At 39.4% G+C, this 72,089-nt stretch overlaps 5 protein-coding genes across 8 annotated transcripts in view; 2 read left to right on the top strand and 3 right to left on the bottom strand.

The window, feature by feature from the left end:
- The window catches only part of LOC139953038 (bifunctional 3'-phosphoadenosine 5'-phosphosulfate synthase-like), a 36,444-nt gene extending 4,626 nt beyond the window's left edge, over positions 1-31,818 (bottom strand). For 2 of the 3 annotated variants that reach the window (XR_011787931.1, XM_071952432.1), the window contains exons 1-8: positions 23,387-23,643; positions 13,578-13,698; positions 8,185-8,420; positions 7,044-7,182; positions 6,665-6,783; positions 6,242-6,355; positions 1,720-1,831; positions 577-782 (exon numbers count right to left, since the gene is read on the bottom strand). Coding sequence is in view for 2 of the 3 variants with exons in the window: in XM_071952432.1 (XP_071808533.1) it covers positions 577-782; positions 1,720-1,831; positions 6,242-6,355; positions 6,665-6,783; positions 7,044-7,182; positions 8,185-8,420; positions 13,578-13,698; positions 23,387-23,461 (1,122 nt within the window). In the remaining variant the exon portion in view is untranslated. Of the gene's footprint in view, positions 1-576; positions 783-1,719; positions 1,832-6,241; positions 6,356-6,664; positions 6,784-7,043; positions 7,183-8,184; positions 8,421-13,577; positions 13,699-23,386; positions 23,644-31,669 lie in introns of those variants that run through there. The other variant, XM_071952434.1, reaches the window with a different exon arrangement.
- A 2,036-nt stretch (positions 31,819-33,854) lies between these two features.
- Positions 33,855-38,703, bottom strand: LOC139953008 (multiple inositol polyphosphate phosphatase 1-like). Its single transcript, XM_071952393.1, has 3 exons — positions 37,760-38,703; positions 36,658-36,895; positions 33,855-36,278 (listed from the first exon to the last, which is right to left on the bottom strand). Exons 1-3 carry the CDS (start codon positions 38,604-38,606, stop codon positions 35,774-35,776), a joined length of 1,590 nt encoding a protein of 529 aa, XP_071808494.1. The 5' UTR covers positions 38,607-38,703; the 3' UTR covers positions 33,855-35,773.
- A 1,383-nt stretch (positions 38,704-40,086) lies between these two features.
- LOC139953072 (E3 ubiquitin-protein ligase RNF181-like) lies at positions 40,087-56,886 on the bottom strand. 2 transcript variants are annotated; one of them, XM_071952472.1, is made up of 6 exons: positions 56,774-56,886; positions 56,470-56,610; positions 53,405-53,449; positions 52,805-52,896; positions 51,715-51,899; positions 40,087-45,977 (listed from the first exon to the last, which is right to left on the bottom strand). In XM_071952472.1, exons 2-6 carry the CDS (start codon positions 56,550-56,552, stop codon positions 45,918-45,920), a joined length of 465 nt encoding a protein of 154 aa, XP_071808573.1. In that variant the 5' UTR covers positions 56,553-56,610; positions 56,774-56,886; the 3' UTR covers positions 40,087-45,917. The 2 variants fall into 2 exon arrangements, with proteins under 2 accessions (XP_071808573.1, XP_071808574.1); XM_071952473.1 differs by having other exon boundaries at positions 56,470-56,862.
- A 3,170-nt stretch (positions 56,887-60,056) lies between these two features.
- On the top strand, positions 60,057-64,160 carry LOC139953319 (uncharacterized). Its single transcript, XM_071952816.1, has one exon. The coding sequence runs from the start codon at positions 61,555-61,557 to the stop codon at positions 62,278-62,280; it is 726 nt and encodes a 241-aa protein (XP_071808917.1). The 5' UTR covers positions 60,057-61,554; the 3' UTR covers positions 62,281-64,160.
- Positions 64,161-70,560: 6,400 nt separating this feature from the next.
- Positions 70,561-72,089, top strand: part of LOC139953358 (uncharacterized) — a 14,427-nt gene continuing 12,898 nt past the window's right edge. Inside the window, exon 1 of the mRNA XM_071952866.1 lies at positions 70,561-71,645. Coding sequence (XP_071808967.1) covers positions 70,967-71,645 — 679 coding nt within the window. The 5' untranslated portion in view covers positions 70,561-70,966. The remainder of the gene's footprint in view (positions 71,646-72,089) is intronic.

Raw genomic sequence — 72,089 nt, 5'->3', positions numbered from 1 at the left:
TCATACATGTACATGTTTGATACGATTAACAGCTTTTTGCGAGTACATAAAACAAAAGTTGTACAATAGAGGCGCTTTCAGAATACATAAAATAGATTGAACATATGCAAACGTGGCACTCAAAGAGTTTAGAATGAACTATCAGGCCGGCAACCTTATTCCAAGATGTCAAGACATACCTTAAGAGATGTTGAATTTACATGTTGAATTTACAGAATATTGGTTTTTACCCATACACCGATGTGTGTTAGCACTGAATACTCGGTACTTTCCTAAATCCTGTGAAAAAATATCAAAGGCATTTTACTCCGGTGGGATTCAAACCCACAACCCTTGCAGTTCTAGAGCAGTGTCTTACTAACTAGACTACCGTGGTTGCCAGGTAGCTAGAGGCAGTTCGAATCCTATGTTTTGGCAGCGGGTACCGCAACGACATAAGAACCCACGACCCTTGCAATGTTCTAATCCCACCCGAGTAAATCGCTGTGATTTTTTCACAGGACTCGGGAAAGTACTGAGTATACAGTGCTAACACACATCGGTGTATGGGTAAAAACCAAAATTAATAAGACATACCTTGATGTACGGATGGCCAGGATTACTAGTCCCCCACTGACGGCAGCATCTCTCCTCCTTATGATGAGCGTAGAACTCCGGAGAACGTAATATAGCCACGCGCTGACCCTCGTAAGACAGCGAGAAGGCATTCTTGTCAGCGAGTCGGTCCTTGTCTTCCGTAGAGATGGACAGAACGATCGGCACTGATTGGTTGATCGCACCGCCTATGAGAAGAAGTTCAGACATTTACAAAAAACTGAATTTTGGCATTTAAATCGTCTATTTTTTGTTTCGCCTTGGTTCTCCACAATGGTATTTCAGACAAACAACTTATTTAGCTCGATCACATCACAAAATACACTTCCACCAACCTTAAGTGTAAATGCCTGAAGTGGAATCACCGTAACCATCCTCAATTCAATTCAGGACCCAGTTTCATAGAGCCGCTTTTGCAAAAATATTACTTAACAATTGTCTGCTTAGCAGATATGAGCATAAAACCAGTCACAAATTGTACATATGACATGGGGTAATTTGGCTGGAAGTAAATTCTGTTGTGCTCAGCTACTTTTTGTGCTTAAAGGCAGTGGACACTATTGGTAATGTAACTGTCAAAGACTAGCCTTCACAGTTGGTGTATCTCAACATATGCATAAAATAACTGACCTGTGAAAATTTGAGCTCAATCGGTCATCGAACTTGCGAGATGATAATGAAAGAAAAAACACCCTTGTCACACAAAGTTGTGTGCGTTTAGACGGTTGATTTCAAGACCTCAAGTTCTAAATCTGAGGTCTCAAAATCAAATTCGTGGAAAATTACTTCTTTCTCAAGAACTATGGCACTTCAGAGGGAGTCGTTTCTCACAATGTTTTATACCATCAACCTCTCCCCATTACTCGTCACCAAGAAAGGTTTTATGCTAATAATTTTTTTGAGTAATTACCAATAGTGTCCACTGCCTTTAAGCAACTCTACGAAATTGGGACCTTGGGCCGATTTCACAAAGATTGTGGACTAGTCCTCTAGTCCTAGGAGATATTAAAAACTTAAAGCTACTCCCTTAAGATGAGTTACTAACTTAATAAATTTGTCAAATCGACCACTGGCCCTTTTCTTATTTTCATTCCCAGAAATCTTTAAGACAAGGGATCTTCTTACCGTCAAGGATGCAGTTGAAATGCTGACACTGTAGAAACTCTCTCTCTCGCATGAATCCAGTCATAGGCGAGGCCCAGCCCTCAGCTAGAACTTGGACCCACTGCATGTCCACCTAGAAACATAATCAACATAGACTCGGAATCATTAACCTTCTTTAAATACTACACTTCAGAGTTAATACAGTGGTCCGGGGTAGTCTTATTGAATTTTTTTATTATTTATTCTGAATCTTTACACATTGACACAAGAAATACAAGTTGAACAGGGGCTGTCAAGGTTAGTGATGTAGCTACGGTGGGCAGTGCTGGGCGGGCCTATCCAGAACTAACAAATTTTGCTCTGCACTTTGAGCAAAAAACACTGTGCTGTCCAGCACAGAATTCCTCCAGATTGCACTTCAGCATTGATGGCCCCAAATCTAAACATGAATATTAATGTTGAACTGCTCGCCCTTGGCTTTACCGCTCTTCCAATGTTGATCGGGGTTCACTTTTCCTAAAGAATTCCACTTTAAACAAAAAACACTGCGGGGTAGTAATATAACATTGGTAACTGGTGACTGGGTATTAAATTAGAGCCAGAAATACCGAACAGCAGTTCAGGGATGTTGAAAAAAAAACTAAACTGTGAGTGCAAAGCATGAAAGCTTGCGAGAGCAAAGCCTACTAACATTTTTTTATCTTTGGTTTTAAAAAGCCCTACTCTGCGATCTGGGGTGTTCTGAGACGAAAACTATTTTCATGACACTGTTTTACTCATTTCTGAAAAACTACAGCACCTCAGCAAGAAATATTTCCAGGGAAGCTTTTTACTATCATTATCTTCAAACTGTGTAAGTTTAGTGTAATTCTGTGGACATTGTGTTTTTTTGTCCTACAAAAAAATACATAGACCCTTTAAAGAGTCTATGTAATTTTTCCTAACAAAAAACACAATGATCACAGATTTACATTAAACTTACACAGTTTGAAGATTATGATAGTAGAAAGCTTCCCTTGAAACTGAGGTGCTGTAATTTTTACGAAATTAGTAAAACAAATAATTTTTGTCTCAGTTTTAGCATGTAAAAACGTATAAACCAGTTATGCTATAGTTTTGGTATAATATCATAACTGGTTAATGGCATTTAACATGCTAAAATAATTTTTGTCTCATGAGACGACAAATTTTTTGTGACTTGTTTTACCCATTTCTCAAAAACTACACAACCTCAGCTAGTAATATTTGGAGGGAAGCTTTGCACTATCATTATCTTCAAACCCTAAAGTTTAATGTAAATCTGTGGATATTTTGAAAAAGTAGCCGAATCCTGTAACTGTGCATCTAACCATGTCTAATGAGGCCGGATGCATTCAGTAAATAGGAACTTGGGTTTTTTTGCAGGTCATCTTGAAATATTAAGTACCAAAATATGCTGGTATGTTTTATGCCTCATACTTTGTTCTGACACATCTTTATTGTTTATCCTTACCTCATCTGTTATTTTTACTTATTTATTTATTTTTAATTTAATTCAATTTATTTTTATTCTTAATATATGTTTATCATTTTCTTTTGGTTTTTAATTTTCTGCTTTTATTCTTGCTTTGTGTACTATATTATGTTAAATCTATATTAATTTTATTGTGTACCTCAGATGTGGGGCAACAGATCTACGGATCATAGTATGTATTTGCTTTTGTTGTCCCTTGCCCATCTTGGGGTATAATGTTGTCAATGTAATTTGTTTTGTTCTGTTTTGGCGAATAAAATAATAATACTAATAATAAGAATAATAATGTAAGGAATGGCATTTGTAAATGGCATCTCTATCAGCCTTTTTGAGGTATGGTGGACGTGATATGAGTGTTCTGTTTGGTTTAGGTGTGCGCAGTTTATCCAAACCTTGTAGTGTTGTAGCATTGTGTCCGCCATATCTCAAAAAGGCTCACACAGCTGTATTCAATATGTTTTCGCGAGTTTATTTTATAGCAGCTAAGATTTTACGGATTTTAAAGACTGTACAAGTGTTACACCTATTCAGACTTCTGGCACATTGTGGCCCCAACCACTTTGGAGATTAACGTGGGAGAGATTTCGTTTCGTTAAGGTTGTTTATGATCGTACAAATATGAAAGTAAATCAATTCAACAATAAAAAGAAGAAAACCCGAGAATTTAACTTTAGCTTCCAGTTACTTGTAAAAAAAATAATCATTTGTGCCCACCTATGATCATGAAACTAATGTAAACACTTGTTTTAGTCACACGATGATGATCCCCAAATGCTGCATTTGATAGACGTGAAGCAAATGTTGACATCACTTTGCCATTATCGCAGCGAATGTTTCGCAGGAGTTGAGCACATTTCAACTGTTGCAAATTATTCATTGCGGATTTGTGACGTCAAAATTTGTACCACATACAGGAAGTATGAACCAGGCTTCAGTCTTTTCACAGCAGTGTATGATCTTTCATTAGTCAGCGCCCACCATAAACTGCGTCAAGTTGTAGTCAAACCTGTCATGTTTACGAGACTCTGTCAGTCCAGATTTTATCGACCAGTAGGGCCACAAGTAAAATAAATATCCTGGTACGTTCAGGTGTGGTACATCCTCTGTTCACAGAAAAGGCTTTTTCAGTGTTTGAGTGCGGACCTTGTCCAGTAATCAGTAATCATCAAACAAACATGCCAATGGATTGAGTGGTTGTGGTGAGTGAATAGAGACAATGGTGATAGGATAGGAAAAAAACAGAGAAGATACCGGAACAATGATAAAAATTTGATCCAAATACTTCGTCATTCTTTAAAGCAGCAGGGCCCGATTTCAAAAACCCTGTAACCACGAAAATGTGCTAAGCATGAAATTTCTTCCTTGATAAAAACAGAATTACCATACAAATTTCCACGTGATTTTTAGGATAAGCGAACACCAGCTGAATACCAGTAACAAGCAATATGCAACAAATGGAAATTTGGTTGGTAATCCTGTTTATATCAAGGAAGAAATTTCATGCTAAGCAAATGTTCGTGCTTACAGGCTTTATGAAATTGTGCCCAGTTGATAGGTCTTGAGACGGATTATCTCCCAACAATTCCCCCCAAAAACAGTTTTATTATTACTCCTTGGTTCTTATAATACAGCACTTCATTTCACCCCATGGGGCACATCAAGCGATAATTTTTGTTTTTAAACAGGGTAAATAATAATAATAATAATAAACTACAGCATTTATAAGGCACACTTTACTGAAAAAGGAAAACATTCAAAGGCCCCGGTCAAGTTTTGCCAAGATGTTGGAAAGCAAGCAAGAACAAGTGTGTTTTGAGTTTCTGCTGAAAGAGAGGGATATTGTGGATTTGTCCGAGGTATTCCGAAAGTGAGTTCCAGAGTCTGGGTGCTATGTTGGAGCATGAAGGAAGGAATAGAAGGAGCTCGAACGACCCGCAAAACCGCAGAGTAACAAAAGAATACCCTGACAATGCCCCCGTCTAACCAGTGGAAAAAGATAGGAGACCTCCAGCTGGACGGCCGATTAACGAGCAGGATTAGATTTCTTTGTACAGAACATGCGGTACCGCCGCTCTGCACCGTTGCCTTTGTGTAAAGTTGAATCATTGGAGACAAGAATTGTGAATACACACGTTTCCATTTAGCATTTGTGGTGTTTCACTGAAACATCATGGCATATTTTTTTATTTTTTTTTACTTTCCGGTCACTAGCGGTGGTTCAAAATTTGGGTATTAGCACACGAGGGTGGTTGGTATTCAATTGTGTTGGATTTGGTGAGCACAAGAGTACACAATTTTTATCAGGTCTCAAAAAAGTTGTTTTTTTCTGTATTATATCCATACGACATACGACACCATGGTTGAGTGAAGAACCAAGTGCGCACGCGCAAACTCACATACTCCAGGTCGCCCATTGTCTGTATAAGGTATGTTGGTGATTACGAGGTGTTGTTAAACGACCCCGGTACCGCAGGTTCGACTTTTGATGTCCCTTCGTTCGAGCTCCTTCTATTCCTTCCTCCATGGTTGGAGTAAGCCCTGTCCCCGTAACTGGCGAGGCGAGTTCGAGGAACATGGAGCGTATTGCTGATAGATCTTAGACCTGGTCTAGTTGTACGGGGTGTCAAGAGATCGTGTATGTAGGGTTGAATGTGAGTAGGATTATTTTGAATTGAATTGATTGACAGGTAGCCAGTGTAGTTTATAGAGTATGGGGGGGGGATGTGATTGAACTTTCTAGTACCAGTTAGGAGACATGCTGCAGCATTCTGTACTGACTGGAGACAAGGGTAAGCAGAGCTATGTTTTCAATTATAAGACTCATTGATGTAGCACCTTGTAATAGCTTACAAGGTGCTGTAGCACACTCAGCAACACACCATGTCGCGACTGGGACTAAAAACCCACACACTGCTGATCACAAACACAAGAGCATGAGTCCAATGCGCTTGACTGCTCGCCAATGACACGCCAGGCCTAGAATAACACACTGGCCACGATGGCCGTCGAACCAGCTTAACCATCTCTCACCTTGTTGATCTCCACGTTGTCCAAGGTTTCGGCTTCCTTCTTGGCAGCTTCTTGGGCTTCCTCTGGGACGAACAGCTCCTTGACGCTGTCGACAGCAGACTCTGGAATGATTCCCTGTTTCACAAAAAAAAAATAATTAACAACAAAATACTTTGTTAACAGGAGGGTACAAATTTGTCAACATAATGAAAATCACCATTAAAAAAAATAACATTCTTGGTAAAGAGCACTGGAGAGCCGTTTATATAAAAAACAGTGTTAGAAATGACACCCTTTGAAGAAATGTAGTTTTAGAGAAAAGAGGCAATTTGTCACAAAAAGTGTGAATCTAAGAAAGGCTTCAGGCATGAAATCTTTTGGGGGGGGGGGGGTGAAACGAATAAGCACTGCCTTGAACTCAGTCTGGTGCCCAGAGTCCCTCACCTCTTCACGTAGAAACTTGATGAGCTTCTCTACACACTGGTCCACGCTGTCCCTGCCTGCGTTGAGATTGACGTCTGGACTCTGGGGAATCTGGTATTCCTGGTCAATACCGGTGAAACCTGTTCAAGGGGTCAAAGGTCAAATTGTTACAAATGTAGTCGCACATACCTTGCAGGAATAAACTGTATGTTAAAGCGCCTTCCTCATAGAATGCCCTTCAGCAAGGAGAAAATGCATTGGTGCCCTTGCCCTTTCAAAAACGAAGCATGCAGGCCTGTTAGATAGTGCTTTTACTCCTTTTAAACCTGTATTGTAACAAATTTTTGAGTCCAGTAAAAGTTTTGGTTCCCCCCCCCTCCAACTTCCAGCCCTGACTTACCCTTGATGATGCCAGCCCTCGCCTTCTTGTAGAGTCCCTTGACATCTCGTGCCTCGCACACCTCCAGAGTCGTACTGACGTACACCTCATAGAAGGGAAGACCACCCTTTTGATGAAGCTCCTTAGCGGCCTCACGGTCCTGAAAACGAATATTCAGAATTAAAGAAACTTATTATGGGAGTGAACAAAGACAAATTTTACTAGAGCGGAAATTGAACCTTGACCACTGAGTTTACAAACATTACCACTGGTCTACCAACTAAATAAATTGAGCCATATGTTGCCAGTTTCCCTTTTCTGTAAGTATCTTCTTGTTTTTAGGGCAGATGCCAGTTAGAAGTCGTACAACTCATTACTGCCATATTAGCCAGGGATCACACACTGTTTTCGATATGGCATGGCAGTAATGGGATAACTTTATTTAAACTTCACTAAAAACCTTTCACAAAAATGAAGTATACGTATGTAGTTTTCTAAGAGTCGTAAATGATAAAATATATAGGCCTAGCAATTTAACAATAATTTGTTAAAACTATTTAACTCATTTGGGGTTGAACAAAGACAAAGTGACTATGGAGCAGGATTAGAACCAACAACCTCCAGATTAAAGTGCCTGCACTCTGCCAACTGAGCTATCTAGCCCTATGTTGGCAGTCTCCCTATTTTGTCAATATCTTTGTTCAGGGTTGCCATACAACCATTAACTACCATGTAGCCAGGGCTCACACCCAAAGTTTAAGGTATAACCTTGGAAGCGGCAGAAGTGGAATAATTTTTTCTTCTTCAGATGTCAATGATAAACCACTAGGCCTACTTGCTTCGTTTTTGAAAGGCCAAGGACACCAATGCATTTTCTCCTTGGTCAAGAACACCATATTAGGAAATTGCAAATTTCTACTGTGGCATTTCAAGGGCTACTGTAGCATTTCAAGGGCTACTGTAGCATTTCAAGGCAATGACTAGGGGGCATGGAGGCAATCGCCTTCGTTGCTTCAATTCAATTCAATTCAATTCAATGAAGTGTCAGGCCTGAAACCACAATGAAAACTGACAAGGATATTTTTAAAATGATTTTGGGTTTGAACCAATAACTTAAGACTGAAAAGCATCGGAAATAATTCAAAAGATTGAAAAAACCCACCTTTGCGTTAGGGCTGATAAAGGAGTTCAAACACACCACTCCGCCATCGGCAAAGAGCTTGGCGACCTCCGACACACGTCGGATATTCTCCTCGCGATCCTCGCTGGAGAAACCCAAGTTCTTGTTCAAGCCCTGCCTCATGTTGTCACCATCCAGGGAGTAGGCTGGGATGCCGTGGTGGCATAAGTATTCCTCCAGGGCGAAGCTGATCGTCGTCTTACCGGCGCCGGAAAGACCTGCAAAAGGGGGAGGGAGGGTGGGGGGGGGGAGGTAGAGAAGAACAAACATCTATTAAATCATTTGCGGTACCCGCTGCTAAAACTGCCTTCAGCTCCTGGGCAATCGTAGTGGTCTAGTTGGTAAGACGTCTGGCAAAAGATCGTCGGTTCAAATGCCACCCGAAGTTTGACCGTAATCATAGAGTTATTATGAGAGGTAGAGGGCACACTGGACTATATACGTGACCCGGACTGCGCGCTGGCGGCCATTTTCTAAGTTGTCAAAACAGGCATAGCACAGCGTGTGTTTGTGAAGTTGACAAAACAGCATCATGTCAGCATTCAATATACACAAATTCCAACGTGTACTTCATATACATTTTGTACAACGCGCGTACAGAATGGTGCACGCGTGTCTCCTTGCTGTCCCGTTGCGTTTGCGCAAGAAGCATCACCATGAGACTTGTAATGAGCGACTTTTGGACAGCATGAGGGACGCTATACAAAAAATTGGTATCACTTCTGTCTTGCTTGCCTTTACAGTTTTATCTGTCGCTTCTGCTGTGAGCAATAAGTTTTAAAAAGTTGGTTTTAAGGTCTTTTTGTCCGTGCTGAAAATGTTGTCTTTGGCTGTGTAGGGGTATGATATGAATATTTGAAGCAGTGTTTGTTGCAGAGAATTTTGTAGATGTAGGCCTGGCATAGACCTTATCGCAAACATTCAGTACACGTGCTGTTGTCGTTGAATGAGGTGCATGCAGTGAAAATATTTTCAGAGTGCCTTTACACTAGTCAAAAATACAGCCTATTTTTTTCCCATCCGGATGAGGACTTTTTTTTTATAGAGTATTGAACATATGGGTGGTCGGGTTGGCGAAGTGAAATTATCTTTTTGGATTTGAGTACATCATAAATCTAAGATGGTCATTTCCCTTTCTCTTTAAAAAAATCTATTTTGCTTTCTATGTATTAGTTAGGCTAACCCTTTAAATGTAAGTAAAAACCTCAAGAAACTATTTTCTGAAATTTGATTTTTCTTCTTAACTACAGGACACCAGTCACAGATGGTAATGTACATGCCACATGGTATTTCAGCTGGTAACCTTATTCTCGTTAGCATTTTGTTAGAGTACAGTAATGCGTTTCTATTCTATTCAAGATGATGGCCTCCTACAAAACTAATTAAGACTGGAAATCCTAGTATTAGTCGCCAGAGGCAGCGGAACGATACAAACTCTTTGACCAGATTCTTTATTCCTTGACACTTGTTGATAAGAATTAGTCTGAAACTTGCAGCACCCGAGACCCCGAAGGGGGACATTGATTTTCTGGTCAAAAGGAGCCTCCTTTTACCCAATGGCGTATAGGGTACATAAGTGTAGAGAATGATCAATATTCTAAATCTTAAAGACCATGGGGTTGTAACACAGGTAGTGTTGTAACAGTGGCTAGATTAATATCCACTTGGCATCTTTGTTCAGACTGTTTTGATGCAAATCTCAGAAGCAAAGAGCTTGTCCAGAGACAATAAACACATCAAGAAGCTGTTATTATTATAAATTTCTGCTCAATTTGAAGACACTTCCAAGACTAAAAGAGCACAATTCTGCGCTTACTAAATTCTGTGGGTCTTAAAGGAACACGTTGCCTTGGATCGGATGAGTTGTCCTTGAAAAGCGTCTGTAACAGGTTTTAATAAAATGCATATGGGTTGAAAGATGTTGTAAAAGTTGAATACAATGATCCACACAAACACGCCTCGAAATTGCCTTTTACCTAGTTCGCAAAGTAAAAGGAAGACCACGCAATTTCGAGGCAAATTTGTGTGGATCATTGTATTCTACTTTTAAAACATCTTTACAACCATATGCATTTTATAACAAAAGGTTATAAACGCTTTTTATAGACCAACTCGACCGATCCAAGGCAACGTGTTCCTTTAAGCGCGAAATGTTCAGGAGGACTTCCATGATATTTAGTCCTGATGGCGTCATTGCTGAGCAGTCTTTTTTTTTTTTTTTTTTTTTTTTAAACTGTGGGTATTCAGGACCCCAATTTTTAGATGTTTGCACGAAGGGTTGAAGTGCTGGTCACTTGTGTCCTTGATAAAGACACTTAAAGGCACTGGACACTATTGGTAATTGTCAAAGACCTGTCTTCTCACTTGGTGTATCTCAACATATCCATAAAATAACAAACCTGTGAAAATTTGAGCTCGATTGGTCGTCGGAGTTGCGAGATAACTATGAAAGAAAAAAATACCCTTGTCACACGAAGTTGTGTTCTTTCAGATGTTTGATTTCGAGACCTCAAATTCTAAACTTGAGGTTTGAAGGAGCCGTTTCTCACAATGTTTTATATTATTAACCTCACCCCATTACTCGTTACCATGTAAGGTTTTATGCTAATAATTATTTTGAGTTTATACCAATAGTGTCCACTGCCTTTAACTTTAACTCTACACTCATCACCCAGATGTACCAAGTAATCATACATGTATAAATCAAGGGTAGAGGTTGTTCGCGTGAATGATAAAAATTGTATGCACTCATTTAGCTGCTGGTATACTCCAAAGGAGTTCAACGATGTTTCAGGAATGCTTAAGGCTCAATAAAAAAAGTACAGTGCTTGGTTTTTTATGTCTTAAAAATGGCTACATGTAGTTAATGCAAATTTTAAAGTTTAGATGGTACCAGTAAATAATGTCTTATACACTTTCGGTACAGAAAAAAACAAAAAAGTTCACAGATTTACAAATAACTTACAGGGTTAACAGAAGGTAATGGTGAAAGACTTCTCTTGAAATATTATTCCATGAAATGCTTTTATTTTTTGAGAAAACATTAAAACAATATCAATCCTCGATAGCGAGAATTATAAATTTATTTGAACAGATGTCATGACACGAGGAAACGTGCGGAAACAAGGGTGTGTTTTCACGTTATTTTCTCCCGACTCCGATGACCGATTGAGCCTAAACTTTCACAGGTTTGTTATTTTATATAGAAGTTGTGATACACGAAGTGTGGGCCTTGAACAATACTGTTTACCAAAAGTGTCCAATGGCTTTAATATACAAAGGGAATATTTATTATACAAAAACCATCAGAGTCTGTGACATTGTTCTCATTTTGCAAAGGTCACTTCCATTGGAAAATCTTGGTTAGGCCAGGTTAAAAAAAGAAACATTTTTTAAATTTTTTTTTTTATGATTTGTTTTTTGTAAATGGAAAAAGGGATGTATTTTAACGGTCTCATCAAGAAAATACTTAACTTATAAAAAAATTCGAGCAGTCATTAAATAAAAAGGGTCCTTTTCCTTTTTTTTTTAATCTTGAAAATAAAAAATAAAAATCCCCTCCTCCTTTTCCAGATTTCTGTTCCTATTTCACATTTAAGACCGAGCTGTGTTTTCGGACTCGGGAAATAGGTCGCTCTTCTGGTCACTCAAAGTTCCTCGGGGAATAGACGTACACTAGTTACCTCATTGCCAGTCAATATGTGTATATTAAATACACATACTTTCTGGGGTCATATCACAAAACTCTCAAGATAGCAAGATGTCACGCCACAATCTATTTTCAGAAACCCCCAACGCATTTTTCTGTCGTTCTACAAACAAAAACATACTATTTTGAAACCTCTGTGTCCTTCCAGAACTTCCAGAACGGCATATCATTCAACCTTTGACCCAACCTTGTTATCAAAACTCACATAAAACAAACAAACATCTAAAAATACTAGTTTTGCGATTCCAACCATGTACTAAGCATTTAAAAATAATAATATTTTAAGGGCAAAGTTTCTGTTTGGAACCAGAAATTAATCAGCATGCTTCTTTTGTCACTCATGGCTCGGCTCGTATATTAGTACCCTTATCTGATGGACCTAGTTTCCAGTGCACTGGGATATATTTTTTTCAAACCTACCAGCATTCTCTCTTAAAGACATTTGACACAATTGGTAATTTTCAAAGACCTGTCTTCTTACTTCGTGTATCTCAACTTAATGCATAAAATAACAAACCTGTGGAAATTTGAGCTCAATCGGTCGTCAAAGTTGCGAGATAATAATGAAAAAAAAAAACACCCTTGTCTCACGAAGTTGTGCGCTTTCAGATGTTTGATTTCGAGACTTCAAGTTCTAAATCTGAGGTCTCAAAATCAAATTTGTGGAAAATTACTCCTTTCTCGAAAACTACATTACTTCAGAGGGAGCCGTTTCTCACAAGTTTTTATACTATCAAGCTCTCCCCATTACTCGTTACCAAGTAAGGTTTTATGCTAATAATTATTTTGAGGAATTACCAATAGTGTCCACTGCCTTAAACAGTGGTCCGCTGCAAGAGTCACGGTGGGGGACAGGGGAGACTTGTCCCCTCACTTTTTACACATCAGATGTCCCCCTCACTTTCTGATTGACTGTTCATTAGCAACAGAGTATAAAACTACGCACCATCTTTTTAATTCAATACTTTTATTACATAATTTGTTAAAAAAACACGTTAATCTATTTAGCTACTTGTCAAAGCCTATTCAGCATAGATGAGGGACAGTTTTGTGGGCTCTGTGGGTGCCAAAATAAATACAGAAACAGAAACAGAATTTAAAACAAAGTAAATACATGAATCTGGATGCCTTGTCAAATCTAATGACCTCTTTGAAGCATCCAAGAGCACTTCGCCCGAACTCGATCAGTGTGAAAGTGCGCCAGGGTAACTCACTCTGGGTAGAAACCTCCAGGGGCCTCCCCACGGATAAATGTCTTCAAGGGGATATGAGATCTGCAGTTTGAACAGGGCCCAATTTTATGGCTCTGCTTATCGTAAGCAAACAATTAGCGCTTACAGAAGTGGAATTCTGTGCTTAGGGCAAGCGTGTTTCACAAGTTAACCTGGAATTTTGGCCTTTGCGCTTGCGTACTCCACGCTACTAGGCATTCTACGCCTACACAGCTGGGAAGTCTGTGCTTACAGCAAGCATATTTCATGGGTTGGAATGGATTTTTTGCTTCTGCGCTTGCGTTCCAACCTTACTAGGCATTCTACACTTAAACAGCTAGCGCAGCAATTGGGCGCTTGCACATAAGCGGAGAATGATGAATGTGAGTATAGAATTCGGCAGTAAGCAGAGCCGTGAAATCGGGCCCAGGTATTGATAGCAATAGATTACTCACCGGTGAACCAGACGGTGCAGCCACGGAAGCCCCCGCGCATGCCCATAACTTGCCCTCGCTTGTCCCGAGACACATGATGGATCTGCTCTGTCACGTTGGTGGCGATCGCCTTGTTATGTTGCTGGAAAATAAGCAAACCAATGGAATAATCATTTAAAGTTGGTTAAGAAAGATAGAGAGAGTGAATTAAAGTCACCTGGAAATAGAATTTTTTTTCTTTCAAACATAAGAGTATATGCTTACGAACAATAAAACAATTTTTTTAGTAATTGTTTGTCACGATTTTTATGTTTAAAAAATATATAAAGTTGTTTGGGGGGCTGACTCCGCCTACCCCTATTGTGACGTCAATCGAGGCAGACTTTGCCTGCAATGCGTATAGTAAACACACGTGCAAAGTACATGTACGTCCAAGTCGTGAGTTGGTACATTTCAAAAAGTGTTTTTCTGCATTCAGCAGCAATACACCTGGTCGGCATTCCCGGAAAAAAACAAAACATTTTTTTTTTTAAACGTACAAACTCACAACTTGGTCCGTACATGTACTTTGCAATTGTGTTTACTCTACGCATTACTGGCAAAGTCTGCTTCGATTGACGTCACGAACAGCGCCCTCTCAGGTCAGGGTCTACTCTTAAACTTGTAAATATCATAAGAACTGATTTTTTAAAACCTTAGTTAACTGTTTATTCACATTCCACTCATCAAAACACATATATTAGTGACAAAAGCTTTATTTTGAAAAAATACCACTTCCAGGTGACTTTAAATAATTGATCATGGTTATGAACACATGAACGATGTTCGATGGTTCTGCCTTCCACAAACACAAAATAATGAGACTTACAAAATAAAAATTACAATTGGTTCATAATATACACAGTTTGCATCAAGGAAAGAATAAAACCATTATATTTCAGTTTTTAACACACACCAGTTGTCACCGTTTCTTACCATACATGTAAACCAAGGTGTCATTACATGTACACCAAGGTGTCATAAACACTAAACACTTCAAATTTTTTGAAAACATTGTACCTTGTTTCATTTCAACATCCTTTGCCCAAAACCTTCCAAAAAATTGGGTGCACAATGACCCCATCCCCCTCCCACCCTTTTAGTTTGAAAAATCGTAGGGAGAACCCTGTTTACTCTAGGAAATTGTCCCTCACTTAACAATCATGTAAAAATGTATGCACCGTTACAATAACAATCATGTAAAAATGTGAGCTCAATTGCAAGCAAACAATGAAGGTAAAAACACCCTACTTTTGCATAGAATTGTGTGCTTTCAGATGCCTGAAGAAATGGGAATATCAACTGCACCATGAAATTTGTTTGCATAGAAAAAGCCCCACCTTGTTAGAAGTACTTAGTACACATTATAAGAGTCAGAACTCATTATGATGTCATAGTCATATGTTACATATTTACATGCCACTATTTTTGCATAGAATTGTGTGCTTTCAGATGGCTGAAGAAATGGGAATATCAACTGCACCATGACATTTGTTTGCATAGAAAAAGCCCCACCTTGTTAGAAGTACGTAGTACACATTATAAGAGTCAGAACTCATTATGATGTCATAGTCATATGTTACATATTTACATGCCACGTACACCCTTTTTTCTTTCAATACTACACCATGTGTTACATCCATGCCGGGTCTGCTCAAGTTATACAAACATGGTCATTATTGTACTGCAGGGGTTCCACTCCTCTTGCAAATATTGACAATTGACTTACGTTTGAATTTCTACCTACATGCCTCGAACTGTGTAATTAAGAATTTAATGGTCAAACAAGCACACAATGTAAGACCTAACACATGCTGTTTGTAAAAGATGTTTTTTTGTAGTTCAGCCGTCGATTTCACAAAACTCTTCCTAACTTAAGACTAATCTTAGGACATGGGACGAGTCCCAACACTGCACTGTAGCATGCAGACCTTAAGATCAATCATAAGTTAGGACAAGATACTCACTCGTCCTAACTCGAGATAAGACGAGTCCTTACTCTTTGTGAAATTGACCCCAGAGATCACATTTACAGGCAGAAATACTTTTTGTAAATTTTGAAGACTCAGGGTGGATTTCACAAAGAGTTTAGACTAGTCTTATCTCGAGTTAGGATGAGTTACTCGTCCTAACTTATTACTAGCCTTAGTATCTCCTAGGACTATTCCTAAGTTGGGACTAGTCCTAACTCTTTGTGAAATCGACCCCAGTATCCTCACTTGGTGTATCTGATCAAATGCAGAAAATAGTAAACCGGTGAAATTGTGGGCTTGATTGGTCATTGAAGTTGCAAGGAAATAATGAAAGAATAACCATGCACCCTCCTCCTTGTTGCATAGAATTGTTTGAAGTTTTTCTCTGTTTAAATCTTTTTTTATATTACATGTAGCTCCTTCTCTACAACTACATTTATCAATTCATTAACTCGCTGAGACCTCTTGAAACTTTTGTTTTTCCCTCAGTCTTTTTGCAGACTCAGTAACATGCATACGTTACTCCAAGATTAAATGAACATTATTGGCCCAATGAACAGGGCATTAATGAAAAGCATATTGAGACGCTAATTCAAAATGCGCTTTAAATCTGAGGTCTCTAAATCTAAATTCGAGGAAAATTACTTCTTTCTCAAATACTACTTCACTTCAGAGGGAGCCGTTTCTCACAATGTTTTATACTACCAACCTCTCCCCATTACTCATTACCTACTAGCCTACATGTTAGTAAGGTTTTATGCTAATAATTATTTTGAGTAATTACCAATTAATAGTGTTCACTGCCTTTAAACAGGTTGTTTTACATTGTAACTTGTTGTCAGTATTCTGTATGGAATTATCTAGTTTCTCTATGAACATGATAGATTCCAAGGAGCTTTTGGAAACAGTGTCCAAAGTACTAGAGAAGTAGACCAATGATCAGGATTTCTTTATTTGTGGAAACAAATATTGTCTGATTTTCTTCACCAGGCCGACATAAAAAGTCTGAATTCAGCCAAAAGTCTGAACAATCTCATCCCTGATGTTGTTCATTTTGTTAACATACTTTTAACAACATAATAGATGTTAAATTTGCATCGGGGATAAAGAATATTAATTTTGGTTTTTTACCCATACACCGCTGTGTGTTAGCACTGTATACTCAGTACTTTCCCCAAGTCCTGTGAAAAAATTATCACAGGCATGTAACATTTAACAAGTACCCACCCTGTATTAGAGAAGACTTAAAGGAACACGTTGCCTTGGATCGGTCGAGTTGATCTTTGAAAAGCGTTTGTTATAATATGCATATGGGTAGAAAGATGCTGTAAAAGTAGAATACAATGATCCACACAAACATGCCTCGAAATTGCACGGTTTTCCTTTTGCCTCATCAACTAACACGGTCGGCCATTTATGGGAGTCAAATTTTTGACTCCCATAAATGGCCGACCGTGTTAGTTCGCACAGTAAAAGGAAAACCACGCAATTTCGAGGTAAACTTGTGTGGATCATTGTATTCTACTTTTAAATGATCTCTCCAACCATATGCATTTTATAACAAACGGTTACAAACGCTTTTTTTATAGACCAACTCGTCCGATCCAAGGCAACGTGTTCCTTTAACTCAAAACCTAATGAATAAAAAACAAAACTTTTTAAATTTCCTCTGTGTATCCGGTATAATTTACACGTGTACTTCCAAAACTAGACAGTTTGTGTAATCTCTGTACTAAAATAATGTCCAACAAGGTTTCACACAAAAAACCAGACCAGCATACCAGGAGTTCCAATCAATATAATCTAGAGCTTTAGGGATGCAGCAAAACTAGTTTAGAAAATTTTTGGCAAAAACTTTTTTTTTAAGACATCTGGCTGGGCTATTTTTTAATTTGCTGTTCTTTTTTTTCCATCTGAGATCGTTAAAATTGATTTTTTTTTTTTATCGCAATTCAGATTTCCCTTGACTGAATTCAATGATCAGAAACTCTCTTAACATTTCGTATAATAAATATCCAAAATTGTTGGCACGGGACACCTTTGGTAATTGTCAACGACCAGTATTCTCACTTAGTGTATTTCAATATTTATGCATAAAATAAGAAACCAGTGAAAATTTTAATTCAACTGGTCGGCAAAGTTGTGAGAGAATAATGGAAGAAACCCAACATCGTCGCACAAGTTGTGTGCTTTCAGATGCCTTGAATTCCAGACCTCAGCTGAGGTCTCGAAACCAATTCAAATATTTCAGTGAGTAATTACTTCTTTCTCAAAAACTAAGTCACTTCAGAGGGAGCGGTTTCTCACAATGTTTTTATACTATCAACAGCTCTCCATTGCTCGTAACCAGGTAGGTTTTTATGCTAATTATTTTGAGTAGTTAACAACCAGTAGTGTCTAGTGCCTTCAGTACCAAACGTTGATGCATCCATTCTTCCTGCATAATTACGTTTTATTCAATTATTTGGCCATTCAATTTTATTTTTATGAGAGTGGACTGAAGGGCTTTGGACCTGACGATAATGTACTAAAATGAAAATGTAGGCCTATGGTTGAACTCATCCATCAGTCCTGTACAATTGGATTTTATCTGAGGTACAAAAATATGAAACCAGTCAGCGAACTTCAGAATCTGACCCAGTTGTACGCTGTACACATTGTGCAACAGGTGGTTGTGTGGAGAGTCAAAATAATAATAATAATAATAACAATAATAATAATAATAATAATAATATAATAATATCAAAGTCTTATATAGCGCACGTATCTACCAAGTACTCAAGGCGCTGAGTATACAAACTTTCAGAAAGATAGGTTATTGCAGTGATGAATTTTGAGACCACTTTATAAGGGTTTACAAGATGCTATGGCGCATTAAGCAGCCACAGCCAGGAACGTCGGGGCGAACCCCCTTCTCTTTTCAATAAGTGCACTGGGTTCTTTTACATGCGTTACACAACACATGGGACAAACGGCTTTACGTCCCATCCCGAAGGATGAAGCAATGGTCAGGTGTCTTGCTTAAAGGCAGTGGAATTACTCAAAATAATTATTAGCATAAAACCTTTCTTGGTGACGAGTAATGGGGAGAGGTTGATGGTATAATGCATTGTGAGAAACGGCTCCCTTTGAAGTGACATAGTTTTCGAGAAAGAAGTAATTTTCCACGAATTTGATTTCGAAACCTTAAGTTTAGAATTTGAGGTCTCGAAATCAACCATCGAAACGCAGGCCTGTATGCTTCGTTTTTGAAAGGGCAAGGGCACCAAGGCATTTTCTCCTTGGCAAAGGGCACCCTATGAGGAAATTGTAAATTTCTACTGGAGCATTTCAAGGGCACCAAGGCAATGGCAAGAAGTATCAGGCCTGCAAACGCACACAACTTCGTGTGACAAGGGTGTTTTTTCTTTCATTATTATCTCGTAACTTTGACGACCAATTGAGCTCAAATTTTCACAGGTTTGTTATTTTATGCAAATACACCAAGTGAGAAGACTGGTCTTTGACAATAACCAGTAGTGTCCACGGCCTTTAAGGACACAAGTGTCACTGCTGGGGATTCGAACCCACACTCTGCTGATCGGAAACACCAGAATTTGAATTCGGTGATAATAAGAGCTACATGTTTTTATAAGTAAGACCTAAAGTCTAACTGCCCTATATACCTCAAGGTATTAGGCCTGGGCGAATTATTCGAATATCCGGTTAATGGCGAATAGGTTTTCCTATCCGTAACCGCGAATGCCTTTTTTTTCTTAACCGGATATCCGCATAGGGCCCGAATAGCTATTTATAAACCGGATAGTTCTGTAATTACAACCAAGTAACCGGATATTCTTTTAATATCCGAATATCCGCGGACGTCGGGCGACAACTGATATGAATGTTTTGTCTGAATCCTTATGAAACTTCTATTAAGACAGCATAAAACGGCATAAATTAAGTATTTAACTATGCTCACCTCCGTGAAGAGTTAAAACAATGATATTTCTGACGTATTTTGTTCAAAGATTACGAAAGTTTCCCTTCACGTAGAGTCAATCATGATCAAAAGAAAAAGCAAATCGCCAATCGCATAGGAATCAAACACCTGTCACAGACTACCCATAAAATACATCAGAAATATACATTAAGAGTTACATGTAAAATGTATACGACAATGCATGCTGATGACAATACATGCTAATATAATACATGCTTAAAATCTGGGCGACTTAAACTTACTCGCGACAAAGTAAAACACACAGATAAACTCTACACTTCACAAAAAGCTCAACGCCATTGGACACTTTTGGTAAACAGTATTATCCAAGGCCAACACTTCGTGTATCACAACATCTATATTAAAATAACAAACTTGTGAAAATTTAGGCACAATCGGTCATCGAGTCGAGAGGAAAAAAAAACGGGAAAACCCACCCTTGTTTCCGCATCTTCGCCACGTCATGACATGCGTTTAAAATAAATCCGCAATTCTCGATATCGAGAAGTGATAATTGTTTTAATGTTTTCTCAAAAAGTAAAGCATTTCATGGAATAATATTTCAAGAGAAGTCTTTCACCGTTACCTTCTGTAAACCCTGTAAGTTATTTGTAAATCTGTGAACTTTTATTTTTGTTTCTGTTCCGAAAGTGTATAATGGCTTTAAAGCAAAAAAAAACTAATCATGTTAACTACCACTCATTAACTCAATAAAATAGCACAGTCCAATTACTTGAAATATAATGTACACTGGACTACCTTAGTACAGGCCCAAAGCAAGGGGCAGTGTATTTGTGCCTGTATAAATCATAGTTACATGTAAGTCTAGTGGACACACCCACCAGACAAGGGGTTTAAACACCCCTGATTGCCTTAGGGTCTTGACCAGCAAACCGTATCAATTCTCAACAATTGAACACAAAAGCAACTGACCAACTGTAAAGTGAAATGTTTGTATGCGCTTATTGAACCTACACTGCATGTATTTGTAAATATATACTTTGTTAAGAATGAACTGTACACATGCACTACATGATATTTTCATTTATAAATGGATTGTGTCATGTGCACTCAGTGTTAAGTTTATTGTGTCGAACATGAACTTGAAAAATCTATGTTTCATGAGGTCGTTTGTCACACAGTCATGACTCTGCAAAGTTTTGATCCGGTCACAGCCCTTATTTCTCATTCATAATGCCGGGTTTGTTAAAGCCATTGGACAATTTCGGTACTGAAAAAAAAAAAAGAGTTCACAGATTTACAAATAACTTACAGGGTTTACAGAAGGTGAAAGACTTCTATTGAAATATCATCCCATGAAATGCTTTACTTTTTGAGAAAACATTATAACAATATCAATTCTTGATTGATATCGAGAATTACGGATTTATTTTAAACACATGTCATGACACAGCAAAACTTGCAGAAACAAGGGTGGGTTTTCCTGTTATTTTCTCTCAACTCCGATGACCAATTGAGCCTAAATTTTCACAGGTTTGTTATTTTATATAGAAGTTGTGATATACGAAGTGTGGGCCTTGGACAATACTGTTTAACGAAAACGTCCAATGACTTTAAACAGCATAATACATGTAATGCTGGAAAGTAAATTTTGAAATCCTTTAAGGCTCCGTTTTGTGAGTGAGGGTTGCTCTTTGGTTGAGTGTACCTGCGTGTGCTGATAGATTTTACAATAATACCAGTATGTTTGATTGTGTTGCGCGTAAATAAGTACCAAGCGTAAGCTTGATGCAGCGCCACTCACTATGTGTTTTTTTCACAAGTTTAAACACGGTCACTTAATATTCTCTCGACCAATCAAAATGGATAAATTGTCCAGGGAATTTATAAATAATATTGAAAAATAATAGGATAATAGGATAATATTATTGGCACCCCCGCACAAAGATAGTGACAAAATAGGGAATATAGGGCTAGATAGCTCAGTTGGTAGAGCGCCGGCACGTTAATCCGGAGGTCGTTGGTTCGAATATTACTCTAGTCAATTCTTTGTTCAACCCCAAAGATAATAATATTGGGCGCTTTTATACATTAAGCCAAAGCGCATTACACTACCCCTCTGTTCATTGAGCCATCCTGGAAACTATCTAAACTCCTATAGATTATGCACAGTTTATAACATAATGAGTTAAAGATGGTTGGAAAAGTTGTTTTTGTTCATGCAATTTATAACAAATTCATTAGACCTACATATATTCCATTTCAATGGTTCTTTGTGCAGTAACCGAACCACCAGTATAAAAAAATATATAGTTTTGAATGAATCACTACATTTGTATGCTAACTATTTTCTTGCAGGTAGACTAATCAGCTGTAGGTGTAGTAAAGGGGCTGATTATATTAAAGAAGGAGGATGTGCACACAAGAACTTCAATTAGAAATTCCTTCAATTTACGCCCCCACTCCTCCCTCAACCCCCTCATGCAAATGCAGTTTAATAGTATCCCTTGGTCTACTATTTTCTACTATTTTCTTCCTCACTGTATGTCAGTTAAAAGCACCGACCACCTATTCTCACTAAATAACTAACCTGTGAAAATTTGGACTTAATTGGTCATCTAAGAAGCAAGAAAATAATGAAGAAACAAAATCTCTTCTTGCACAAAATAATTGTTTGTGCTTTCAGATGCCTAATTAAAGGCTTTTTCAGATGCCTAATAAGAGGCTTCAGGCCTGAAATATTTTAATATTGACTATTGGGTAAGTTTGTATGTTTAAAACAATTTAGAGTAGTTACATCTAGCTTAACACCAGTCAAAGTGCACTTTAAACTCAGGCCGGCTAGTTTTCAACACTTAAAAGTCTTGAAAACATCCCCATTCCATTTGAAATAAGGACTAGCCAGTAGCCTGACGGACCAGTGAAATGACTATTATCTAAATAAATGGTCCTGGCTGGCCAGTGACAGAAAAAAGATTAAGGGCAAACTTTAGCAAAGTGTTTGAACTTAACATTTCACTCATTCAAAATATATTTCTTCTCTTTCCTTTCTAGTACAGCCTTCGTTACTGCCTGACGGCACTGCGTTACGGCACTGCCTGACACACCGGGGCGAACCCCTTCTCTTTGCGATAAGTGTGTACTGTGGTCTGTTACTTGCATTGATAATTGTTATAACAACCACAGCTTTACTTCCCATCAGAAGGACAAAGCAGTGGTTAAGTGTCTTGCTTAAAGCAAAGGCACTGGACACTATTGGTAATTACTCAAAATTATCATTTATTAGCATAAAACTTTATTTGGTAACGAGTAATTGGGAGAGGTTGATAGTATAGTATAGAACATTGTGGCGTTGTTTTTGAGAAAGAAGTAATTTTACACGGATTTGATTTAGAGACCTCAGATTTAGAATTTGAGGTTTTGAAATCAAGCATCTGAAAGCACACAACGTCGTGTGACAGTGGTGTTTTTTCTGTCATTATCTCGCAACTTCAACGACCAATTGAGCTTTCACAGGTTTGTTATTCTATGCACATGTTGAGATACACAAAGTGAGAAGACTGGTCTTTGACAATGACCAATAGTGTCCACTGTCTTTAAGTGTCATGACTCCCGAACCCATTACCTGTTTCAGTTTTCAAAAACTTTTTAAAAACCCATAACATAATAAATTTTCTCAACAAATGACTACACAAGGAGCTAAATAACCAAATCTTCATCATTCAATCTTAAATTTTAAGAAGAAAAAAAATTCATGCACAAAATCTCACTTTTCTGAATTTCATAAACCAAAGAAAAAACTTTACATCATCACAGAAATCTCAAAAAATCAGTACAAACCTTCGTTAAAACAATACAACGAACTAGAAACTAACCTTTTTTTGTCGTATGCCATAGGGATCCGGTTTACCATTAAGCAAATTGTTATTAACTGCAACTTGCTCCGTCATGTTGGCAAGAGTAATATTTTACCAAAGCACTTCTAAACTAAAATCACAACCTCGACCAAATAAAAAAAAGCAACTCCACTGCGCTGAGCTCTCTACCGGTGGGCGGTGATTAAATAAATGCTTTGCTTTGGAGATTGAGCGAACTTTGGTGCTAGTGTCTAGATTCGACCCTTGATCTGTGATTTAGTGAGCAGGTACATCTGGCTTATTACATGTTGTTCAGGTTGGACGATTTAGTCGACACGCCCCCTCAGTGACAACTACTGCTATATACTGTACAGGTATTTGTATTATATGTTGCAGGTTTTAATACCGAACCTGTTGGTTCAGTTCTTTCTCTATGGTTCAATGGATTGGTGGATCAGGCAGATGTTTGGTGGTGATGTGGCACTTTGTTTATCTTTCCTCTCACAGGTTGGGAAGGCTCACACTGGTACCATAGCACCAAATGGCATGGGGGATTATGCAAGGGCCTAGAGGTTTATTCTTCTGTTGGTTTATGATGCATGCAATACCTGAACTTATAAACCAAGCTGTTTTGTGGCTGGTGGGGGCCATCAATAGTATACATTATGTAGTAGAGAAAAACCTTCCCCTTTCCAGAACAATCCATGTACATGAAGGAACTCAACAAATAACCAATATTTAAGGAGGAACTTTTGGGGCAAAGTTGCTTTAATCTCTGGTCCTTGTTCAGAACACGAGGCTCAGAGCTTTCACCATGGAGGACAGATGGGTATTTTATTAATTTTGTTTATTAAAATTCAATGACCAACAGCGAATATCTGCCATTTACATGAATAATTTGTTTATTAAAAAAAAAGTTGTATTAAGCTTCATATTCAAAACTACAATACACAATAAAAATTAAGAAAACAAACTGACATGAATGAACAGAAAAACAAGTAAACTACAACCCACCTTTTAAAGAAGACCTTTTGCAGTTTGTATTTGTGCCCACGAACACAAATACAAACGGCCGATGAACAAACATACAAACGAACACACCCAACACCCACCCCATTAGCAAACAAACCAAAGGCTGGGTTTCACTAGAGTTTTTAAGCTTCTAATCATCTTAAGTGTGTATCAATCTTAATTGCTAGGCAAAGTGTGATGTCACAATACAAATCACTATGGTAATATTGACAACTCATCTTTAAGATGAATCTTTGTGCTTTGTGATACTGGGCTCAAGTACTTAAGGATTTTTTAACCTTTTTGTAACACAAAAAAACATGTCCACAGATTTACATTAAACTTACACAGATAATGATGGTAGAAGGCCTCATTAAAATATTACTTGCTGAGGTGCTGATAGTTTTTGAGAAAAAAACAATGTCACAGAATTTATACGCTTTACGTGGTAAAATAATTTTAGTCTCACTGGGACAAACAATATTTTCGAGACTTGTCTTTCTCATTTGATGTACATGTAGAATCAAAACTCTGTTCCCTTTTCAGTAGGCCTTAAGCAGTCCTGAATCCTGCAGCACTAGCAGCTAAGTGGGTGTATGTCTTAAAAATGTCTACGTGTGGTACAAATTTTAAAGTTTAGATGGTACCAGTAAATAATATCTTCATGCTCCAATACTCTTTAAATCAGGGATGTGAAAGGCTGTTGAGAAAAAATAAATCTGAACTCTCAAGCACAAAACCAAATGGACAACTTCGCTCTGGAGTTTTTGGCGATATCTCAAAAATGCGATCGTCTTATTTGAAGTTAAATTTTTACAGGTAAATTTGATTGTTTACAAAATCTACATTTATACATAATTGAAACAACCGAATAGTTTAAAACAAAGACCATTGCCTTAGCAGGACCTTTGAGTAGACTCAAGCTGCCTAAACCTCATCTTTGTTTCAGGCCTGGCACTTCATGAAGGCAACAACAACATAGGCGATTGCCTCCATGACCCTGGTCAATGCCTTTGACCCTTAAAATGCTCCAGAAGAAACATACAATTCCCTCACAAGGTGCCTCGCCTTAAAGGCAGTGGAAACTATTGGTAATTACTCAAAATAATTATTAGCATAAAACCTGACTTGGTGACGAGTAATGGGGAGATGTTGATGGTATAAAACATTGTGAAAAACAGCTCCATCTGAAGTGCCATAGTTTTCGAGAAAGAAGTAATTTTCCATGAATTTGATTTCGATACCTCAGATTTAGAACTTGAGGTCTTGAAATCAACCATCTAAACGCACACAACTTTGTGTGACAAGGGTGTTGTTTTCTTTCATTATTATCTCGCAACTTCGATGACCGATTGAGCTCAAATTTTCACAGGTTTATTTTATGCATATGTTGAGATACACCAAGTGTGAAGGCTAGTCTTTGACATTACCAATAGTGTCCACTGTCTTTAACCATTAAGTAATGGGAGACTTTTGGGACTAATTACCAGGTAAAATGAATTGCTGCCAGTCTTCACAGAGATTATTAATAGATCTTTGTCTTTTGGTCATTTCCCTGATCATCTTAAGAGTCCCTGCCTGTAAGAATGTACCAAGTGGTGATTCATGGGTTCTCAGATCTTCTTCTTAAAAATTAGAGTGACACATTATCATACCAAACGAATAAATCCAAAATTTTAGTTTGCTGACGCTTTCGGTTTGGGAGTTATCAGTTATCAAAGTTTCGGCCTAAAAGCCTTCGTGAAACGAATAGTATATTCCCTGTTAACACAAAAATGTGCGCCAAGGTCATCCCAACAAAAGTAAAACATTTTTTGAAACCTCCAGTTGGGCTTATGACCAAAGTAAAAAAAAAAGTTTGGGATCTCGTTGGCGCGTCATGTTTACGCGTACCTGAACCTTTGACAAACAGGTGCCCTCGTGCCATTTTCAACGCCTCATAACTCAACGCGCCTATAAGATCCCATGAATTAAACAAGTTTCTATGAAAGAGCTTGCATCCCTAAAACAAATTGAAGTGCAAAGTGCGTGGGATCTCGTTGGCGCAGAGAAAAAATAGAGGTCAAAGTTCAAATTTAACCAATATATTGCGTTTTCGCACCTCCGTAACCTTGCGCGCCAACAACAAAAAGTTGTTTTATGGCATCTGGGTGTTGGAACAGCTTTCATCTAATGACAAATGAAAAAAGAACCTTGGGATCTCTGCAACTTGTATGTCAAAAGATTTTTTGAAAATTTTCTAAAGTATTGCTGATTCCACACATTTTGGCCTAAATTGGCACAACATTCGCTTTTCTCATCACTGTAAGTATCTGTGCCAACAAGATCCCATCAATGTTTTCTTGTATTTGGTTAAGTTGAGTGTTCCTAAACAGATTTTAATTGAAAAATAATTGGGATCATGTTGGCCCACCAATATACTAAAGGTCAAAGGTCATATGAAACTACACTACTGCCTATTTCGGACGATTTTGCGTCGTCTAGAAATCCACGCGCCAATATAATCCCATTAAATTGTGTGCGTTTTATGATTATATAGATTCTTAGCAACACATAACGGAGGTGCGAAAACGCAATATATTCGTCAAATTTGAACTTTGACCTCTATTATCTCACTGCGCCAACGAGATCCCACGCACTTTGCACTTACATTTGTTTAAGGGATGTAAGCTCTTTCATGTAAACTTGTTTAATTCATGGGATCTTATAGGCGCGTTGAATTATGAGGCGTTGAAAGTGGCACGTGGGCACTGTTCGTCAAAGGTTCAGGTGCGCATAACATGATGCGCCAACGAGATCCCAATTTTTTTTTTTTACTTTTGTTATAAGCCCAACTGGAGGTTTCAAAAAATGTTTTACTTTTGTTGGGACGAGCTTGGCGCACATTTTTGTGTTTACAGGGAATGTACTATTCGTTTCTCGGGGGTCTTTTGGCCGAAACTTTGATAACTGGTAACTCCAAAACCGAATGCGTCAGCAAACTAAAATTTTGGATTTATTCGTTTGGTATGATGGTGTATCACTCTAATTTTTTAGAAGAAGATCTGCGAACCCATGAATCACACCCCCCCCCCCCTAATTTGGTACATTCTTACAGGCAGGGACTCTTAAGGAGGCTTGCATCCTGCCACTTCTGAAAAAGCAACATTTGGACCCAGAGTGTTTGTCAAATTATCGTCCTATCTCTAACTTGAGATTCATCTCCAAATTGATTGAGCGTGCTGTTGTTAGTCAACTTCATGACTATCTCCATGAAAATAACCTCCATGCTAAAATGCAGTCTGCTTATCGTCCTTTCCACAGTACTGAGACTGCTCTTGTTCGTGTGCAGGATGAAATCTTACGTGCACTGGACAACCATAAGGAAGCAATCCTTGTGCTGTTAGATTTTTCAGCTGCATTTGACACTATCAACCATGAGCATCTCATCCAACGTTTATCTTCACGCTATGGAATTACTGGAACTGCCCTTAACTGGTTCTCTTCTTATATGAACAACAGAACCCAGCATGTTCTCATCAACAATGTTAAATCAGATCGCCATCATCTCTGGGCCACTTGAATTTATATTGTTCAGTGCACCCACTTGAATTTATATTGTTCAGTGCACCCTTGCAAGACCTCATTGCTGCCCATGGTATTTCTAGTGTTGCTTACGCTGACGACACCCAGCTTTACATTATATTTGATCCAGCTGATCGCGCTTCTGCCATTGCAAAAGTTGAAGTGTGCATTCAAGATGTCAAATCTTGGGCGTTGTCAAATAAACTTGCTTTGAATGACTCAAAAACTGAGATTTTATTTTTGAGATCTCGTTTCGCAAAAAAGATTTCTCCACCAACAGTACAAATTGCCCAGTCTGTCATTGAACCATCTGAATTTGCCCGTAACCTCGGTGTTATTATGGATTCATCATTGTGCATGAGTAGACATGTTGATAATGTTTCCAAAGGAGCTCTCATGGCTATTAGGAAAATATCACAAATTCGCCGCTACCTGGATGAAGCAACTACTCTTCGTCTTGTTCATGCCTTCATCACTACTAGACTTGATTCCTGCAATTCACTTCTGTATGGACTCCCCGATAAAAATCTTGCTAAAATTGAGCGTGTACAGAACACTGCTGCTCGCCTCGTTTCTTGTCTGCCTCGTTCTCACCATATTACACCTGTACTAATGCAATTGCATTGGCTCCCAGTTAAGTTTCGAACAGTTTACAAAATTCTTCTGTTAACTTTCAAGGCTCAAACATGTCAATCTCCTGCTAATTTATCTGAACTTGTTCATCATTATTCCCCCCCTCGGACTTTACGATCATCTCAACAGTCATTGCTTTCTGCTACTAGTGCTTCTTCCATTTTTTATGGCCACAGATCTTTTTTTTACGCCGCACCAATTCTTTGGAATAGTGTTCCTGTGCATATTCGCCAAGCTAATACTTTACAATGCTTTAAGTCCCTGTTGAAAACTTGATTGTTTAAAGCTTCTTTTTTGTAATTTGCCTATTTGTATCTTGTATCTTTCTCTAATTGTTTATTTTATTGTTTCTTTTATGCGCTTAGAGGCTTTTGCATTAGGCGCTTTACAAATGTCTTATTATTATTATTAAAATCCATTGTTCCCGGTCATGTGCACTCGCTCAGAACAATGTAAACAATGGACATTTACCTGGTAAGTATGCTGCCCCTAACGTCCCAAAGTCTCACATTACTCTATACCAAGGAGAACATTCCTTGGTGCCCTTTCAAGAACAAAGCAAACGGCCTGTTGTTCCCTCCCTGAGATGGAAGGTCCACAACCTTGGGTCGACTCCACAAAGAGAATCAAGCTATGGATCAATCTTGATTGAGTGCTAAGCTAACTGCGATTTTAGTCACAATATTGATAACTGATCTGGAGATGAATACTGTGAAATCATGCCAACAGTGACCAGCAGATTTTTTTTTTTTAAGGGAAGGTCAACAAACTTTTTTCAGGTAAACAGTGGCAGAAGATCTATAATCCAGAGATAAACATCCCAAAACCAACCCAAAGTGCTATTTTCTGTCTCAGAAGAGATTAGTGTTAGATAATTCCACCAGGATTAGCACTAATCCTAAGATTAAAGGACAATCTGTAATCAGCTCATTGTTTAATGTGCTGTTTTAAACACAGACATTTTACAATGTGTAGGCCTAGTAGTAGTAGTAGTAGTACATTGTGGTATAGTTTATTGCTCCATGTTACTGGTGGTAGTTGCCTTGATTTGTCTTGTCACTGTTTGTCTTTTCATGACACAAAACCAACTCAAACAAATATAATGGCTAGCAAATGAGGGCAGTATAACATTTCTAGAGTGATGTTCAATCATCTGCACATTGTCAAAGGTTTTTTTTAAATATGCGTGTTGAGGTACACCACATAAGAAGACTGGCCTTTGACAATTACCAATAATGTCCAGTGTCTTTCATAACGACCCAAGGGCAATTTTCTACCTTTCGCCAAGTGATAGTTAAAAGCAGAACAGTTCTTGAGAAGTTTCCAGAGTTCTGAAAATCTAATCCCTCCAATCCCAGCAGTAACAGTGTTGTAACAGTTGTTGCTCTTGACCCCAATCCATCATAATCGAAAATAGGGATCAATCAATGATGAAAACTAACAACACTGAACCCACAACCAATAATGCAACAACAGCAAACCGGAAACCTGTCCTATGCTAGACCCAGTGACTGGGGCGCTGTACTGGTCATCGCCCCCAAAAAAAAAAGAAAAAAAAAAAAAAAAAAAAGGAGGAAAAATATGATAAATAAATAAAAACCGCTGTACTTCATCTAGGCCTACGATTTTTGTGCATGGTTAAATTGCTTCTTATAATGTTTAGTGCTGCCAGTGTCACTGTAGAATTTTTATTTATTTATTTATCATCTTTTTTCCCCTTGTTTTCGTTTTTTTCTTTTTTTTTTGGGGGGGGGGGGGGGCGATGACCAGAAAAGACCAGACCAGCAGACTTCATCCAGAACCATCCAGCTTCATCCAGCAGACTTCAGACCAGAAAAATCCCCTCTTTCAGACAATATTCCCTTTCTGAGAACCTTTCACCCCTTTCTGATAATTTTTCCAACAACCCGGCACCGTGTAAGTTACGTTGACCATGATTGAACGCACGTGGGCACTCGCTAGCTGCAGCGCCTGTACCCATCCCCGTGTACAATGTATAGCATTCGCTGCAACGCCTGTAACAAGTGTAGCATTAAACAGCCGTTGATGGACATCCACCCACAACGCGACGCCATGTTTCGTTAACATACACATCCGAAAATCGCAGACTTGTCAATCGCTCCACGATGCGGAGTTAAAAATCATCGATTTGGAGTTTAAAAAATGATCGTGAGTACAATTAAATGCCTGATGTTACATCCTAGACGTATCGAGATAGAGTAGGCGATTTTTGAGCTAGTTTGTTTGGTCTTTTTGTCATTTTGAGGCATTTTTTGTGGCTGGGGTCGCGAAAAACAGGGTTTTTGTTAAAATTCTGTGCCGTTCCCTGGGGCGCTAGTACGACAGATGAAGTCAAAAATTGTTTAAAAGGAGTACCAGCGCCCCAGTCACTGGGTCTAGTCCTATGCAGGCCTTGAAATAACCCACAACACCTACAGCAACTGCCGTGGTGCCCTGTGCTTCGCAAATTTCAAGGTTAATCAAGTATTTTAAATTTTCCTCATGTAATACTAAAATAAATACAAGGAAGCGGGTCAACTCTTACACACGCCAACTCGTACGTCTGCACACAGGAAACTTCAGTTCTGGCTGGCTAACGGTCGCAAAACTTTCCCCCATCAACGCCGATTTGAAAAACGTATAGCGTTAAAAAAGCCCTAAATATGTGACCCCTATAAGGCTCACAGGGGAGCCATAGTTTCTTTTTGAGCACAATTGGGCTTTTGTAAAATACAAAAATGACACAAGATAACAAATCTACCACTGACAACTTGTTTATTTACATATCAAAATATACATTATGTATTTTGTAACTCAATGTTCAAAGTTCAGAAACTGCTTCTTTCCGTCATCTAGGACCTGTCTAAATAATGATCTGTACATGTAGACCATGTTGGTCCGAGCAAGGTGGTTCCGTGCAGCGACAGTCACTTCCGGTCGGTGTCGACACGTAAAAAGTAAAGTTTCCCCACCGCGATCCGAAGTTTTCAACAATTTTTCGACGATTCACTGATTGAAAACCGAACCGATTTCAGTAACTGCAGAATAAAATGTCGAATAAATTATATCAAAGTACAACACAAATTAACTTACATTTTCCATCCTCTGTTTCTTGTGCTCCGGGCTGCTTAAACGACTGTTTATAAAGGACATCGTTGCTGAATTACAAGTTTGGTCCGCTACAAACTGGTGAAAGTACAGTGTGAAAGTGACGTTGGTTCGGAAAATGTGTACACGTTGCTTGCCTCTGTGTGTAGACAGGCGCCCAGAATATACAATACAATGTTGCCTTTGGTCGCGTCAGGGACGCCGACTTATAGCTGCATGATCGATCTCAATTGTTAATTCTGAGTCGCTCCCTCATAGACTTTCCGTTGACTTAAACCGGGTAAACAGTTCGACATGTACAAACACTGAGTAACAAAACAAAACAAACAACAAAATCGATAACTTTCTATTTGCAACTAAGTTCCAATCGATCGGAGTTGCTTGTTTATTTTCAAAAGTGAGATTTTCAATATGTAGGAAGGGTGTAAAAGAACTTTGGGGATGAAGTTTTGGAACTGGGTTCTGAAATTACCTAACATTCTGGGAGTAAATTCACCATGGTGTATCAAGAGTGCATACTTGTAAAGAAATTGGGCTCCTCAATTTTGGTCTCCGGGTGACTCATCGAGTTCGAAGTCTTACGACAACGAAAGGAAAACATCATTGTTGCATAGATTGTGTGCTGTAAAAGCTTGCATGAAGCCTAAATTCTTTCAATTGCTCCTTACAAATAAGTTTTGTTTATACTAAGTAGACATGCCGGTCTTCATGTAGACAAATAATACCCTGCATTTAATATAATAATCTCAGTTGTGTAAGTTTAAATCGTTTTTGATATAGTTCAGCTCATGTGGCTGCTCAAAATACTCAAAATAACTTGGCTTAGAGCGATCATGGCGATCTCCGTGGATCGTTTATCATCAATTGCCAGCCCATGAAAGTGCCCCTCCCTCCCATCAACCCATTGCAGACTGGGCTTCTGTCTTTATCCGCAACGAGCCTCGAAGAATGACGTCAGACGTTCAGGCTACACCCATTGTCACGTGTGGCCGGCTCTAGAGAGGGCGGTATACATACAAACCGGTTACTGTCAATCAGTCTGACTGATGGAAACTGGATATAGCGGTTCATTGAGAACTATCACACTATAGGAAAGCCAATGAGATGAATTCTCAGAAATCGTCAAATCGTCAAACTTTTAAATTTATCAATTTAGGCATGCTCCACTCTAAAAAATAAAAAAAAGGGGAAAAAAAAGAGGACACTTTCCAGTTGCATCTTGTTGCTGTGACGAGAGTAGTGCCGAACGTTCAGATGTCCCCCCCCCCCAAAAAAGATGTTTTTGTTCTGTATGGAAAATATTAACATGGACTGAAGGATGATGATTCAAAAGAGGGCGCAATCAAAAGAAGTTTGTACACAGTTTGCCCGTGATTGGGGTCAGCATCTCTCACCGGATACCGGGTCCTAAAGACAAACGCGGGCTAAGCCCGATACTTCACGGAGGAGGCAACGAAGGTGATTGCCTCCCTGTTCCCTCTGGTGGAAACTTACATTTCCTTATAGGGTGCCTTTTACAAGTGCATGGAGAAAATGCTTTGGCTCCCCATGCCATTTCAGTTACGTCTGCAATATCCCTGGTGGTAACGCCACCACCTTGATGAGAACAACCTTCACGTGGCGTGGACAATATTAAACGTAACTTTAATTGAATGTCTTGCTTGATACACCACGATGGTCCATGCAAGTCCCCCCCACCCGCCTGCCCCCTCCCTCATTGATCTCCACAAGTGACAACAGGCCAATGCCCTTTCCTCCCTTCAGCAGATAAGAGTCCGCAACTCAGAAAAGGCTAGCCAACTGAATGATGTTAATCGGCAGTCGGGTTGGCTCAATGGTTTTTCCATGCTCCTCGTCTCTGTGTGGACACCGGTCTCGATACCCATACCGGAACCTTGGATGTGGATTGGGGTTTTCAGTCCCTACAGACCCCCACCCCCCCCCCCCCCCCCCGCAACTTAAAAAACGAAGTTTCTTCACTGTCTTATTAACAGATAGTTGGTGTAATATTTCCTCAAGGGGCGCTTTGTCGACTATAATAATTCAGTTCAGATTCGGAACATCAATGCGCGGGCCGCTGTGCGTTCGCCAATTTTACTCACGCAATTAAAATGGCGGGGAACTCGGTTCAAATTATTCACTAATAACAATGGTGTTCTGTAATCTCTACACTTTTATTTTATTTTAATGACGAATGTAAAGGCACTTGGGTTATCATTATTACATTAAACGTAGCGTTTCTGAGCATTCAAATAATTGTATTAATTAATAATAGTAAAGATTTCCGATACCAGAGTTAATCTGGCGTCATCATGCTCCTGTTGTATTCCGCATACGAGTATTTTTAATAAGCAGTTGAACTTTGGCAAACTAATCTATCATTGTTTCCAATAAACAAACAACCTATACAATTTTGTTTGTGATAATTATGGAGAGTTCTAAACTAAAGGTTAAAGGGGCTAGGTTGTCTTGTTCACAACGAGTCTCATTGCCCTTCTTCCTCCATGCGTGGCCAAACATTGAATTCTGTGAAATCTCACTCTCACGCACGCGTGATGATAACAATAGCGAGGTTTAGCTGCACGTTTACGCGAGCAAGCAAAAACGTAAACGTGAACGTCAACAAATTGTGTTGTTTCTATAGGTGGTGTCGCCACTTTGGGCTTATTGCATGCTTGCGTATAACGTCTGCGCGCACGTTCGTACCTGACGTGAAAATTAATGGTAACTTCACGCATGCTAAAATCGTGAGATTTTAACGATACAATTTCCTGACGTTTACGTTCACGTTCACGTTCACGCGGAACGGCAGCTAAACCTCCCTTATGACAGCGCCCTTTAAAGTATTAGATCATGGCGACACAGCCCCTTCAACAATTAATTGTTGAACAATTCGTAACCGTAACATATCTCTTACGAACTTACGTCTCAGGCAGAAATTTGCTTGTTGTTTTCCAAAAAATAATGGTTGACCATCCATCCATCGATTGTTAGCTACAGAAAACCATAAAGTTTTGTTTAATCCTTAAATATCAGTAAAACACTTTCGACTTGGTAATTAAACGAAACTGGAACTTGTGGCCTGATCATTTTGTGCGTTTTATATTATTATCAAAGCAACATAGCTGAGGCCAAAAATGGTCACGTTGGACATCTGCTGGATTGAAAGAGTTAGTGTCTTAATATTTTGCTTTTAAGTAATATTTACATAATACTTCGAAAAACATGTTAATACTGAATAAAATAGTTGTCGAATCTTTACTCATTGCAACTCTAGTTTAATCACTGTGTATTATATACGATAAGAAAGGGTTCTATTCACAACTTATGAATCAAATTAAGTCATACAAACAATAACCGATTCAAAACAAAAATCTTCAAAACATGCTTGTGGAAAAACCAACGTCTTAGACATTGTTATAAAATACGGTGTTTTTTCGGAAGGTGCTGTAGGACCCAATCCATGCCGTTGGGTGTTTTATTTTTTCCGCCAGTTTTAACAAAAATTCACTCAATTTAAAATCAAGCTCATTCAAATTCTTTCAAAAACGAATGCTCTGTTGCATGCATCGGCAAAGCATTTAATTCTAAAAGTTTAGGGCCTATCATTCAAGGTAAGAAGAATCTAAGATCATTAAATTCATCAGGTAGCAAAGATCCATAAGATTTTGAAAAAGCCAACAGCTGAAGGCACGACAATCATTCAATGTTACATATTTTAGGAAGCAGAAATTTAACTGATAATGCAGGAGATTTTCTCCCCACGCAAGAGGTGTACAAGTTTTTCTTCAGATAATGCCCTTGAATCATCCTCCTCTAGCCCATGTAAGCTTTTTTTTTAGTTTGGGGGGGGGGGGGGGGGGTGACAAAATCTCCGGGGAACAACTTCCATAGAAATGAATGTTTAAAAGGAGGATCAAATCGTGTGTGCATGAAAACGAAATTGAATGCAGTAATAACTAAACATACACCCTAATTTGAGTGCTCAGAGAAACATGCTGAATATTGAACACGTGGTGTTTAATGAAACTGAATTGGTTGTTGCTGAAACTGACTGGCAGAAACGACTAACAGAATAAGAAGCGCCCTCTATAATCCACCATAGCCAATCTTTGCCGCAACTATTGCAGCCAAAGCAAAGAAGACATTGAGCGGTGATTGGGCAAAGCTCGAAGCAGCTGCTCTACTTCCACCGCCAAGTCCTCCTCCACCATTTGGTCCAAGCCGTATAGCTCTGTGACACTCTTTGTCGACCAAGCACTGTCCAGCCTGCTTCATGAACCCATTCTTGAAGACGTTGATGTCACACAGACCGTTCGGGCAGTAGGTGACGTTGACCGGAAGTTCGTTCAGCATCACGTTCACCCTGTAGGTCTGATCGGAGAAGAAGATGCCGCCGGCCTCCTGGCAACGGAAGAGGTTGATGGCGAGGTTGCCGGCAAATGGCGCCATTTTTGCTGAGCGGAATTCACGATTGCGGTTGCGTGCGTAGTTGTTGGCCGCGAGCTGTTGTTGGTCTCTGTTGATACCCAGGAGACTAATGAGCCGAAGGAGAGTGTTCTCGTCGGTGAACTTCATGCTCATCACGGGGAGACTGTAGTACAGGGAAAAACAATATCACATAATAACGGAGGGAACACACGGTTCAACTCAACCCCAACATTTTCGGATTCCCACAGCCTGCCTGTCCTTTGGACAAGGAGGTCTGCTATAAAAAAACAAAAGCAAACAAAAAACAAATAGATTGCAAGTAAACTGCAGGTTAACCACACGGAATTAGGTCATTGATGAAAAATCGCGTCTTGGTACGGGGCAACAAAAAGAAGAAAACAAATATATTATTTAAAGTGGAAAGAACTCAGGGAGGTGAAAGGTAGGAATTAATATTCCTCTCAAAACAGTCTACATGTAGTTTGTAGGCTGTAGGGAAACAGGCACCAGGCATGCAAGGAGTTCCAAAGAGATGCACTTACTTGGAGTTGGGATTTCTTGCGGTGAATCCCTCCAAATACTCGAAGGTGTCGTTGATCAGCGGACAGGCTACCCGCGAATTGACCGGGAATCCGTACGATTCGTCCCAATAGTGCTGAAGTTCTCGTTCGTACTCGGCCACATTGAGATCCTCGTACTCGAAGAGTTGACACCAAGTGCTGTTGTCCTTGAACAGGGCGTTGTGGAACCCACAGATCTTGGACAGGAGTTGAACCTCGCCTGAAATAAATTCCCCGGGAGTTATTGTTGTTTGCATGAAATTTCTCACAGAATTGCTTATTGCATTGGTCGCTATCTTTGATGACGAACACAAATGTACATGTGCACGACTTTCAGCCAATGATATCTAAGTTCTTTATTGACGTCAATGAGGACACTTTTGGGGGCATGTGACGTCTTATGCAAAAAGTCTATTGATTAACATAACATGATTTTCATAAGCAGATTATCATTTCTTTATAAATCTCAGCCATTTAAAGCAATTATGAGGGCCCTATGATCTTTGGCCGCCAGCTTTGATGACAAACAATGAAGAAGTGCACAGCCAATGATATATCGTCTTTATTTACCTCAATGACGGCACTATTTTTGGCTTGTGGCATTAGTGCAGGGAGTCTAAGAAAATTACATACTATGATTTTCACAAGCAGATTATTGTTCCTATATAAATCTCAGCAATTATTAGGACCGAACAGTCACACACGCTACAATGATTGCGTTTCGGCTGAAACCTTATCTTTTTTGGTTTGTGAGCTTTAAGCACATTGGGTCCGTTTAACCACAGATCAGTGTTAGAGGTTTGGAAGGGAACACGGGGATGGTAATGCTTTCTATATAACATCTTAGGCATGGCTAGCCACATTTAAAAACTCCGCACAGTTCTTTATTTTGAAAATTTTAGTTATTGATAAAACATGGCATTGTTTGCGGCGTGTGAGTTGGACACAAGAGTAGAAACAGGCTACGCCTATCGGCGCAATCGTGTAGAGAGTTATAACCAATGAGCTTCTCCAATCAATGGGACAAATTGTATGTAATTTGTTTTGCGTTTATCCCAAACTTGGATTTCAAACATTAACTTACTTTGGGTGATGTTCCACGGTTGAGCCCGAGGGGGTGTGAACTTGGTGACAATCTTCTGTGTCAGTTGTGCCATCTCGCGGCCCATCTGGAAAGCTCTTACCTCCGTGTTCGTCCTCCCTTTGTTGGCATCACTCAGACAGTTCCTTTCGGTGATATATGGTCGGAGAAGGGAGTCCATGGAGATCGGTTGGTTGGGGATATACGCTGAGGTGGGTGTCGAGACGCGGGACGTCCTGGGGTTCTCCTGGCAGTTGACCGTGACGTTCATCTCCGAAGATATGGTCTCACAGATCTGGTTCTCGCCAACGAGTCCCTGGACGAACGCCACGGCACTCTCGATGCTAGCAGTGGTGTTCATGGACTGGAAGTTGAACAGGGATAGATCAATGTCTGGTCCTGAGAAGAGCTCAGTGAAGCGGGACTTGAGTCGCATTGCGATCATCTTCATCTCTTGTCGTCCTGCCTCGGACAGCTTTCCCGCCATGTTCATCGGCAGCCTGCTATCGGGTACTTGTTTGAGATACCTGAGGGCTGAGTTGATGGGCTGCGATCGCATCCTCTGCTGTAGGGAATTCAGCGCCATGGTGTCAGCCTCACTTGGGAACGTTGTCCCCTCTCGGATCACCATGTATAACCCGATGAGTGAGCAGTTCTCCACACCCTCCGGTGCGTCCACCCCCATCTGCCTCGCTAAGTTCAGCCATGTAAGCTGACGCTGGGCCAACTCGGCGGTGCTGAATATTAAATCGTAGCCCGTCTCTGTCGAGAAGAGGGGCATCTGGGCAAAAACCGTGCATAAGAATCCCAGTGTGAGGGTCGCCCCAAGAAACGACCTTAATCCCGTCATTTTAAAGCGGTTGAAAGTGTTCAACTAAAGAAGGGAAAGTTTCTCTAAAAGGATGTGTTGCGACCAAGTGCTCGACAGCGAGTGCGAAAAAGGAGCGGTCATCAAGGTACGTGTTTTAAACAGACATCTGAGAATGACTCACGTTACCCTGGTTGTATTAGTCACACCATGTAGGAAGGAAACTACTAGAACGGGGCAGTATGATTAAGTTTTTTTTATATAGAATGCCAAAGAGTCATAAATTATCAAAACACCAACTTGTATAGCTTATAGTACTTTACATCAATCGCTCGGTCTTTTTCATGAATTAACCGCAGTTTATTCCTCGTTCGCGTTCCATAGATTATAAAGCTCGAGTACAACGTTTTCTCTGCAAATAAGGCGCGTCTATAAACGGACTTTCAAAGGTCACAAAAAGTGACCGAGTCTACGGACGGCGGTGCCTGGTTTCATTGGTATTTTGTACAAGTTTAGTTAATGCTTCAAGGGTTCGTTGGTTCAATAGAAGTCTATGCTTCGGCTCCAGCCGTACAGCCATGCCATATCTAGCCGTAGACGTAGCCTTTTTGTCTTTCATTAACAAGATCCACATAAAGAAAAGATACATCTGGAGTTTTTTCAAAGCACACCAAATTAGTTTCTTGACTCACTTTGGGGCGTACGTGGATCCAATTTGGCTCTAATTTGTAACCTGTTATTGAATTTACAAGAATTGAACTTCAAATGCCCAGTCTTCAAATTTACAAGTTACAATCCCACGAGTGTTTACAAACAATGACTTCGCTCTTTCTGTTGGCAGTATTGAGGAAACACCTTGTTAAGAATGCAGGTCTTTCTCAAGACCTAAAGATGATGGGTTAAAGTCAATAGACAAAATAAGGAAGTGCATTAACTAGCCTCAGCGAGACGATAATTTGTTGTCGTTTACCAATGTCCGAGGAACTTGTTTGAGAGTGGTGTGTTCGGGGAAGGGACAGGCGGGGTAATAGAGCTTTTCATCGGTACATTATTTCCAAACAAACGTCCGACAGAATATCGCAGATTATAACTTTGCGAATTCACCAAACGCTAGAATTAATCCTACCCGTTCAGAACAAGTTACTCGTCCTAATTGGTTCAATGCGTCCTAACGTCTTCAGATACGGAGCTTAACTCACGAGTCCTAAGATTAATCCTAGGTTAGGAAGAGTTTGGTGAAGTTGCCGTCAGTATTCTCACTTGGTACAACAAATTGAACATGTTGACTCAATTGGTCATGCATTTGAATAATAAAAACAAAATACATGCACATCGTCCAGTGTATCTGCAAAGGGTGCTTAAAACTCCCTTGTTCTGTATGGACCACTCCCATTATTTGAATCGTCCCCATGACACCCCCTTTAATTGAATAAAAGAGCCAGGAAGGGTACATTTCCTGTTTAGGGGAGTGACAATATAAACTATGAATCATAACACACAGGTCAACCTTTGGTTACATGTCTTGTGTTTAATCTTCCAATAACGTCTTTAAAGTTTGTTCCACCCCTGCAGTAAACTGAAGCTGCTCTACACTTTAACCTTCCGATGAAAGGAAAAATATTCCAAATCATTATAATAAAAACAAATGAAGTATAAACTATTTACAGACTAAATCATTTGTAAATGGGTCCGAAATAAGCGATTTAATGTGACAACTGTATAAAAGACAAAGTTTAGGTCTCAGTTTTAAGATACTGGACATCAGTCTTCTTATCTTGGTGCATGGAGGTAGAATCTCAGCATATGCATAAACTAACAAACCAGTGAAAATTTGAGCTCAATTAATGGGTCGTCGAATGTGCGAGTGACTAATGAAAGAAACACCCTTGTCGCGCAAGTTGTGTGCTTTCATCCATATGCTTGATTTTCAGAACACAGTGAAATCATTTCAAATATTTCCGTGAGTAATTACTTCTTTCTCAAAAAACTAGGTCACTTCAGAGGGAGCGGTTTCTCACAATGTTTTATACTCCCAACAGTTCTCTATTTGCTCTTACCAAGTAGGTTTTGATGCTAACAGTTATTTTGACAGTGCCTTTATAAACGGACCAAAAATAATTGTTTTATACTGTGCATCTGAAAGCACAAAGTAATGCAACATGGGTGGTTTTTCTTTCATTATTCTCTTGCAATTTGGTGACCAATTGAGCCTAAATGTTCACAGATTTGTTTTTGTATGCATATGTTGGGATATAACCCAAGTGAGAAGACTGATCTTTGACAATACCAAACGTGTACATTGTCAAGTGCCTTCAATGTTACACAAAAATGAGTTAGTTTGCTCTCTTAATGTAAGAGTGAAAACCAGTCGTTTTGTCCGCCATACCACTCTTGCAAAGAGACATAAAAATTATGGTGGACAACTCTTTTTAGAGTGAAAGACGGGTACTTTCAAATCGATGTAGAGTGAAGTTTGTTCCAATTTCACTCAAAAAGAGTGACACAGATTGACTTTCACTCTCAAAAGAGTGAAACTAACACCACTCGGACAAGGGAGTGAAATTTTCACTCTTTTACACTAAGAGAGTGAAGGGATATCTAATACTGTTTAAGGTAAGAAAATGGTTGATCAATAATATAAATAAATTCCATTCACAATTTAGGTTTTACAATCTCTGGTATAACAATTTCATTGTACAATTTAAAACAGTTATAGTGATTTGTTTTCATAAAAAAAATGCATAATATGTGCAGTACTGCACAGTCACAATCACAGGCACACATTTTGTTTGTGTCCATCTTATGCCCAACAGTTTGAAAATCAGTTATGTAGCAGTTATCGCAATGTCATTATTAAAGGCAATGGACAAAATAGTATATGATAGTATAAAACAATGTGAGAAACGGCTCCCTCTGAAGTAATGTAGTTTTAGAGAAAGAAGTAATTTTCCACGGATTTGATTTCGAGACCTCAGATTTAGAATTTGAGGTCTCGAAATCAAGCATCTGAAAGCACATATTTTCGTTAGACAAGGGTGTTTTTTTCTTTCATTATTATCTCGCAACTGCGACGACCCATTGAGCTGAACTTTTCACAGGTTTGTTATTTTATGTATATGCTGAGATACACAAAGTGAGAAGACTGGTCTTTGACAATAACCAATAGTGTCCAGTGTCTTTAAGATATCAAAAATACTTTGCATATGTGCAGTACTGCAGTCACAATCATGAACACACCTTTTTTTTCCGGTGTCCATTTTATTCCCAACAGTTTGAAAACCACTGGTGTAGCAGTTAAATCTCAATTGTTATTTAATTATATTAAAGAACAATTGCTGTGTCAATGATGAACCAAAAGTGCACAACCGAGATGTTACCCAAATACCATTCCTTTACATATTCCTTGTGTCTGATTTAAGACAAGGGTTAAGTCTTATGACTAATTTTAACAGGACGTGTGAGTAAGCTTTTTAAAGGAGACCACAATATAGGCAAAAAGTGTATATTTCATTATTGCCTGTGTAGCAATGTTACTGTGGAAAAAATAAACCTTGTCCGTACTTGTCCAAATTGCAACTTTCCTGTATAAATTGTTCCAAATTAAAGACACTGGACACCTTTGGCAATTGTCAAAGACCAGTTTTCTCACATGGTGTATCTCAACCTATGCACAAAACAAACCAGTGAAAATTTGAACTAGACCTCGAAGTTGCAAAGCAATAATCACCCGAAGTTGTTTGCTTTCAGATGCTTGATTTCGTGAACTCAAACTCTAACTATAAGGTCTCAAAATCAAGTTCGTGAAAACATTACTTCTATCTCGAAAACTACTCCACTTCAGAGGGAGCCGTTTCACACAATGTTTTATACTGCCAACCTACCCCCATTACTCTTTACCAAGTGAGGTTTAATGCTAATAATTATTTTGAGTAATTACCAATAGTGTCCACTGCCTTTAATGTATACCTGTGGAAATTGTGTTTTTTTGTTAGGAAAAAGTACATAATACCCTTTAACAACCAGGATAAATGAATTGAAGAACAAAAATAATTCAAATCAAATGGGAAGTGTGATACATAAAAATGTAATGCCAATTAATTTCCTTTTGAGGTTTGGAAAGGAATCAGGTTTTTAGAATCAGATGATCAGGATACATAACAATATTTAGGAACTACCGGTAAACTCCCTTCCAAAACAAGTGATAAACGTCTCCATGTTTACTGAAATTTGTTAGTTGCTGCAACACACCTTTCTCTTGTTGAGGGATTTCAGATGTTTTGAATTCAGGACCTCAGCTGAGGTCTCAAACACAATTTAAAGACAGTGGACACTATGTCGGTAATTGTCAAAGACTACTCTTCACAGTTGGTGTATCTCAACATATACATAAAATAACAAAGCTGGGAAAATTTGAGCTCAATCGGTCGTCGAAGTTGCGAGATAATGAAAGAAAAAACACCTTGTCACCAGAGTTGTGTGTTTTCAGATGCTTGACTTCGAAACCTCAAACCTCAAATATGAGGTCTCGAAATCAAATTCGTGGAAAAATACAATCTACAAAAATACAAAACTACCTTACTTCAGAGGGAGCCGTTTCTCACATTGTTTTATACCATTAACCTCTCCCCATTAATCGTAATCATGTAAGGTTTTATGATAATAATTATTTTGAGTAATTACCAATTAAAGGCAGTGGACACTATTGGTAATTACTCAAATAATTATTGGCATAAAACCTTACTTGGTAAAGAGTAATGGGGAGAGGTTGATAGTATAAAACATTGTGAGAAACGGCTGCCTCTGAAGTGACGTACCGGTAGTTTTGGAGAAAGAAGTAATTTTCCACGAATTGATTTTGAGACCTCTAGTTTAGAACTTGAGGTCTCGAAATTAAGCATTTGAAAGCACACAACTTTGTGTGACAAGGGTGGTTCATAGTTATCTCGCAACTCCGATGACCGATTGCGCTCAAATTTTCACAGATTTGTTATTTTATGCATATGTTTAGATACACCAAGTGAGAAGACTGGTCTTTGACAATTACCAATAGTGTCCACTGCCTTTAAACATTTGAGTGAGAAATTGTTTCTTTCTCTTCAGAGGGAGTGGTTTCTCACAATGGTTTATACTATCAACAGCTCTCAATTGCTCGTTACCGAGTAGGTTTGAATGAATATTATTACCAAGTATGTTTGTATGCTAACAATTATGTTGAGGAATTACCAATAGTGTCCACTGTCCAGTGCCTTAAAATTCTTCGTTTACTGACCCTTTTCTGTTCCTGAAATTGGGCACTGGTGACATCAGCATGATGTAATGCTTATCATGTCAACGTCATCTACTAATCGTAGTCAATGTACCAGGTTCAAGAAACGTTGAGCTTTGGAAGTACCAGTATTATGTATAAGAACATTTTCAGAGAAATTTCACGGGGAAGAAAGAAAGGGGAGAAAAAAACATTTTCAAAGACGTGCCCAAACACCTAAGAGCACTCAACACAGTCAGAATGACCCAGTGAACCACTTTTGTATTATTTAAAAAAATACGTAATCCAGTTTGTTGGACCAACACAATGCTCTTGTCAGCCATACATATGACAAAAACAAGCGGGATCTGAAACAGTCTACGCAGAACATTTTGTCAAAATAAACATCTTCAACAGTTCTAACAATGTAGGCATGGCAAGTGTTCCAAGCAATCTTTTTTTAACAACATTCTAATAATGTCAGCTATTAGAGACATGTTTTTCACTTCAAGTTGTGTAATCTGTGGTGGGGGGGGGGGGGGGTGGGGTGGGGTGGAGAGGGTGGGGGGGGGTGGAGGGGTAGTTATTCTGTAGGAAGGGGTGAAGGTTACACAGTGAAACACAATGTGTGGGTGGGTGAGCCTTGCTCTACAGCGGTGTAACGGGTGAAAGTGTATGTTTGCAAAGGTCACGGACAAAGTCTCCAGGATGCGACAATCAGTACATCCTGTGATGAAAGAAGGTCTCTAATATAAACCAGATGCGTCGTAAGACACGCCTTTAAGAAGTGGGCTATCAGAGACAGACTTAAAGGCAGTGTATACTTTTAGTAATTACTTAAGTTTGGGTACTTTTTGTACGACACAAAACACAAAACACAATGTCCACGGATTTACATTAAATTGCATGGTTTGAAGATAATGATGGTAGAACGCTTCCTTTAAATATAACTTACTGAGGTGCTGCAGTTTTTGAGAAATGAGTAAACAATGTCAGGAAAATAACTTTTGTCTCAGGAGACAAACATTATTTTAGCATGTACAATGTATATGTAACTTGTCTGAAATGTTGCTCTGAGATTTTAACTTTTTTTTCTCACAAACTTGAAGACCGGGAAATCGGCCCTATTTCAAATATTTTTGAATCCCTCTTTGACATTCCTTTATAGGTAGTTGTTTCCCAAATTGTTACACATTACCAACAGCTGCAAGTGTGCTTCTATACCAGGGAAGTTTTATGGCCATTTATTTTTTTGAGTAATTACCAAAGGTGTACCTTCCCAATTAAAGCCATTGGACATTTTCGGAACAGAATTTTTTTTTTAAAGTTCACAGGTTAACAAATAACTTACAGGGTTTACAGAGGGTAATGGTTAAGACTTCCCTTGAAATATTATTCCATGAAATGCTTTACTTTTTGAGAAAACATTAAAACAGTTATCAATTCTTGATATCGAGAATTACGGATTTATTTTAAACACATGTCATGACACAGCGAAACTTGCAGAAACAAGGGTGGGTTTTCCCGTTATTTTCTCCTGACTCCAATGACCGATTGAGCCTAAATTTTCACAGGTTTGTTATTTTATATAATTTGTAATACATGAAGTGTGGGCCTTTGGACGATACTGTTTACAGAAAGTGTCCAATGGCTTTAAGTGCAGATACTGGCCTTTGATAATTCCCAATATTGCTGTAAGTTGACATTTGTCCGATGAACACGAGATCGGCAAGGCTTTTAAAAAGTCACAGGGTCAAAGATCTTCTAGATATCTTATCACTCAACAGTCACTGACTACAAAACAAAGTTGCCTTACATTGCTCGCAATTACAACGGGTCTGGCTACTTTTTGTAGGACATAAAACACAATGTCCACACAATTTGAAAATAATGATGGTAGAAAGCTCCCTGAAAAATATTACTTGCTGAGGTGCTGATTTGGGCAAACCCTGTCACCCTCTCTAGCAACCCCCCCCCCCTCCCAAACAGTGTACTGAACTTTGGAAGAATACTTTTGATACATCACCTACCGATGTAGCTCAATGTTCCTCCTTGAGTTAACTTTCTCTACATTAAGACATTCCTAGCCACACCTTCAAAATCTTTTATTATGAATACATAGCGCTGTGCAGAGATTCTCTTTCAAACTCCCTCTGTTTTGCTCTGGCCTGAAGGACAAGAAAGAGAACGAGAATATTAGTAATGAGTTGTATTTGTTTATTAGTCTTATTCCAGTGCACATGTCAATCTACCGATAAGATAATAGAACTTTTAACACCTGAAGGGCGTCTCAAAGTGCTTCCAACATTAGTACCCTGGTCACTGGACCATTTAATTTGGTTGTGCATTGGGTTGTGATTGGTTAATACGCAATGGGGCGGAGCTTAATGGATCGGTCTATTTACTGTGGGTGCCGTAGGATAATTCAAGGCCTGTTTATCTTTGTCTGTCAGGTACAGCAAACAAACTCTACACCAGGATAATTCTTAAAAGAAGTTTTCTGGAGGCAATGGAGGCGATTGCCTCTATGCCCCCTGCTCATTGCCTTGATGCCATTGAAATATTTGAGGAAGAAATTTACAGGTTCCTCATAGGGTGCTCTTTACCAAGGAGAAAATGCCTTAGTGCCCTTGCCCTTCCAAAAACGAAGCATACAGGCCAGTAACACAATGTGAGTACCTCTATTTGGAGTAGTTGTTTATAGCCACAGGTTCTTTTCAAAACCAACACTACTAGAAACGAGATATTCACATGGTGTCTCTGCAAACCTCCCTTATAAACTGTGCCAATAAAGTATCTAAACACTTACAAATGGTCAGATTTATCGGAACCTGAAATAGTATACCAAAAAATAATTATTCATTTCTATAAACCGTTAATTTCTGCACATTTTGAAACATCTTGTGTTGCGCTACGATGTTGTTGGGTGGATTTATGGGCACTTGAGTGGCTTAAGGTCGAATTTCAAAAGTTGCAAAAGCCCCTATTCACCCCAATTCCAGAAGGGAACTCACACAAGCCTCACACACAGACAAAATCAAGACAAAAGACACAAACTCGTTTGGTTTACTTGACCATAAAATTTATTGCCGTATCTTTAACTCTAAAACTGCTGATATCCTGTCCTCAGTTCTTAGTGTGTCCTCCATCACTGTCCTGTACGCCAAGGAGTCGTCTTCTCATACTCCCAATGAGACCTCTGATCTGTACCTGGTCAATCCCCTGCCATTTCCTGATCAGGATGCGTCGCAATCCCTCGAGAGTGGTGTCAGGCTTTATGGACTTGTTCACTTTCTTCTACTGTAGTAGTCACCCTCGGACGGCCACTCCTTAAAGGAACACGTTGCCTTGGATCGGTCGAGTTGGTCTTTGAAAAGCATTTTGTGACCGTTTGTTATAGAATGCATATGGTTAGAAAGATGATGTAAAAGTAGAATACAATGATCTACACAAATATGCCTCGAAATTGCGTGGTTTTCTTTTTACCTCGTCCAATAACACGGTCGGCCATTTATGGGGGTCAAAATTTTGACTCCCATAAATGGCCGACGGTGATAGTTCGCGACGTAAAAAGAAAACCGTGCAATTTTGAGTGATACTTGTGTGGATCAGTATATTCTACTTTTAAATCATCTTTCTAAACATATACATTTCATAACAAACGGTTTCAAACGCTTTTTATAGACCAACTCGTCCGATCCAAGGCAACGTGTTCCTTTAACAGGTCGTCCCCATTTCCCTGAGCTTGGTACACTGTAGCCATCTCATCATTTACTGACCGTCGCTGGTGACGTTGTAACCATGAGCTGCAGCTCGCATCGACGTACCGGCTTCTTTCAAACCAATGATCCATCCTCTTTCCTGTTTGGTCATTTGAGCCATCTTTCCTGTTATCTTGAACCACCTTTCCCTGTCTCATCATAATCAGGGATTCTGGCTCTTAACCCATATTGTTGTATGCCTCCCATCTTTGACCCCTTTGCTTGGTTACTGACAATTATTGCTGATGTTCATCACAACCGATTTATCAAACAAGCGACAAAAAAATCGTTTATAAAAGGTGGACAAAAGAAACGCTGTTCTTACTCGTCACAATACAACGATTTAGCTTGAATAGGGGCTTTTACAACTTTTGAAATTCGACCTTAAGCCACTCAAGTGTCCATAAATCCACTAAACAACATCGTAGCGCAACACAAGATGTGTCAAAATGGGCAGAAATTAACAGTGACTCGAAATGAATAATTATTTTTTGGCATACTATTTCAGGTTCCGATATATCTGACAATTTGTAAGTGTTTAGATACTTTATTGGCGCAGTTTAGTTATACTTCCACCATGCAAAGTTTCAGTTTTTTTTTTGTCATTTACATTTTAATGTGTTGTAAGTACACACTTTGGACGCTAAGCTTATAAGACATCCAGTTTTCATAAATTCCAGCAAATTTGGACACCCTTACACCAAATCCTGGCCAAAACTTTGTCGCAAGCATGAGCCTGCCAGCACAAAGAGTTCAGCTCCAACTACAATAAGGAAGTGTCTCAGCAGGAGATGGGATGAACTTTAAATATTAGGGGTCACCAACTTAGTCTAAAACAAGTTTGGCAAATGTACGCAGTTTGAGTCTGATGGATTTAAAGGCACTGAACGCACTTGGTAACTGTCAAAGACCAGTACTCTCACTTGGTGTATCCATGGAGGAAGGAATAGAAGGAGCTCCAACGAAGGGACATCAAAAGTCGAACGTGCGGTACCGCGGTCGTTGTACAACACCACGTAATCACCCACATACCTTATACAGACAATGGGCGACCTGGAGTATGTGAGCTTGCGCGTGCCAGTTGGTTCTTCACTCAACCATGGTGTCGTATGTCGTATGGATATAATACAGAAAAACAACTTTTTTGAGACCTGATAAAAATTGTGTACACTTGTTCTCACCAAATCGAAAGACACAATTGAATACCAACCACCCTCGTGTGCTTATAAAAAAAATTTGAACCACCGCTAGTGACCGGAAAGTCACAAAAAATGAAAAAATATGCCATGTTTCACTGAAACACCACAAATGCTAAATGAAAACGTGCGTATTCACAATTCTTGTCTCCAATGATTCAACTTTACACAAAGGCAACGGTGCAGAGCGGCGGTACCGCATGTTCTGTACAAAGAAATCTAATCCTGCTCGTTAATCGGCCATCCAGCTGGAGGTCTCCTATCTTTTTCCACTGGTTAGACGGGGGCATTGTCAGGGTATTCTTTTGTTACTCTGCGGTTTTGAGGGTCGTTTGAGCTCCTTCTATTCCTTCCTCCATGGTGTATTCCAACATATGCATCTGTTAAAACTTGTAATCAATTGATCATCAAAGTTGCAAGAAAGTAATGAAATACAAAAAAAACACCGTTGTCGCACACTATTGTATGCTTTAAGACATCTAATAAAATGCATCAGGCCTGAAGTTGTTTATTATTTGAGTGAGAAATAACCTCTTTCTCAAAAACAACATGACTTCAGAGGGGGCTGTTTCTCACAGCGTTTGATACTATCAACAGCTCTCCATTGCTCGTGACCAAGTAAAATTTTATGCTAACAATTATTTTGAGTAATAACTACCAGTGTCCAGTGCCTTTAAAGTATGTCCTCAGTACATAAGGGTAAGGTGTAACCCATTGTAACAAAGATCGATGAGCAATTTCCTTTGAATTATGCAGAACAACATGTATCAGTTCAGTTGATAATCAAAATTCATCGCTTGCTATTCTTATGTGCTCGACCAAGTAGGCTATACTCCATTACTCAATAGAGTGGAAAGGTTATGTGAGACTTTGGAACGCTAGGTGGCAGCAGACATAACAGGTACATTGTAAATCTCCATTGTTTACATAGACCTGAGCATGCGCCATAGAGCTATATTTAAGAACTAGAGGGCGCACTGGTGATGCTGCATGCACAAATGTGACGAGACCACGAGGAGACACGTGCCATTTTGTAAGAGCGTTGTACGTGCCTTGAATATCAAGTACACCTTGGTGTGTGTGTTTGACCACGCTATGCAATGCTCGGGTTTTTTCAACTTACAAAATGGCAGCACACCAGGCCGCTTTTCAAGACCAGTGTGCTCTCTTGCTCTTTATACATAACTCTTGGCATACGCATGTTTCTGAAAGCCATGGAAATTATCAGGTAAGTCTGCTGCCACCAAGTGTTACCAAGAGTCCCCAATAATTTATCAGCCTCGGGATCGGGATCAATTATTTATCAGATTCAACACTTGGTTGAACACAACTTGCTCATGTTCAACTTGTGTTCAAGCATGGAGGAAGGAATAGAAGGAGCTCGAACGCCCGCAAAACCGCAGAGTAACAAAAGAATACCCTGACAATGCCCCCGTCTAACCAGTGGAAAAAGATAGGAGACCTCCAGCTGGACGGCCGATTAACGAGCAGGATTAGATTTCTTTGTACAGAACATGCGGCACCGCCGCTCTGTACCGTTGCCTTCATGTAAAATTGAATCATTGGAGACAAGAATTGTGAATTATACACGTTTTCATTTACCGTTTGTGGTGTTTCACTGAAACATCATGGCATATTTTTTGTGACTTTCCGGTCACTAGCGGTGGTTCAAAATTTGGGTATTAGCACACAAGGGTGGTTGGTATTCAATTGTGTTTTTCGATTTGGTGAGCACAAGTGTACACAATTTTTTTCAGGTCTTGTTTTTCTGTATTATACACATACGACATACGACATACGACACCATGGTTGAGTGAAGAACCAAGTGCGCACGCGCAAACTCACATACGCCAGGTCGCCCATTGTCTGTATAAGGTATGTTGGTGATTACGAGGTGTTGTTAAACGACCGCGGTACCGCAGGTTCGACTTTTGAAGTCCCTTCGTTCGAGCTCCTTCTATTCCTTCCTCCATGGTTCAAGGAAGGTGTCACTACACAGTGTAGTACAATTATTCAATTGAAAACACAAAGCCAACAGACTTGTCTGGTCAGCCGTGCCACCTGTGTCCTTAAGCAAAACACTTCGGAAGGGGCGTTGGTCGCATTTGTTGTGTACCGCATGTCAAAAAACTCAGTGCACTTATCGAAAAGGAGAAGGGGTTTGCCCCGCTATATAAGACTTTGATATTATACTATTCTTATATAGCGCACATATTCGTCACTCAGTGATGCTCAAGGCGCTTTAACATACAGTATGTGGGACTTTGTTTGAATTATGAGATCTACTCCTTTTACATAGCAACATTAAAGCTTTACAAGGTGATGTGGCAAAATATGCAAACCAGGATCACCAAGGCGAACCCCTTCTCTTTTGGATAAAATGCACTAGGTGCTTTAACGTGCGTTACACAACACACTGGATCAACGGCTTTACGTCACATTCGAAGGATGAAGCATCATGGTTAAGTGTCTTGCTTAAGAAAACACATGTCACGAGCAGGACTCAAACCAACACTCTGCTGATCAGAAACACAAGAGTTTGAATCTAGTACTCTCAACAGCTAGGCCATAACAGAAGTGTGTTGTATGGTGTCGTGTCTGAGCGGACAAGAACACAGAACTGTTCTGTTCAGCAGAATGTGGGTTCGGAGTCACGGAACTTGTGTCCCTGAGCAAGACACTTAACTACATGATATCTCTCCACCCAGGGGGAAATGGGTACCTATATTAGGGCAGAGATGGTTCTTGTGATTGATTTAGCCGAGTAGCGCATATCAATGTTGCACAGGCTGCATATTCCCCACCAGGAGACCTGAGATGGTTTAAGGAATGATTTAAGGCCCAGTGTCCAGGGGAAATAATGTAAAGAGCTTTGGGACGCCTTCGGGCATGAAAAGCGCTTCATAAAAACTAACTATTGTTATTATTATTCTTAGAACATATCTCACCTTTTCTCTCCTATATTCTTCATAACCTTCATCGTCAGTTGGCAGTTCGTGTCGACAGACGGGACACGTGTTGGTTTGTCCAAGCCACGGCAAGATGCAGGTCGGATGGAAGTCGTGTTTGCAGGGAAGCTGTTTGCATTTTTCACCGGCGCTGTATTCAACTAGACAAATTGGACATCTGGAATCTGTGGAAGTGAAAAAACAAAGTCAATCAGTTTTCAAATTTCAATAGAACGCAACGTGTCACAGCTGCGACGAGTTCAACAATTCATCATTTCATAATACACGTCGTAAGTTCGACACACTTAAGTCCGACGTCGTGTGAGATGCCAGACATTAAAATGCTAGACTGCCACTTCAAGGTGTGAGCTACACTTAACTGACTTGGGCTATCGACCCAAATCACGGTGCCACTTACCTACCTGGGGCTGAAACAGGGTTACTCCCTTCACAGTCTGTAAGGATGCAGGCATGGGTACCATCCACTAGGAGCATGGCTGGTAGAGCAGAATGAAAAACCATCCCACCATTTTAAACACCAATTAAAGGAACCAGGGCCTTGGATCAGTCGAGTTGGTCTTTGAAGGGCATTTAAAATCGTGTGTTATGAAATGCATATGGTTAGAAAGATATTTTAAAAGTGGAACACAAGTATCACTCGAAATTGCACAGTTTTCCTTTTACCTAACACGGTCCGCCATTTTATGGAGTAAAAACTTTAACTCCACAAAATGGCCAACCAAGTTTCTGAGCAACGTAAAACGAAAACCATGCAATTTCGAGGCATGTGTGTGTGGATCATTATATTCTACTTCTAAATTATCTATCTAACCATTTGCATTTCATAACAAACGGTTTCAAAGGCTTTTGGAAGACCAACCTGACTGATCCAAGGCAACGTGTTCCTTTAAGGTTAAGTGCCTTGCTCAAGGGCACAAGTGTCATGAGTAGGAATCGAACCCACACTCTGCTGCTGACAACCAGAGCTTGGATCCGTTGCACTAGACCACTCATCCACTACACGCCATAAGTATGATTAAAGGATCAAGAATGTACATTGTTTAGGAAGGAGTGACACTGTTTGACATACCTTCATTTACACCAACAACCTTTTCTTGTAACTTTGCAATCACATCCTTAGAGGCTGGAGGACCTTTTCTCTCCTCACCCCAAAAATCAAATCTAAATAAAACAGAACGAAAACGAATGAACAACTGTTGATCCTCTTTCAAACTGGCAACCAAGTTATAGTTGAAAATTGCAAACATTTACAAGCCCTCTACATTTATGTTGTCGGAAGGGTTTGGGTACTTTTTGTATGACACAAAACACAACTTCCACAGATTTATAATAACCTTAAACAATTTGGAGATTATCTTGGTTAAAAGTTTCCTGACAAACTTACTTGCTGAGGTGCTCACGTTTTTCAGAAATGAGTAGAAAAATGTCACATAAAAAATTTTTCGTCTCAGTGAGACAAAAATTATTTTAGCATGTACAACAGATAACGCCCCCCCCCCCTGAAAACAGTGCTCTGTGATTTTCAATTTTGTTCTCAAAAACTTTACAACTATTGAAAATATATTACTTCTACAGGTAAATTTGCATACAATTTCATTCACAGTGAGTAGGGAATCATGACATGGCAAAAATTTACAAAAGCTTTCAAAACCCTTGAATGAAAACTTACCCTTCAAAGCTAGCGGCAAAAGATCGAACATCATTTAGTAGTAACCTGTTGAGAAAGGGATTATTTTAGAAAATTGATCAATGGGGAGAATTTATATGAGAAAACATAGCCATATTGTAAGAATACTCTTAGGCTTAGACCACGTTGCGATGATCGTAACTAACATTCCATCATCTACGACCGCCGCGAGGATGGAGTGTTACAATCATCGCAACAACTTTTCAAAATGTAACTTAGTTGTTGTTTTTCTATTTAAAGACTCTGGACACTACTGGTAATGGTCAAAGACCAGTCTTGTCACTTTGTCTCAACATGCATGGGACAACAAACCTGTGGAAATTTGAGTCAATTGGTTGTCGAAATTGCGAGATAATAATGAAAGAAAAAAAAAACCACTTTGTCACACGAAGTTAATAATAATAATAACAAGTTCTTATATAGCGCATTTCACAATAAACCGTATCAATGCGCTTTACATTAGTCCCCTGGTCATTGGGCCAATAAACATCCTTTCAATATTTCTCAGCTCCCATTTAGGGAGTATACAGCCCCGAGCTGCCGTGGCGCTCCGAAAGCTTTTCATTCACAATATCAACCTCTACCCTCGCAGGTACCCATTTATACCCCTGGGTGAAAGTTGTGTGCTTTCAGATGCTTGATTTCGACACCGCAAGTTCTAAATCTGATGTCTCAAATTCGGGGAAAACTACTTTGCCCTTCAGAGGGAGCCGTTTCTCACAACGTTTTATACTATTAACCTTCCCCATTACTCGTTACCAAGTAAGGTTTTATAATAATAATTATTTTGAGTAACTACCAAGTGTCCAGTCAACTGCCTTTAAATCATTGATGGTGAGATTTTGATGTTTCTCTCTTTTTGAAATATGAACTAGCCTTTTTATTGCTTAAAAGAAAATTTTTGTAATAAATTCAAGTGTATATAAAATGTAATGTTTTTGTTTTTTAATGAATATCAAATTGATTCTTTTTAGTGCACACAGGGAATTTTTTTTACACTTTTGACTTGGAATCTGTAATGAATTAAAGAAATTGAATTTAATTGAGTTCAACTAGCTGAGAGTGATACCCAGATGTGGATACCGTCAGAAGTTGGCTGATGTTCCATTTTTCAAAACAGACTTTTATTTTACACTACTACTACATGTACCTATGTTGGGCGCGATCGGTCAATCTGCGCGATCGGTTGATCGCGCTACGCTATCGACCGATCGCGCTGCGCTATTGAAATATCTATTGGTCGCGCAGCAATCGGTCGATCGCACAACAATCGGTCGATCGCGCAACAATCGGTCGATCGCGTAACATTCAGCAACGAACATGCGCGCGATCAACCGATCGTGCGAGAATGGCTCAGCGCGATCGGCCCATTGTGCAGGAATGGTTATGAGTGATCGGCCGATTGTGCAGGAATGGTTTTGCGCGATCGGCCGATTGTGCAGGAATTGTTTGGCGCGATCGGCTGATATTCAGGGGCCAAATTCACAAAGATGTAACATTGATTGTAACTGCAAATCAATCGTAGTGTGACGTCACTATATAAATCACTATGGTGATACTGAAAATTTGTCCTGCTATGAATTTTATTGCTTTGAAAAATCGCCCCAAGGAATAGTTTACCTGCACGATCGGTCGAACGCGCGAAACCATTCCTGCACGATCGGTAGATCGCGCAAAACTTTTCCTGCACGATCGGTTGATCGCGCAAAACTTTTCCTGCACTATCGGTCGATCGCGCAAACCCATTCCTGCACGATCGGTAGATCGCGCAAAGCCTTTCCTGCGCGATCCACTGATAACGGGAAAAAATACTCGTAGCGCAATCGGTCAATCGCGCAAAGATGTCATTGCGCGATCGACCGATTGTTGCGCGATCGACCGATTGTTGCGCGATCGACCAATTGCTGCGCGACCAATTGATCTTAATTTGATCGTTCAATAGCGCAGCGCGATCGGTTTATCGCGCAGATTGACCGATCGCGCCCAACACCTACATGTACCTCCTAGAACGTGTAAGGTTCGTTCCAATGAGACGATAGCTGAACAAACCTCTTTCATAGTTAAAGGATATTAATTTTGATTTTACCCATACACTGATGTGTGTTAGCACTGCATACTCAGTACTTCCCAGGTCCTGTGAAAAAATATCACCTGTAGGCATGTTAATCGGGTGGGATTCAAACCCACGACCCTTGCAATTCTAGAGCAGTGTCTTACCAACTAGACTACCGAGTAGCCCGGTAGCTAAAGGCAGTTTGAATCCTATGTTTTGGCAGCGGGTACCGCAACGATATATGTTAAATTTGCATCGGGGATAAAGAATAATAATTTTGATTTTACCCAGTTAAACCATGACTTGTGATAATTCTGTCCCTCCATCTCCCCTGATTCATAATGGCACTTTATTTTGCCTGTTTGATCGTTAGTTAAGAGGATCTTCCCGTTAAGCGAACACACAGTAGGGGGATATAAACGCCAAGCTGACAATCTTTCTCATACAAACATTGGTTTTAACTTTGTACCAATAGAGTAGACCCCCATTTTTATAAGCACGATAAGTAACTTGAGATTAGCTGTACTCCTATTTTTGTCTCTCAAGATTTTCATCTCTGATCTTAAGAAGTTGCGAACATAACCCACCTCCCGATGGCGGGGAGGGTTACGTTGTCGCAACGCCTATAATTATAGCCTACATTATGATGGTCGTATTATCAATTTAATGACAATGATCATTGAATATAATAATATATGACATTGCAATCGTCAGTCATTGGCGTTATACAATTACAACTGATGTCAAAAAAATTGTAAATAAAAAACAAAAAAAGGAAGCACAGCTACAGTTAGTTTAGTGGTCTACAGGTCTAAGTTGACATGTTTGTCTCAGTCACAAGACTTAATCCTAGTTTAATTAATTTTTGACCAAAGTTAGGGCCTACACTCTACAGTTATTATTAATTTTCAACTTAAAAAAAAAATGAAATTATTATTAAAGAACGTGATTTTTGGTTTGTTTGAGTATACTATAAATATGTTTTAATTAATACCTTGCCCATCGTAGAAGCGTGCTTGCATCTGGACCTGATCCATTGGTAGGTTGGCAGTCGTGTTCATCAAAATATGAAGCCATTTCTCAAGTTGACTTTAAATACAAATCGGGCACTTGTTCGTGTACGGTGTACCTGTAACTGTTTTTGTTTGTTATAAAATAGTAACAAAACAATGAATACAGTCGAATGATGGACTTTTCAAGTTGAGTTTACCAGCGAAAAAATAAACAAAATGAAGAATAACCAAGTTTCAAGAAGCAGTTGTTTAAAGTCTGCTTCTAAGCTCAGTTATTTCCTATACCTTTTTGTTATTAGCAAATCTCCCTTTTCCACGATAACATTTTCGTCAAGGAATGAATGACTTCGCAGAACCTGGAGCAATGTTGTTATTTTGACAGCAAAATCTGAAGTCACATTGTTTTGGTTGTTCAACGCACTTTGTCCGTAAACAAAATTAAATTAAAACTAACAAAATACCACAAAAAATAAATAGTTCTAGTCAAAATGTGTTTTTGTTTACTTTAAATTAACAAGAAAGAGTTTTAAGAATTTTTAAAGGACGCATTAGTTACTTTGAAATTTGATTAATATTTATTTTTACGTGCAATAATTAATAGGTCACCCTTGAATTTGTCAAACTAGTGGGGGCGCTATGCAGCAAAGTAACGAATTATTAATTGTCCGCGTCGTCTGTTTGTGAGGCCGAGGATCAGCATCCGCTTGACATTGGTTGATGAAGTGACAACTTTTCCGAGCGATCTAGACCAATGCGTAACATATAATATTCTGAGCACATTCGTTTTAAAGTAAATGGGAGATTATTCAGTGACTCCAAAACTTGAAATGATCTGCTCAATATTTCATATTATGGGGATCACGCCCCCTTGGAGCCAAAAGCAAACAAGTGCAGCACTTCACTAGACCTACGCTCACTCTACCTGCTGCAATGTATACCTTTATTTTTGTGACAGCTCCCATTGGCTTTCTTTGCCAACTGCGGACCTTTGGCCGAGCGTTTGACACTGTTCTCTTTTGTCGTAGGTTCTCGGTTTGGAAGTGCCATATCTAACTCACTTATACCGGTGTATAATACGCCAATCCGTCAATTTCGAAATGTCACTGCCCAGCCTCTAAAGTGGAAAGTAGGACCAATTTCAGGGTAGGCTATAGCCGGCCATCCAGAATACTCCAAGGTGTAACTATAGAATAATTTTAAAGGAAGTGGACACTATGTTGGTAATTGTCAAAGACTAGCCTTCACAGTTGGTGTATCTCAACAAATGCATCAAATAACAAACCTGTGAAAATTTGAGCTCAATCGGTCATCGAACTTGTGAGATAATACTATACTTAAAGAAAAAACACCCTTGTCACACGAAGTTGTGTGCGTTTAGATGGTTGATTTCGAGACCTCAAGTTCTAAACCTGAGGTCTCGAAATCAAATTCGTGGAAAATTTCTTCTTTCTCGAAAACTATGGCACTTCAGAGGGAGCCGTTTCTCACAATGTTTTATACCATCAACCTCTCCCCATTACTTGTCACCGGCCCCATGAGTGGATGCAGTGCACCCCTATACTAGACGCAATGTTTTTCTTTTCTTTCTGAGACATAATAATTGGCAGTGTCGTAGCGTAGTACTTGCTCTTCCCACATGGGGTAGTGCACCACATAATTGCCAGTGTCGTTGAACTTTTCAATGGAAATGTTTTTGTTTTTAGATCGATTGTAAAAAAAGAGAAAACCCTTAATTTACCATCAGGAACTTTTTCAGGATGGCAACTTTGACGTACAGGGAAAATAATGCAACCAGAACACTGTACCTTTTTGCACAGTAGTCAATGTATTTTCACAAACTGTTCAATCTGATTTTCGGTAGCAAAAAAAGTAGAACATTATTTATAAAAATTCATAATATAAAAAACATCAACTCTGGTTTTGTGCTGTTCCAGACAGTAAACGGCCACTTTGCTCGGACCTCCATTCTATAAAAGGCTTATTTAGACCTCCTATTTCTGATCTTGCAGTTTATACAGTCACTCTGGTCTTAGTCCAACCCTCTTCAGAGTTATACCAGGAGTCTTGATTTTTCCAGCCTGACCACACTCGAAACAATTATTATAAGTTTGTGTGAAGACAAATTTGAATGGGCCGATGTGTGTGTTTGCATCTCACTATTCGAGTGTTTGTCTTTGCCTTGCTGCTAATCGCGCCCTCTCCGTTCCATTGTGTGTTTCTCTCAAGCCCTTCATCCAATGTAAACTTCTTGACATGTTTTAAAGGAGCTGAATCATGATGGGTACAAAATAAGCCTCCATTGTTGAACCAGAACATTGTTCATTATTTTAGAAGAGGGGAAATGGTAAACTCATGATACTTATTTTATAAGCAATAATTATTGTTTGGAACAACTTTTTTTTTAAATTTCGACGCTTGCTACGTAGCGAGAGAAAGCTGAAAGGCACACTGATCCATGCTCTCGCTATCAAAAATCAGATTAGCATATCAGTTTAGTTTGTTGTATGTTATAGTTCCCATAAAGTGCGTGCTTTTTTGCTTTCTGTTGTATTTAATATCAATTTTCATTAAAGCGGGTTGGTCTATTTTGGAAATGCGCTATTATAAATCAATTTAATATAATGAAACAATGTTGAATGCATTATTATGGAACTTTGCTTTTTAGAGTTCTATTATTACTGCCGCGTTGTAGTTTCCATAAGGAGATACAGCGTATATCCTCAGTTTGTTAAAAACCAGCCTGGGTCACACTTGGTGGAAGCATAGAGAAAGGACAAATGGTGGAACTTGGGTCGAAATAGGCTAGGAACTTCATAAGCATAAGTAATTACTTTACAAACCAGTCATAGTGATATGTACCACCTCTTATAGTATTATGTCTCCCCATGTTTTCATAGCCTATAGTTCTACAAAACAATCTTGAACTTAAACGCTTTGAAAATGTATTTATATTTGTTCAACCATTCCTTTAAGGACCCGTGGTCTCTAGGTGATGATGGTTCTCCTTGTGTATGTTTGGCAACATCTTGAAGACCTCTTTAGTGAGCTTAAGTTGTGTCAACTAAGTAGCACTCTAACTGAGAGATTATACAATATCCTAAAGAGTGATGTTTTGCTACCACTTTTCGAAACAGCCTAGGAGTGACAATCGTCAATGGCCCACATCTCTTTCATTCAACACAGTCTCGTATATATAGTATTGGCATATAAAACACAGGCCAAGTGTACTTAATGTTTAGCTTCACACCATGCAAAGTTTCAAACACCATTCCACTGTAGGCCTACTCGCCATTGCAATTACTGCGAGAGGTCATGGTGTACTTTTATTAACTGACAAACAAGTTGACAGTGTGCCTAACATTTCAGTCAATGTAAAGTTACCAATTTATTTCTCCATTCATCGGGGAAATACCTGTGAGAATAAAACATATTAATGTTCCAGTTCGCACGGACAATGAACACATTGAACTATACGATTGAATACAATCTGGCACAGGACGTGTTTTTTTCGTCAGACGGATGGGACACGATCGACCCCACAGTACTGCAGCAAAGTTCGTGACCAACACAGTTTTCGATTGTTTAGTTGCAATATCAATCATTTCCTTGTCAGCGTTGCCGTGGCGACCATTTTGGCTTCCCATTACGGTGATCATGACCCAAATCACAGTTCAATTCAACATTGAACGAGGTGTACGTAAACAGTCATCGATGATGAACTTAACCGAAGTTGCCGAAAACTCCTAAGTAATGCTACGGATTAGTTATCTTTTGGAAGGACGACTTCGTTTTCCTGCGTTCCCAATCACAGTGTGAATGTGTATCCTTGTTATTATTATGTGACAGGGGGCATCGCAGGGTCAAAGTTGCTGAACATTCTTCCAACGAGTAGGCCCTATACTGCCTACGACCGGAATAGAAATTGCATAGAAATGAACTTTTGCATGTGACTCTTGTGTTTCGCGTGTAAGTCGGCGTTGCATCAAGGTTATTTTTATGACAAGGATCAAGAAGGCGATCGATATATAAACACTTGCTCATCATAAAACATTTACCAGTCTACAAGGGATCAATAAGCTTCATTCATGCGTGGAGAAAGGACTGATTTATTTTTCCACCCCCCACCACGTCCAGCCATCGGGGCCTGATTTGGCTACTGTATTATACAAAAATAGGCCCTTTTTGTGGTTCACTAATCCAACAAAAGCCAACCACAACAAAACTCGACACAGTGGGAATATTTGTAGAGCTCCTGTCGGGAGGTGCGGCAGACAAGGAAACCAACGATCAGCATCCAACCATGCCTACGATAAAAGATGGTGGAAATTAATTAAAGGCATCCTGGAAGTGGATTGTAGTATAGTGTAGTGATCATCCCCCAGTGCGGGATTTTGACTTTCCCCGGTGCGACTTCGTGAATTCCTCTACTCCACTCGATCTATATACGTGATCTGCGATGGAAGTTCGTGCACCAGCCACAACTTTCAGTCGATGTCCAATACAATAATGAAACGAACATCAGATCCTGAATAAACAACGAGTTCAACCTGGAATTTGTTTCTATTCAAACTCAGATAGCAGCCATATAATTATGATGAGTTGGCCATGAAGTTTTGTCCGAAGTCGAAAAGGACCAGGATCCAGGATACAATGAAACAGATGGGAGTTCAACGGTGCTTTCCCTAATTTATTTGGTAGCAGAGGGGCATTGAGTCGTATCTCCTTTATACTGGACTCCAAACGTGTGTATCCCTAATATGAGCATTCGTCATGATCTTTGATGTTGTTTACTCGCATCGCAGAATTTCTGGATACTCAACAAAATGGTGAGGGCAAAAATGTATGAAACAATGACATGAACATACACAAAAAGTCATAACTCTTGGAAATAATTATTCCATGTGAAATAAAGTGAACCTTCATTAAGAGAAAGTAACATTCAACTGCCAATTGGAAACGGGAAATTTCGAAGAACGGCGTGAAGCAGGGTGCCAAGGAACTGTATTTTTGTGGCTGCCTGACGGTGGCCAGTTGATATATTTTTATATGGACTTTGATTGGCAAAGATGAACAGCTCTGACCCGCTCACCAAGGACCGTGGTCTCGTGTCAAGTCATGGGGAACACGAAACATCACTGAAGCTGCACCGGAGGAACTCCATCCAGAGGGAGCGTCTTGATCAGGAGCTAAGACGTCTCGACAAGGAGCAGGAGAAGTGCATTCGAAGATCTCACATCGAGATCTGCTCTCTCTCAAGAGACAAGAAGAACCTCGTGAGTGACCTCGGCAGGCTCTCCTTCTCAGAAGTTGAGACAAATGAAGACGCCAACGGAGATACTATAACTGATGAGGCATTGAAGCCGACTGGCGAGCGCAAAAGGAAATTTAGCATCCCTCCGGCTACGTCTGCAGACGCAATCGCCAGACGCATCTCACTGCCTGCTCTCTTCCCAGACGTAAGCAGCAGCATAGTCAAGAAAGACCTGTTCTTAGACAAACGGATGACCCGTGAGATAAACAGACTCAAGAAAGCATCAATGCGTTCTGGAAAAGATAATAGCAACGATTTGGATTCCAGCAGGAAAGGCAAACCACGTATTCCGGCTAATGCTTGGTACCATGACAACCAACAGGTCGCAAAAGCGCGGGAAAGATCTGTGTTTGATCGTCTGTCGTCCGAAAGTGGCATGAACTCAAAACCGTGCGGGGAGTTCTTAAAAAGTGTGAGAAAACGAAGGAACTTTACCGTACCACTTTCGCCAAAATCATCAAGGAAATCTGAACATAAATAAAACTTGGTTTGGACAGTAAGAGGGGCAAAGCTGATTGCAGTGAAATGCATACCATGAAATGTAAATATTAGTGTAAGATATGCAAGTGCATTCATTTAATGTAAATTATTCAATCTGGGTTGTACAAAGACAAAATTACCAGAGCAACAGGATTTGAACTCACAACCTCCAGAATATTATGTGCCAGTGTCGTATGCAATGACCTCTATCCTATGCAATACTAAAACATTGTGAGAAACGGTTCCCTCTGAAAAACATGGTTGTCATATATTTGCTTTGGCCTACTTGGTTACACCCAGCTCATAATTAAGTACTGTCTACTTTGCATACAGCTCATGTCAAAGGTCACACCATGACCTGCATTCCCAGGTATAGTTAGTAAAACGTTTTTCCAGTATGGCAGCTCCTTTGCACAGTGTGTGGATTATTGTCTACCATCCCACGCGAAATACACTACAATGGTTTTCGAGAAAGAAGTAACTTTCCATGAATTTGATTTCGAAACCTCAGATTTAGACTTTGAGGGCTCGAAATCAAGCATCTGAAGCACACAACTTATGTGACAAGGGTGTATTTCCTTGATTATTATCTCGCAACTTCGATGACCGATATAAAGCTCAAATTTTCACAGGTTTATTGTTGTATGCATAATATTATGTTATGATACAGAAAGTGAGAAGACTGGTCTTTGACAATTACGAATAGTGTCCAGTGTCTTTAAAGACATTGGACACTATTGGTAATTGTCAAAGACCAGTCTTCTCACTTGGTGTATCTCGACATATGCATAAAATAACAAACCTGTGCAAATTTGAGCTCAATCAGTCGTCGAAGTTGCGAAATAATAATGAAAGAAAAAACACCCCTGTCGCACGAAGTTGTGTGCTTTCCGATGCTTGATTTCGAGACCTCAAATTCTAAATCTGAGGTCTCGAAATCAAATTCGTGGAGAATTACTTCTTTCTCGAAAACTACATTACTTCAGAGGGAGCCGTTTCTCACAATGTTTTACACTGTCAACCTCTCCCAATTACTTGTTACCAAGAAAGGTTTGTGCTAATAATTATTTTGAGTAATTACCAATAGTGTCCACTGCCTTTAAACGAGCAACAACCATTGAAGGCCGAGAAAGGTTTTTTAACTTCATCTTATTAAAAGATCATAATTATAATAACTTCAATTAATCTTAGGGCATATCACAAGATTCAATTTACAGGCAACCAGTTCCACGCAGTCGCCAAGAAAAGATTCATTCACATTTTGAATGTTCACATATTGTTTTAAGATCATCAGACATTATTTGCAAATTACTCATGTGCTACCAACGGGGTCCTGTGGCATTGCACTGCAGTTAGTTGCCCTAAGTTGCCTGTAAAAGTTGTCTCATGTGACACGGCCCTGACGGTTTTGATATGGAGATGGATGATGTATATAGGCCTACTAGTACTATGTTCATTAAAACGTTGGGGCAACGACATTGGCCGGGAATGTCTGAAATTTTTCATCGTTGATTTTGTTTAAAACATTTCACAATATAAGATTTGGCCGAAAAAAAGAAAAAAAAACACTCAGTAGAAGGCCTGAGTCCAGCACTTTTGTCAAATTTGAACCTATACCTGAAACATCCTCCTCGGACCATGTTAATTTCCTATTGGTGGACCGAATTTCCGGCGTACAGAATGGGAGACTTTTTGAAAGCTCTGCCACTAGATGGCAGCAGACCTACCAGGTAAGGGTGCACAACTCCTATAGCAAACAATGGTAAATGCTAAAAATTCAAAAATACTCAAAAAATATTTAGAAGTCTCTCAGCCTCTTGAAAATTAAATCAGATACATTGTCATACAACTAAACTTCAGATTTCTTCTCAATTTTTGACAGGTCAGCATTTTGGAATTTTTGCTAATTACCCTAGAAGAAACACTCCCAAAAATTCATACACACCGCTTGTTAACCTTGGGGAACTCGTGTCCAGTACGTCCTGTTCCAGAACAGTTTGGTTTATGCTGGCAATGTGTTATGAAAAACAAAGTTCAGTTTGTCTAAATCTAAAATACAAAATCAAAAACACGCAAAACACAAGGTATTTGCTGTCAGTGACCATCACTCATGCTTCTCCTATTCCTAAGTTGTTGACATTACCCAGAGCCCTGGTAAAGAGCGCCCTCTTTTGGCGATTGGCAGATAGTCTAAAGTTTCCCATTGAATGGGACACCGGGATTGTCTGATTTTTTTCTGCGTGAATTTTTCTTTTAAACATTACAAAATAAGGCTTTAAAGGGAATATGTACTTTTTGTAGGACAAAAAACACAATGTCTACAGATTTACACTAAACTTACATCGTTGGAAGATAATGATTGCAGAAAGCTTCACTGAAAATAATATGTTGCTGAGGTGCTGTAGTTTTTGAGAAATGAGTAAAATAATGTTATGAAAATAATTTTCGTCTCAGTGATCAAGAGACGAAAATTATTTTAGCATGTAAAAACGTATTTTCATGACATTGTTTTACTCATTTCTCAAAAACTACAGTACCTCAGCAACTTATATTGTAAGGTACGCTTTCTACTATCTTTATCTTCAAATGGTGTAAGTTTAATGTAAATCTGTGGACATTGTGTTTTGTGTAACAAAAAGTACCCATATCCTTTAACATGACTGACTGCTTCTCTTTCGTGAATTATGTTTGCCCTTATTGTGTAACATTACAATGCTGGACTTTTTTCTTCGTAATTTTTTTTTTAATTAATGTTGGCACAATTAAAAATGCTGGACTTAGGCTTAACCCTTGCGTTTATTTTAATTTGGGGCTCAAATTTGATAAAATGTTTGTACCTACCCCTGAAGTTGTATTTAAAAAATTCCGGTCTGAATACTTTAGTATACAGATCGAAAAGTTTATTAAAATTCAGGTAAATTTGTGCAGAAAGTTAGTCGGAGTGAAGACCAGGCATTCAGGGGACTCAAAGTCTGGTCGAAACCAGCGTGGTGATCACCCATTATAGAACCTTTATATAAGAGGTGGCTATTTCCGATCCCTCCTTTACTTTCCCAGCCGGAATAATCACCCTTTCCTAGTTTGGGGAGAGACATGACGGGACCCCAATCACATACTGGTGCCAGCAGTAAAAATCATGTCCCTTTGGTACGGGAATAGGATTCGAACCGGATGTCCCAGTTCTGGAAAGCCCGCAATTGAACTATCCAGTGCACCGTTGCCAGTGCCCGTTGGTGTTTGAAGCTGGTTTTTAATACTACTTATATAATTCACTGGCGTATATTACAAGCAAAATAGACAAAAAAGAAACACTACCGGGTATTGAACCCAGTTCTCATGGTTCCCAGCCAATTCGCACCTCATGTAGCTACGGCGCGACCTGACTTTAAGATATTATATTAAAATAAAATAATATTATATTGATACCAAATTTCAACACCAAACCAAATTAAACACGCAACTCTATAGACGGAATTACAGGTGGGGTTTATAATGTGAAGTTTGGAAACGATTTGTTATCGTGGAAGCGGTTTTAAATTGTACAAATTGACAAAATCTTGAGAAATCGAAAAGGTAACGGTGGGACTTTCTCTGTGCTCTTCAACGTTTAGTTATTGTACAACCGCGCGGCACTATAGGCTGGTGGTTCGGGAAGACTGGAAGTGGGTTCTAGGGTGAATGTTTATCTGATAAGAGTCACAGTGAAACCGGTTAGTAAAATTAAGAGACTTTGACTACTTGGAAAATTCTTGTCAGTCATTCATTTAGATGTTTTGTGTTATTTTAGCTAAAATTACAAGGGGCTTATCAAGTTTAGGAAAGGTATTGACGAACGAAAAAATACAAGGGGAAAGTCCAGCCTTTCCACATTGCTGTGCTTTCCTCGTTTTTCTTAAATGGTGGCACAAATAAAAATGATGGACTTAGGCTTACCCCTTGCGTTTTGTTTTAATTTTGGAGCTCAAATTGGATAAAAATGCTGTAATTACCCCACTGAACAACACTTTAAACAAACATTGAAAGGGGGCAGGGGGTTCACAACGTGAATTTCTCTTATCCGATAAGACTCTTCAGATGCAATTGTGTCCGCCATGCAATACTGTCCACTCCGGACACTTTTGCATATGCAATCGTGTCCGGGGCTATGCCAAAACCGTCCGGTGGACATATACATGTACATGACTGTACATGTATGTGTGCGCAAGCGAGCGTGCTTGCACTGAACCTACGTAAATACAGCATGAATATTCACGTATTTTATGATTGCAGCGAATACCCAACGGCCGAACATTTTCCATGTCATTCATGAAATGTACTTAGTATAGCCTGTAAAACAAATGGCGAACGTGTTTCGTCGACCAAGGGCGTTGAGAAAAAAGAATGACGGATTTATTTTAAACACATGTCATGACACGGCGAAACGGGGGAATATGCAAATGTGTCCGGGCGGTAAAACACAATTGCATTAGCAGCAGCGTCCGGGCGGACACGATTGCATATGCAAAACCGTCTGGCGGACATTATTGCATAATGTCCTCCGGATAGTATTGCATAGAGGACATAATTGCATGCGACACCGGCATCAAAAACCGGCGTGTAGTTTGACCTTTGACCTCCCTCATTTCACATAGAAATTCGCGACGACAAGCGGACTGTTTGGGCATGGAACGCTTATGTCGCTGCACGTATCCAATGATATCATTGTATCCGATGGAATCGCTGGATCTAAGAAGAGGGATTGCATTTCTTCCTACGTGATGGCACGTGGATCACACAATACATTCAAAGGTTGTATTGTTATTCAAATAAGTCCATGGGGCGATGCCCGTATATAAAGGCCCGGACACAAGTCCTGAGCCATCTTTTCTGAGGTCATATAGTTTTTGGACCAAACAGTATTGGGAGGGTTCAAAACCCAGCAGCGGGCGGGACCCTCTTCGACTTGTACTTCATTATTATTCATATAATTACAATTATATTTCATTCATTCATATAATTTTTAAATTCTATTTCATAACATTCGTACTAGTCTTCAGAGGGATTGCATGTTCAAAGTAGATAAATAATCTGTGATGGTCAAAAAATGAAAAACCAGGTCAACAAACCGGATGAGGAACTCTTTATTTATTATATTTAACATATTTTATAACAAAGTATTACATACATGTACTAGAACTAAGCACTACTTTACCGAAGGATACTTCCTCGGTTGGCTTATTATCAAACTTAGCAAATGTACTTGCATTTGACCAGTCGGCTGTTTTCAAAATTTCTTGGAGTTTTACCCCATGCGCAAAAGCTGCCGATGTAGCTGCACTGCGAAAACTATGAGCAGTGTTATGAGACCCTGCGTAATGCATGTGCACACGCTGTCAATCATTTTATGTGTGTAAGTCCGTTGACCTACTGTGGGCGGCGCTTATCTGTTATGAAGGATCTAGAATAATCTAGTGTAGTACTTTCTAGAAAACCACACACAAATCTTTTAAATACGGGCTGTGAGAAATTTTCGAGAGGACACATTACGCAAGACTGGTGGAAGCTACGACTTCTGTAATTGTGATACAACTCGTTGAAGGAGCTTGTGATAGAGTTCGCGTTTGACCGAGTGCAGTTAAAGAGCGTATTTAGATTCCGGAAAGGACATTTTCGAACTTAGTCTACAGTTCGGTATTTTGGGGCCTTTTCCCCATATTTTGTGGCGGGTGTCAGATTGTGTACCCGTTGTTGTTTCGTCTTCTTCTGGACATTTTATCGGAGTGAGTTTACCCCGTGATAGCTCATAGTCACATCGGCAAAGAACTTATTTATCGCCCCTGGAGCTGATCGTTTAAAGCCAGTGTTTGTGTTCCTCACCGTATCTTCTGTTGCTGTCGACGTATTAGCCCGTAAGATACTTATTTTGTATAAGAACCATTTGTTAATGTACATTTGATTTAATCAATCATTGTATATTTGTTAAACCGAATCGGTAACTGAAGTGGTTGATAGTTTTATCATTAAATCGCTTTGTTTCTGTGTTCTTATACATCAGTGTCACCTTGTTTGATTTCTTTGTTGCATCTGAGGAAATTCAGGCTTGTTGAGTGATTTATATTCACGGATAGTTTGGAGTTTTTTGGATCGTAACAGCAGTGTAAACAGAGGGATCTATTCCCGCTGCACATAAAACGGCTTTCATCCACCGAGCCAACGTTCCAGTGGTTACTTTTTTTATGTGGCTTTTTGGTTGATATGAACAGTTTAGTTTCCTCACTAACTGTTCTAAGAGACTCAGTACGATCCAAGTAATCGTTCAATGTGCGGAGAACACATAACTTTGGGTTCTCATCAAATTTTGGTATAACTATTTTGTTATGTCCCAATCCTCTTTTTGGGCAGTTCGTTTTCAATAAATCCAAAACGGAAATAACAGGAATTAACTGAAATATTCAAGTGACTAGTATCTATACTAACCAGCGTTTGGGTTCTTTGAGCTGATACAAGAGCTATTAGAGTTAAAAGTTTCTGACTTAAAACTAATAAAGAAAGTTCATTGTTAACTGGCAAAGATTTTAAATAACCTAAAACAATTGAAACTTTCCATGTTTTTGAGTATCTCGGTTTCGGGGGTGTTGTATTAAATACTCCCCTCATTAAACGTACTATTAGAGGGTGTTGTCCCGCTACATGTCCCTCAATTCTAGGTAGGGCTGAAGACAGAGCTGATCTGTAAGTGTTTAACGTGGAATATGATTTTCAATTTGAATGAGCCTTGGTTAAGAAATTTACTAAGTCTGCTACAGTGGGACATAATGGATTAACTTGTTGTCCACTACACCAACTAGTCCAGCTTTTCCAAGCTGATTCATATTGTAGCTTTGTACTTGACCGCCATGAGTTTGCGATGAGGTTGGAAGCTTCTGCCGAAATGCCTTTTGTTTTCCAACATTCCCTGAGATGACCCAAGCGACCAGGTGCAGGTTTGGAACCGGCAGTAGTGGTTGATGCATCAGACAAAACTCTGGTAGTTTGATTGGGTTTGCAATTACCATCTGTAGCAACTGTGGAAACCACGGTTGGGCCTTCCACAGAGGGGCGATGAGAAGGCAAACAGGAGTTTGCTCTCGTGATATTTTGTCCAAAGTTCTACAGAGCAAACAGAAAGGTGGACAAATGTTAAGGTGTTATACCAAACCACTGCATTGAGAAAGCGTCAATGGCCCATGCATTAGAGTCTGATTTCCATGACACATAGCAATATATCTTTATTAAGATGCGAACAAATCAACATCTGGGTATATTTGGGTTTTGTTGACAACATCCCAGAATATACGTGAGTTGAGACTCAATTCTTTATTCAATTTCTTACGAGAAAGGTAATCTGCAGTGGTATTATCTACTCCTGCGATATGGGTTGCGGATAGAGTAATATTTCTTTCGATACACCAAAGGCAGATTTTTGATGCGAGGTCATTTAAGGGACCAACAGTTCCCCCCATTCTCGAAATATAAGACACAGCTGTGCTATTGTCTGATTTGATCAGAACATGAACATTATTGAGTTTCACAGAGAGTTAGCAATGCATTTTTAGCTGCCAATAACTCTAACATATTGATATGCAACTGTTGTTGGGTTTTGGACCACTTACCATGTGTGTATAAGAGTTGTCCGTTTCGGAGACTGCACCCCCAGCCGGTATTACTGGCATCTGAACAGATAACAATAGTAATGGGTGTTTTTTTAATTGACGATTTTACATCATCGCATGGAATATCCAACCACCATGTTGTCTCTTCTCCTATAGTTTGGTTTACTGCAATATTTGCATCATAATTGCCATACTCATTTTTTAGGGTATTCGATTTGGCAGATGCAATGACTGGTTTCATCACCTTTGTGAAAATTCGAGGGACTGAGCTCAGCCCGAAAGGTAAACAGGTGTATCTAAAGAACTGATTCTCCCGTGAAAAGCACAGATAAGTTTGATCAATCTCACACATTGGGATTGCGAAGTACGTATCTTTCAGGTCAATGGAAGTAGTAAGGAAGTACTTGGATTGAATAATTTCCTTAACTAGTTTTATATTTTCCATTTTAAAATGTTCATATCTGACAAAAGTATTCAAATGTTTCAGGTTCATAAACCGGTCTCAGTCGATGTCCAATACAATAATGAAACGAACATCAGATCCTGAAATAAACAACGAGTTCAACCTGGAATTTGTTTCTATTCAAACTCAGATAGCAGCCGTATAATTATGATGAGTTGGCCATGAAGTTTTGGCCATGAATCAGATGGGAGTTCAACGGTGCTTTCCCTAATTTATTTGGTAGCAGAGGGGCATTGAGTCGTATCTCCTTTATATACTGGACTCCAAACGTGTGTATCCCTAATATGAGCATTCGTCATGATCTTTGATGTTGTTTACTTGCATCGCAGAATTTCTGGATACTCAACAAAGTGGTGAGGGCAAAAATGTATGAAACAATAACATGAACATACACAAAAAGTCATAACTCTTGGAAATAATTATTCCATGTGAAATAAAGTGAACCTTCATTAAGAGAAAGTAACATTCAACTGCCAATTGGAAACGGGAAATTTCGAAGAACGGCGTGAAGCAGGGTGCCAAGGAACTGTATTTTTGTGGCTGCCTGACGGTGGACAGTTGATATATTTTTATATGGACTTTGATTGGCAAAGATGAACAGCTCTGACCCGCTCACCAAGGACCGTGGTCTCGTGTCAAGTCATGGGGAACACGAAACATCACTGAAGCTGCACCGGAGGAACTCCATCCAGAGGGAGCGTCTTGATCAGGAGCTAAGACGTCTCGACAAGGAGCAGGAAAAGTGCATTCGAAGATCTCACATCGAGATCTGCTCTCTCTCAAGATACAAGAAGAACCTCGTGCGTGACCTCGGCAGGCTCTCCTTCTCAGAAGTTGGGACAAATGAAGACGCCAACGGAGATACTATAACTGATGAGGCATTGAAGCCGACGGGCGAGCGCAAAAGGAAATTTAGCTTCCCTCCGGCTACGCCTGCAGACGCAATCGCCAGACGCATCTCACTGCCTGCTCTCTTCCCAGACGGGAGCAGCGGCATAGTCAAGAAAGACCTGTTCTTAGACAAATGGATGACCCGTGAGATAAACAGACTCAAGAAAGCATCAATGCGCTCTGGAAAAGATAATAGCAACGATTTGGATTCCAGCAGGAAAGGCATACCACGTATTCCGGCTAATGCTTGGTACCATGACAACCAACAGGTCGCAAAAGCGCGGGAAAGATCTGTGTTTGATCGTCTGTCGTCCGAAAGTGGCATGAACTCAAAACCGTGCGGGGAGTTCTTAAAGGAACACGTTGCCTTAGATCGGTCGAGTTGGTCTTTGAAAAGCGTTTGTAACCGTTTGTTATAAAATGCATGCGATTGGAAAGATATTTTAAAAGTAGAATATAATGATCCACACAAGTATCACTCGAAATTGCGTGATTTTCTTTTTACCTCGTTGACAAACACGGTCGGCCATTTATGGGAGTCAAATTTTTGACTCCCATAAATGGCCGACCGTGTTAGTTCGCAAAGTAAAAGGAAAACCACACAATTTCGAGGCAAATGTGTGTGGAACATTGTATTCTACTTTTAAAACATCTTTCTAACCAGATGCATTTTATAACAAACTGTTATAAACGCTTTTCAAGGACCAACTCGACCGATCCCAGGCAACGTGTCCCTTTAAAAAGAGTGAGAAGACGAAGGACCTTTACCGCAGCAATGAAATGCAAACCGTGAAATGTAAATATTAGTGTAAGATGCATTCATTT

The sequence above is a fragment of the Asterias amurensis genome, chromosome 21, assembly GCF_032118995.1.
Source record: "Asterias amurensis chromosome 21, ASM3211899v1".
In the NCBI taxonomy this organism is placed as follows: Eukaryota; Metazoa; Echinodermata; class Asteroidea; order Forcipulatida; family Asteriidae; genus Asterias; species Asterias amurensis.
The sequence above is the reverse complement of the archived record's forward strand: the minus strand, read 5'-3'. Positions and strand labels throughout refer to the sequence as shown.

Coding starts and splice junctions, on each gene's coding strand:
- LOC139953319 (XM_071952816.1), top strand. CDS start 61,555: ATGAACAGCTCTGACCCGCTCACCAAGGACCGTGGTCTCGTGTCAAGT.
- LOC139953008 (XM_071952393.1), bottom strand. CDS start 38,606: ATGACGGGATTAAGGTCGTTTCTTGGGGCGACCCTCACACTGGGATTC. Junction 36,896..37,759: donor ACCGTGGAACATCACCCAAA/GTAAGTTAATGT, acceptor AATTTATTTCAG/GCGAGGTTCAACTCCTGTCC. Junction 36,279..36,657: donor GCAAGAAATCCCAACTCCAA/GTAAGTGCATCT, acceptor CCTGTACTACAG/TCTCCCCGTGATGAGCATGA.
- LOC139953072 (XM_071952472.1), bottom strand. CDS start 56,552: ATGGCTTCATATTTTGATGAACACGACTGCCAACCTACCAATGGATCA. Junction 53,450..56,469: donor ACGCTTCTACGATGGGCAAG/GTATTAATTAAA, acceptor CTTTCTCAACAG/GTTACTACTAAATGATGTTC. Junction 52,897..53,404: donor TTTGCCGCTAGCTTTGAAGG/GTAAGTTTTCAT, acceptor TGTTTTATTTAG/ATTTGATTTTTGGGGTGAGG.